The 72,089-nt window shown below is 45.3% G+C and overlaps 1 protein-coding gene, 1 long non-coding RNA gene and 1 pseudogene across 3 annotated transcripts; 1 reads left to right on the plus strand and 2 right to left on the minus strand.

Annotated features, from left to right (window-relative positions):
- Positions 1–9,546: 9,546 nt before the first annotated feature.
- On the minus strand, positions 9,547–45,181 carry SEPSECS (Sep (O-phosphoserine) tRNA:Sec (selenocysteine) tRNA synthase). 2 transcript variants are annotated; one of them, XM_051842347.2, is made up of 11 exons: positions 44,476–45,181; positions 44,074–44,228; positions 41,828–41,946; positions 40,431–40,589; positions 38,905–39,058; positions 34,955–35,057; positions 28,707–28,836; positions 28,479–28,570; positions 16,599–16,692; positions 15,251–15,341; positions 9,547–13,959 (listed from the first exon to the last, which is right to left on the minus strand). In XM_051842347.2, exons 2-11 carry the CDS (start codon positions 44,160–44,162, stop codon positions 13,683–13,685), a joined length of 1,308 nt encoding a protein of 435 aa, XP_051698307.2. In that variant the 5' UTR covers positions 44,163–44,228; positions 44,476–45,181; the 3' UTR covers positions 9,547–13,682. The 2 variants fall into 2 exon arrangements, with proteins under 2 accessions (XP_051698307.2, XP_008272907.3); XM_008274685.4 differs by having other exon boundaries at positions 44,912–45,172.
- A 17-nt stretch (positions 45,182–45,198) lies between these two features.
- LOC108178911 (uncharacterized) lies at positions 45,199–46,205 on the plus strand. The gene is made up of 2 exons (XR_011386203.1): positions 45,199–45,598; positions 45,982–46,205. It is a non-coding gene; the product is annotated as an uncharacterized lncRNA (long non-coding RNA).
- Positions 46,206–56,720: 10,515 nt separating this feature from the next.
- Positions 56,721–58,306, minus strand: LOC100345220 (tubulin alpha-1A chain-like; annotated as a pseudogene).
- Between the last annotated feature and the right edge of the window lie 13,783 nt (positions 58,307–72,089).

The raw sequence follows: 72,089 nt of genomic DNA on the forward strand, positions 1-72,089 counted from the left end.
CAGACGGGCAAGGCCAAGGCTGATCTTCATTCCCCAGGACTTCATTGGCTCAGTTGCTGGATGGGTGCAGCCCCCACTCTGTGGCTGTGGTCAACGAGGGTGTCAGTAGGTGCAGGCATTCCAGCTGAGGAACCAGGTACCTCGGGCCGGGGGCGGGTGGACAACACGCTTGGCCCCGTGGTGCCAGGAGCCCTGCTCTCCGCTGGACACCTGCACCCTCCCCAGCTCAAGGGTGCAGGATCTTCTGAGAGGGTTGAGTCAGCTTCGGGTCAGAAACAGGTGCTGAGTCACACACTCCTGCCTGGGCGAGAGGCGAGCCGGGAGCTCAGTCTGCGCCGACTCAGTGCTGAGTGGGCAGGCGCGGCGCCGGCACCTGCATTCAGCCCCACCACGCAGCTGCCCGTGCCCACGGCCGCCTCCCGCCACCTCCTCTGCTGACTGGCAGGGACCCACAGAGCCTGGCCCAGGCCTGGGACTGAGTCCCCTGGGCGCTGGGAGTGGAAGGTTTCCAAGGTGCATGGGATCTTTAGTTCCCAGGAACAGAAGGAGCAAGCTTGGCCAATAGGAGATTTCCCACCGCCATCATCAACACCAAGAATGCCACGGGGATCTGCAGAGCCTGAGGGGGGTGGGCTCGGGTGAGGTCCTCACCAGCCCTGCAGCAGTGCTTGGCGCCTCCCCCTGTGTGGCCGAGACCATGGCGGTCATGGCCGTCACGTCCACTTAGCACGCCCGGCGGGGAGGGACATAGAGGAGAAGGCAGGGCCCTGGCTGGCAGACGCGAATTCAGGTTCGGGATTGATCGCTTGCTTGCCGCCCCAGCGTCGTCCCAGGGTGTGGCAGCTGAACTCTCCAGAGGCCACAACACGGAAGCTCCTGGCCTCCACGTCGCGGCGGCGGGTCCCGCGTGCAGAACGTTTTCGTTTACGTGGAGCCTCTCTTGTCCTCTAAGTGGTTATTTTAAAAAAGCTCATCTCTGGTGTGTGTGTGTCCCGTGGGCATGCTTATGCTTGGACTTTTCCTGTAACTTTGCAAGAGCATCAGGAGTGAAAAAGGCCGAGGTTGTGACAAGAGAAAGAAGCCCCTCTCGGTGTATTTCGGGACAACAGCACCAGGGGGTCAGCACCATCTAACGTGGCCTCCCGTGTACCTCCATGGCAACTGCCGCGCTCAGCACCTGATGGTCCGCATTTCCCCCTCCAGCCCCCAAAGGAGGGATCGCCCTGGCTTTTCCCAGCCTGTCATTGAGGACCCCAAGGCATAGGCAGACAAACTGCCCAAGGTTGCACATTTTGTATTTATGTATGTATGTATGTATGTATGTATATTTGAAAGGCTGGGTGACTAAGAGAGGAAAGAAAAAGACAAAGAGAGGGAGAGAAAAGGGAGACACACACACACACATACACACACACATGCACGCGGATTTTTCCATCCACTGGTTCCATCCCCAAATGCCTGTAACAGCCAAAGCCAGACCCATCCAAGTCTCCCATGGGGGTGACAGCTGCCAAGCACTTGAGCCATCATCTGCTGCCTCCCGGAAGCATCAGCAGGGAGCTGCATTGGAAGCAGAGAGCTTGGACTCGCACCGGCACTTGGATCTGGGATGCTGGCAGCCCGCCCGCCGCCCACCACAATGCTGGCTCCCAGAGGACACCCTTGAGAAGGGGCAGATGCAGCTCTAAGGGCAAGCCGGGCACCACAGCACCTGGCCGGGATCTGCCCAGCTGTGCAGCCTTGCACACTCGGCGTGCTAAGGATAGGTTTCATGCTTTTCAATGAAACCAGAAAATAAAGATGACAACTGCATGCCTCGGGAAAATTCTCCGAAATGTCACCTTCGGTGTCCATCACTGCTCTTCTACCAGTGCCGGCATCCCACATGGGTGCTGGTTCGAGTCCCGGCTGCTCCACTTCCAATCCAGCTCTCTGCTATGGCCTGGGAAAGCAGTAGAGGATGGCCCAAGTGCTTGGGCCCCTGCACACACATGGGAGACCCGGAAGAAGCTCCTGGCTCCTGGCTTCAGATTGGCTCAGCTCTGGCTGTTGTGGCCAACTGGGGCGTGAACCAGCTGACGGAAGACCTCTCTCTCTCTGTTTCTCCTTCTCTCTGTGTGTAACTCTGACTTTCAAATAAATAAATAAGTAAATCTTAAAATAAAAAAGAGGGATGGATGCCTTCCTCCTGGGAGTGACCGTCGGCCCTGTTGGCACTGGATCAGTCCAGTGAGATCGGGTTGTTCTAAGGCCAGGCTGCCCCGCGTGCTCTGACTCTCCTCCGGCCGCCTGCACACGTGGCAGCAGCCCAGGGCCCTCACCAGATGCCAGAACCCGGCTCCCGGACATCCAGCCTCCAGAACCGACCACTGAACAACTCTCTTTTCTTTTCCTTATCAGTGATTACCACCACAGACAATGACTGAGACACAGCGCCTGTGCTTGGAATCACACCACATGATCCGTGGGGGTGCCCAAACTCCCCTGACAAATAAGGATCACCCCGCCCGGCTGGCTCCAAAGACCGTCAGAGATGGAAACGAGAGTCCGTGTGTGGAAGCATCCGCTGAGCCCGCTGCAGGCTGCCACGCCGACGAACAGCCTGGTGGGAGTGCGCTCTGTCCCTGGGGCTGGCGGGAGCTTGCACGGAAGTTCACGAGATTTCGTAAATGAACCAGACGGCACCTTCTGGAAAGGCTTTGGCTCACGCATGCTGCCATCTCTTGGCCCCAAGCAATGGCATTGCCTCTTAAACCTTCCCAGTTGAGGTCAGGATCTCTGCCCCAGGGCCTGCCTGGGCTTAGCCTGAGTTCACAGGGGCGGGGTCCGTCCCATGGCAACTTCAAGGTACAAGGTAACTTCCCTGTCCCCAACTGCACCCTGCTTTTTCTACTCACCAATGGGCAAAATCCCACAGATTCCTCTCCATCATCTCAAACCTGTTAAGACAGTATTTCCATACTAAATTTAACCGGAAGCCCTGTGGGTTCTTTCTATAGTCCAAGGTACTTGATCATTCAATCGAGAATTGCTGAGTCCCACAAAACAAGTGTAGCACAGCGGTGGAGCCCCAGAAAGGAGGGGAGGCCATTGGAGGGAGAGACAGAGGCAGCTGGGAGGGCTATCCGGTGAGTCCAGCTGGTGTGCTCCCCACTGTGCTGAGCTGACCCGTTTTGCAAGTGTTTAGGCAAGTCAGGGAGGAAGAGGAGGCAGAGCAAGGGTCCTGGGGCAGGGCGGGTTGGGTTGGGATGCTTGTGGATCAGAGAAGGCTGAGAGCGAGGCGTGTGTGCCAGCACATTTGGACTGCATGGAAGGATAGGAGGAGCTGAGGCCTGGTTACCCGGGGTGGGGTCTGCCATAGCAATGGGCCCCTCCCTCTCTCAGGAGATTTTGCCATCCTCTGTTCCCAGCACAAACGCCCTGCTCTCCTGCTCACAGCCTCTCCCGCCCCCGGCCCCCTGCTGGCACCGTGGCTGCCTGACACTCAGCTGATCTTTCAAAAGTCAGAGACAAACAGAATTGTGTGGAGAATGGGATGTTTATTTCCACCATCTGCGTGGCACCACAAGTTCAAGTTGTAAAGGCATCCGCTCTCCATCAGTATTAGGGAACCATTTAAGCACCCACGGCCATTTACTGATGATAAACACACACTAAAAAGGAGGCGGCAGGTGGCATGTGGCCCCGCACCTGCTGCCTCTGTGTGCGTCAGTGTGTTGTGTGCCTAGGAGGCTCTGAGCGCCGTGGGGAGGGCTTACAAGCAGTCTGCTTGGCTGTGGGTCGCACAATGCTTTTTTATTCCTGGGGAATGGCATAATCCAAGTTGGCCCCAAAATACACTTAGCACAAATAGATGGGAATAAGTGGAAAATAGACAACGATCATAAATGTAAACCAAAAAATGCTGCATTTCCTAATGGTAAATGGTCCATTTGTTTTCCATTAGACAAAAACTGATGAATATTTTCGTATGGCTTCCAGAAAAGTTAGCAGGGGTCTCTATTCAAAAGGCTCCTCCTGCAGGTGGCATTGTGGCATAGCAGGTTAAGGCACTACCTGCGATGCCAGCATCTCATATGGGTACCAGTTCATGTCCCGGCTGCTCCACTTCTTATCTAGCTCCCTGCTAACGGCCTGGGAAAAGCAACAGAAGATAGCCCAAGTGCTTGGGCCCCTTGGCACCCAGGCGGGAGACCTGGAAAAGTTCCAGGCTCCTGGCTGTGGCCTGGCCCAGCCCTGGCTGTCGTGGCACCTGGGGATTAAACCAACGGATGGAAGATTTCTCTCTCTCTCTCCCCAACTTTTCAAATACATAAATAAATCTTAGAAAAAAATAAAAACAAAAAAGGCTCCTCCTGCCCCACCCCACCTGCACCCCACCTGGCCCCCAGAAAGGTTTGTCACCAGGCAACGGGGCCATGGGGAATGCTGCCTCCATTGGAAGTGGCGAGGGCAGCCCCAGCAAACTGAGGGGCAAAGAAACAGGTGCAGTTTCTGGAGAAACACACAAGTCCACAGGAGCTGTGAAGGTGCTTTCTCGACCAACTTTTTGGCCCGCCAGGGTTCACTCCGCCTTCTTCTGACCTGGCCCTGCCTTTGTCATGGTCCCCATCAGTCGCTCCAGCTCAGGACCTGGAGTTCTGTCCCTAAGGAGACTTCGGGAGGAGTCTTACAACGCATTTTCTTACCTGGGAGAGCTTAACATGGGGAGCGCCTTTAGATCAACATACTTTTGTTGTTGTTCCTGAGTCTTCTGTCTCCTGCTGTCATGGTGGAAGGGACCCATTCCTCACCACTGACCGCGTGTTCTGGGGCAGGCGTGTGGAGTAACTCCTTGCTTTCCATCTGGGTGGACACTCCGAGTTCCTGCTAAGGGCTCGCTCTCCTCCATGCTGCCACCCATGAGGTCCATCGAGTGGCCCCTGTGCCAAGCATTGCGCTCGGCTCCTCCTGCCTTCCTGCCGCCCTTTTCTTCAGAAACCTGGACTCCAGCCGGCATTCGCCTTCCACTGTTCACGGAGCCCGACAGAGACTTGTCTCCAATGCATCCGAGAATGAAGCCGGAAGGACTCCCGCCTCCCTGTCCCCCTTACCATCTTAGCGGCCTCATCCTATTTGGAGGTGCTAAGTCAAAGCCTCCCTATGAGGAAAGTCGGCATTGAAATCAAATCCCATGCACAGGTGGGAGCCAGCCCATTTTCCGTAACCAGAGAAGTGAGGAAAAGGCCAGTCCTGTTCTTCACCATCCCCGGAGATCTTTGTGAGCCCATGTAGGACTAAGAACACCCCCCACAAATCCTGTATGAGTAGGCTAGGGGGAAATTAGTAGGGCAAACACGGCCTCAAGGGCTCTAAATCTCTCTCTGCGCTTGTCCAGTTCCCACTGGCTCCTAATGCTACTTGTTTCGCCTCTCCTAGCCTTTTCCCACTAACAGCTACCTTACGGCATCTTACCTGGAGCTTTGACTCAAACAAAGACCAAATAAAGGTATCTTCATCCATTTTGTGGAAAAGAAATGTATTTCTCATATTCTGGGCCTCCCATGGTGAGAGATACAGATAGAGAAAGGGGGTTGGAGGTGCACAGGGGAATGAGCCAAGCAAACTTCTCCTTCCCTCAGGAACCCTCCAAGTGAGAATTAGGCTCCCCCTCGGATAATGGTGTTGATCCATTCTGAGGGCAGAGCCTTCGCAACCCGATCACCTCCCACCTCCCAACACTGCTGGCCTGGAAACTACTGCTCCCGTACATGAACTTGGAGAGACACGGTCAAACCACAGCAAAAGATAAATAGAGAAAAGAGGGCTGAGGGCATATTTGATGGGATTATTGTTAAACTTTTTACGCATGACAATGATGTTGTGACTTCACAAACCCAAGTCTTTGCCTTTGGAGATACACATTGAAATGTGAACTTCACCCAGAGACATCTGAGCTGTACCTTACAGTAATGGGTGGGAGGAGTATGGCTAGACGTGCAGCAAATGGACTCGGTAAGTGCAGAGTGGAGTGTCTCTGTGTTGCTTTGGAGTGCCTTTTTTTTTTAAGACCACCCTTAAACGCATCTGAAGGAAGATGTCACTAGCTGGTAAGGACCAGTGGCTGCTATCTATTTCCTGAGGCACCTGCATCCGAACAGAGAAAAAAGCCTGAAGACAAAATAAACAAACAAACAAATCCAATGGAGACAAGACTTCAGACTGGAGCACAGGAGGGCAAGAGAGGCAGAACGGGAGAACAGAACTCCAGATTCCATTTTCTATCGGAGCTACAGCGTGATGTCATAGGCTATCACTTCTTTTATTGATGACTTTTCCTTTTTTTGGTCAAGCACTATCTAAAGATAGATACTAAAAGCCACTTGCTCTACGTCAGACTCCTTGCTACCTACCTTACATAGGACATGCACTGTATCACTTTATCTTCATTTCAGTCCTACGAGACCCTGCTGTTTCTATCCTCACCTAACGGAAGCCTCTCAAGTCCAGTTTTCTGCTTTAGTCACTACTGCGCCTTGAAGCATTCTCATCCCGAAGCCAAATGAACCACTTACGGGAGGTGTGCTCCACCCATTCAGTCCTCATTTTTACAGAGCAGTATTCACTAAATAGCTAAGTGCTGCCAGCCTAAAACAGTGTCACAGTCCATGATAACCAAGGAGGGAAAGATTCCTTCAGCTAATGGACTAGATTATGGACCAGTGTTACTTGACTGATACTCATGGCTACACTGAGAAAACAAGGGTACTCAGGGAACAAGAGAGCTAGGTAGGCAATGGGAGGTAGGCCACTTTAGGTTGGAGTCTCTGGGAAGCAGATACTGAGGTCACAGTTAAGAGAGCGGAAGTTCTACTGGGGAGTAACATCAGGGGAATAATCCAGGGCCCGGGGAGACACTGGACTGTGTTGTAGACTCAACAAAGTGTCCGCCAGCCCAGGAGGGTGTTCCCGAGCAGACTGCCTGTCCCAGGTCACCTGTGGTCCTTGCGGCACAGCATTGCTCAGAGATGAGCTGAAGAGCATGCACGCCTTTGGCGTAGAGACAGGACCTGAGCTAACCCGGAAGGAGCCCACAGCAGCAAGGTTTCCTTCTGGCTGGGTAGAGTCTCTCCTTACAGGGAGGTCTGAGCAGCACATCATATCTGCCACCCCAATAACACTTTTGGAGCTCTAGTCTAAAAGAGATGGAAAAACACAGGCTGGTTTCATCAGACTTGATGGCATTTCACACACAGTTACATAAATATTTAATAACTCCTGCTGAATCATTCATACAACAAATATTTGCGTGTCTGTCATGTGCCACATACTTTTCAGGTGCTTCGGATACGTGAGTGAACAAAACTAAGATTCTTGATTGGTGCAGCTCATCTTCTAGCTGGGGCGGGGCGGGGGGGGGGGGTGGGAGACAGACAACATGGCATACTAAGCCCTTAACCCACAGGCTGTGTTGGACTTTTGCTTCTCAGGTTGGTTCATGGGCCAGCAGGACCAGTACCACCAAGGGATTCGCTGGAAGTGCCACTCCCACCCCAGACCTACCCAGTTCAACTCCGCATTTTAACAAGAATTCCAGGTGATTCTGACAAACATGAAAACAGGTTCCACCATGCAATTTTAGACAATGTAAAGATGGGAGAGAGCGCTTTAGAACTAAAAAGGGCATTCAGGGTAGACCTAATTGAAAAAAAGAAACCCTGAAGGAAAACACAAATAAAGTGAGTTAGCCAGGCATCTGGGTTGAGACGCTTCCAGGCAGAGGGAGCAGTGAGCGCCGGGGCTGCAAGGCAAGTGTGCACGGACTGTGTGAGCGACAGCAAGGTGGTCAGTCTGGCTGGAGCACGGGGCCAAGGATGAAGGCCAGGAGTCAGAAAGATGGAAGGGGTGAGCGTGGGACAGCTAGATGCTTAGGGCTCTGGAGACAGGGCAGGGACTTGGGCGTGCACTGAATGACATGGGACAAGAAGCATAGTTTGGACCTGGTTGGTTACAGAGGAGGCAGGAAATGGTTTGATTCAGGACAGACTTCTAAGAGTCAACATGACTTCTTGATGGATTAGAAGGAGGATGTGAGAGGAACTCCAAGGTTTTTGGCCTAAGAAGTGTGATCAACTGAGGGGGCAGGGGCTGTAGGTAAACAGACTTTTGGGGCTGGGGAAGGTGAGGCCAAGGCATCCCCTTTGCTTGTGCAGGCTGAGATGTTAGACACTCAGGAAGTTGATTAGGCAGTTGCATTCGACTGTGGGGTTTGCAAACGAGGTGGACATTCAGGAGCCACGATGGGCCACTCCACTCTAACTGCCATGCCTGTAGGGCCGCTAACTGTGCCAGTAACTTCAGTCAGACAATACACTGACAGCGAAGTCATTGTGACAGGAGCTGCTTCTGTACATCTCTCCAAGGGTGGGATCCGAACTCTCAGATGCATAGAAGAGGCAATGCGCTCTAAATGTGGTTGTTAAAACAGTATTCTCAGAGATCAATGCAAAGGAAAAGGAAAACCATATAACAAAATAGAAAAACTATATAAATAAAAATAGAAGATGGTGATCTAAAACCAACTACATACTTGCAAAACTAATGTCTCCTGCAGAATGGACAAAATTCACTGATGACCCCTCTTCGAAGTTACACCGAGTACACCAGGCAACAAACACCACACTTCAAATCTGGCACAACTCAGTACACAGAGTATCACCACAGTTACTGCCAGTCAGTGCTGTGGCTGGCACTGAGTCAATCACTTACAGACTCTGTGTGTGTGTGTGTGTGTGTGTGTATGTGTGTGTGTGTGTATTTAAGGTCTTATTTATTTGAAAGGCAGAGTCACGGAGAGAGGAGAGACAGAGGGAAAACGTCCATCCACTGGTTACTCTTTATATGGCGGCAACCGCCAGGTCTGGGCCAGGTCAAACTGAGCAACCAGGAGCTCCACCAGGTCTCCCACCTGGATGGCAGGGGGCCCAACACTTGGGCCATCTTCTGCTGCTTTTCCCAGGTGCTAGACTTGAAACGGCACTCCCTTTTGGGATATTGGGGTTGCAAGAAAACGGTTTAATCTGCTGTGCCACGGTGTTTTCTTTTAACCCTGATCCTATATGCCTGTATCCACTTCACAAAGGATGAGGCAGACTCTGAGGGGTCAAACATGTGTGTCCACATACTTAACAAATGCCAGTGCCGTGACCTAAGTCCAGGTGACAGACAACTACCTGTGTAACTCAAGAAACACAAGTTAGAAGTGAAATCCGAAGGAAGAGATACTATTTTATCTTCAAATAATAGGAAAGATCAACTAGATTAAGTGTCCAACTTTCTACAGTCAATAGATCCTTTGAAGGAATGTCAGCTCCTTTCTCTCTCTCTTTTTTTTTTTTCAATAACTTAGTCCCCAGTCATGACTCACGATTTTCATCATAGGGATAACTTTTCTCGCTGATGTCTGGACAAGTTCATACTGAAGTTGATGACTGAATCAAAAAATGGGCAACAACTTAAGTCAGTCCTTTCAGACTGTATCTGTTGTAATGATCAGGTAAGACAAAATCATGTCTTGTCAATGATTTATTAAAAATTTATTTCACAATAAATTATATAATTCACTTTTTTCAATCTTAAAACAGTCTACACCAAAAATATTTTGGAAAAAATCTTTCTTTTTGGTAAGGCATGCAAGTTAGCAGACCAACATGACCCTCATGTTCTCACGGCTAAAACCCCCCACAGCTCCTCAGTGAAACTCAGCCTCTCTTCATATTCTTCTAGAAGCTCATGTTGACACGACTTGATAAAAACAAAACAGCATAAACATTTCCAGACTGTGCCTTGGGCCTTAGCTTGAACTGCAGAACATGAGGTGGGACACCACAGACACGTTCACGTCCGCTTCCGGCCATCATCTTTCACTAGATACCAGCAGGGCCACACGGAAGTGAGCAGGCACAGCGGCACGGCACGGTGGGCCAGGCTGAGCCCTGCAGCCTCCGACAGGCTGTAACACACAGAACCAACACAAAGTGACAAGCAAGGACCAAGCTGTTTGCAGGGACTTCTCCTCCCACTGGTAACACTGTATTCAACTGGTTCTTACCCATTGTTTAGAGGTTACAAAACCTCTGTGTATGCAAAGCTGAATTTTTTTATAGTTACAAATTAAGGTCAGTCTTGTGAATGTAAAACATAGCAAGGCCTCTGAAGGGCATGGCGGAATCAGCACCTCTTAAGAGTGGGAAAGAAGACACAACGTTTACAGGCAGCGAATGTTGATCTGTTCCCCCAAATTTCTCTGAGCATGACATTTAACAGATTTTGTTGCTGTTGTTTCCAACTGCAGGTCATTTACCTCCATGAAAGGTCACAGAACTTCAACTCTCAAGATGAGCCAGTCATTCGACAGTGAATTAACATCACCAATTAAAGCATTATCTTTCCGTACATTGTACTAAAATCTATGGGAGTCACAGACATGTCTACAAAGAAAAGCACACTCCATAGCGCAGGTCTCGGTGACACTTCTGATTACTAGGTGGTTAAAGAAACAGGTCCACAGTAGAATTGTGTGCTGAGTCAAACTATTAGAAAAAAGTTAATTTATATTTAAATTTAGCATTCTGTATATCAAGTGCCTATTGGCTGAACAGAACTGTATTCAACAACTCATGTTCATATTCTATAACTTCATTCCACTAACACAAAAAGCTAAATAGAAAGATTTACAGTTGAACACGGGTTCCTAAGGCTGGCGGCACATATCATTCCCTGACAGAGTGAGAATTCATCAGGAGAGGACCTACGAGCCAAACTGAGAGCTTGATTTACCACATCTTTCCCTACCTCGTATATAAGTAACACACTGTGTAGTGACCAAAAGAATACCTCATTCTGTTCAATTTTCTTTTTGAGGCAGACTACCACAGCCCAATGACTTTAGAAACCAAACTCCACAATTTTGCCTGACAGCCTTAATAAGGGAAGTTGGATCCCTAAGACAGGAGAGGTCATCGCAGGCAATGACTGGAAATGCAGCCTTCACTGCCCTCCCCAAGCCAAGGATAACAAGGGCCAACCACGAGGCTCACCAATCCATGCTATCTCTAACAAATATTTTCCCACACATACTTAACACTTCTATGTGGGAGTGGGAGAGTGAGGGAACACATCCCCCCTAACATGGGGGGATGGGGCGAAGGAGAGCCTGTACCGACAGAACCTCCCATATCCCTTCAGAAACCACCTGAATTCTACGACCTTGGGGTCAAGTTTGAAGCCAGCAAGAGCTGAAATTCTAAGACCACTGAAAAAGAAGGGGTTAATAATAAAAACCGCAGCTGATTTTATGCATCAGGAGTGAAATGCTGTATCTATCATTCACTTGTGGGTTCACGTAATTTATCTTCAATTAGAATTATTATCTATTCAGCAGCTGAAGCCCAAGAACTGCTGAGACACTGCAGATGAGAAAACATTTGCTGGGCTCTGGGATCTGGCCTTCCTCGTGCTAAATGATGATCACACAGTATGGATCCCTTGTCCCATCACCAATCTTGGCTGACGGACAGGAAGCTGCAGGGCCAGCATTTACATCTGCGGCAGCATCCATTCCCCTCCTCGGGTTCCAAAGGCTCCGCTCCAACTCCGGCTTTCCTAGTTCTACAGCTCTGCCCTCAACCCATTGGACATCGTACATTTAGCCCAGGATCTACCCCTCTGCAATGAATTGCTATATCTATTTTAATTTTACATGCTTGAACCCCAATGACAGAATATATTCTAACATACCCCTTGTGATATTTAAGAGTACTTTATCCCAGCACAGTCTTGACCTACAAGGTTGCCGAGCGAGCACTGACAATATTCTAACACCCGTTAGAAGTAGGGTTATCTGGCTGAGTGTATCTTCACAAGTGGTCTCAGATGATGGACCATGTCACCCACACACTAGAAAACCCCTTTCTCCTACATGGTCTACACTGCCCCATCGAAAAGAAACATACAACACAGAAATCCACACAGCATGCTCGCTGCAGTGTTTCTCAAAGTCCGTTCCATGAGATCTTAGCAAGTATTTCTTCTTCAAGAATGGATTCTTTGGATAGGGATGTATTCAAGTGAGATTCTTTACTGTAGGAATTCTCCCAGTGCCTTTAGTCTGCTACTAGCAGGCTTACAAAGGCATTTCCCAAAATTACTTGTCCTCAGACAATGGACTTCTCCCTCTGGGAGCCTCCCTTAGGAGCAATGCGCCCCAGAGCAGGCTCGGGCTCGTGTGGCTTTGGCCGAGCAGAGAACTCAGAAGCTTCACTCGCTCCTCAGGCTGGGACATCCAGCTATTCCTTAAAATCAACACCAGAAATGACTGTTAGGGCTGGTAACGGTGGGACTCCAGACTTAGAGAGTGAGCGCATGGGTAGGCAGCAGGCAACACCTGTTTAACCCCCTCCACCACTTTCCTCCAAGCAAAACTACCTTCAAAGCAGCCACGTCAGCCAGGCCTGAGGAAGGCTGTGCACAGCAGCCGAGCAAACCAGCCGGTGCACACAGGCTGCGGAATGCAGAGGTGTGCATGGAGTAAGCTGTTCAAACAGGAAGCGCCCCAGTGCTGCAGAAGACAATTTATGAAGACACGTTCAGGACTGGTGACCCTGCTGGTCACGTAGGCGTCTCTGTAGTATCGTTTGATAACAGGAAATAGCCTTGCTTTTTGGGCAGTACACTCCTCGTCACCTAACGACAGGGATACACTCAGACACACACTGTGAGCTGCTTTCATTATCAGGCAAACATCACAGCCAGCATCTGCACAAGCCAGGGTGGCTCCTGGGAGACAGAATCTCCTGGGCCGCTGTCTCACCCAGTTCCATCGCTGACAGATGTAGCTACGTGGCACAGGGCTGTACTACTGAACAACTGAAGTTACTAAGGAAAACTCATCCCTCGGGGAGTTCCCGTATCTCAGAGCAGTGTTTCTCCAACTCAGCACCACTGACATTTTGGGCCATATTATCCTTTGCTGTGGAAAGTTGTCTTGTGCATCTGTATGATGACAGGCAGCTTCCTGGCCTCTACTCCCCACACGTCAACAGCAACCAACCAGCTGAGACAAGAAAAATGTCCCAGATGTTGCTGAGATACATAGCAAATCAGCCCCGGTTGAGAACCATTGCTTCTGAGACAAAACTGAAGTCTTAACTTGACTCCTCCTCCGTGGGGCACGTCTGCTGTACACACTTACATGACTTACTCACCTCCCATATATTCACTCTGCAGCAGCTTTAGGCCCGTCTAAATCCTGTATAATCGGAAAACTAAGTAATCTGTGAATGAGGAGAACTGGCTGGAGATCTCAGCCCCCCGAATCAAAGAGAATTACAGGTAATTTAAAGCCATTCTGTTACTGAGATCTGGGCATGGTGCTTCACTGACAAAGATTCTAACAACTAGAAAGATAGTAGTTGGGTGTGTTAACCTGTTAGGTACTGCACGGGTTGAGGGAGTTCTAACAATCATCAGTGACTGGCTTAGGGCACAGTCTGATCCTTGACTAAATATTCTCCAAGAAATTCTCAATTCAAACATCTCAAGTCTTGTCTTCAAATCACTTGCTTGGACCACAGCCTCATTATTTCTTGCAAATTATCAAAAAGAAGGCTTTTGTATTTCATGAAGAAGCACCCTGGAATACGTCAAGCATTATCCAGTTTAAAAATCATTTCTTCAATAGCTGCATCTTCAATTTTGTCATAACTGTCAACTCCAGAAACATCAGCCTCTTCATTTTGTTCCTTTCTTAGTGTCTTTAAACATCTGTCAAGTCTCTTTATGAACAAGTCCACATCCTGTGTCGTCATTCCAATGGCTGACGCAGCATTGAGGTAAGCACAGGGGTAGTTATTTGTATGTGACATGAAGCCTCTGAACGTGTAGCCACTCACAGTTTGCACAGACCCGACAGGCACAACCCTGAAAGGGAAAAGATTAACCAAATCATCTGGTGATATGAACAGAATGCCCCTCATAAACAAAAGCTTTGTGCTACTATGTGTGAATCTGCTCATTAAGAAGTTTAAAAACAGCCAGAAATCATGGCCTCTGCCAAGAGTCGGTGTCAGCCTTAAAGTGAATTGACACAGAACACTGCTATTTCACACGGAGTAGTCTAGCTTGGTGATTAACGTTTACTTATCTTCTATGAAACAGCTATAAGCTCTAGGAATCCTAAACACTTTCACATCTTCTTCAAAGAGGTGAATACAAAATAAATTTGTTTCTGAGCAAATCTTGATTCTAACTTCATATATTTACACTTTAATGGAATACTAAAATGTGTAAGTCGAACCACTTTGCTTCATTGCTGTCAATCATCTCAAATGATGAACAAACTGAAATCCCAACTCCTGACCAATGCTATGAAATGGAAGGTTTTAATACGCGAAGGTTCAGAAGAAGTTATATAACTGCTCACAGCGGGGTGACGACCAGCCACCAACGACATGTGCGCTTTCCAAGCTTGATTTCACTACCTTACTTAGGTACAAGAAGGCTTCCAATCGTTTCAACCTAACAAGGTAAACAGTGGCAACAGTACTACAAGGTCAAGAAAACCACTTTAGAAATGTCAAAATTGGACTGTGCAGATAGTGTTCATCAAGGTAGAAGCTGAATTAATCTAATCTTTTCCCATTTTAACAGCTGTCCATGAATGTGAAATCTCTGCCCTCTGGAAGTCAGAATGAAGTTCTTTAACAGACACGTGTAGAGAGAATTATTACAGCAAGATATTTCTTTGCAAGTCATTTTCCTCTGACCTCCTCCAAGATAAAATGAAAAATAAGGTTCATTTTCATGTCATGCATATAGAAGAAGAAAAAGCACATTTTCCAAGGCAGTACTTGGGCAAGAATCACACAACATTTTAGTTTAGGAAACACTCTTTTCCTTATCATTTTCCCTTGCATTTAGTAATGAAGATGACTTATTTCTAATATCAGAATGTGACACCACCACTAAAGAGATTATCTAAGAAAGGAAATAAAGATAAAGCTGTACAGAGAAGTAATGAAACTTCGTCTCTGTACACAGATGCCTATCTTTCTGTGACTATTCCAAGCAGAAGCACAGCTAAGCACGTAATAATAGTTTACAGATTCTCTATCTCATCACTCTTCCCCCACGATGAATCCTTGGGGGACTCCAAGTATTAAAGTAACTGTGAAAAGCCAAATACTCCCAAGTCTTGCTTAAACATACTTACCTGGCTCCAGATACTTGTCTGGTAAAAAGCATCGAGCCAAGCTGAGTGACAGCTTTGTCACAGTGTTCATCTAGCGTCTTCAGGGTCACAGCTAAAAAAAAAAAGCATCCCAATAAACTCTGGGCTTACCAGTACAAAAATCAGTAAAAAAAAAAAAAAAAAAAAAAAACAAGACAACGCTAAATATTACTTTTTATGCATTGCTGAGTGGCAAAATATCACCTAATACACTCAACAAATTACAGCAGGGATCTGTCTGCAAATCACACATATTTTTATAGAAATTAATATGCTCAGAATCCAAAACAGAATTTCCCTTCCAGAGAGTGAGGTTTTCCAATCATGTGATCAGTATGGCTGCTTCCTAAAATTCAACCAACTATTAAGAACTTGTAAAATGAGAACATGAGATGTATTCCAGTGCACACAGAAGAGTGGCTAAGATCAACTTCTGCATGTGCAAATGGAATCACTGTTCAGAGCACACCACCACTCCAGGCACCATTTACTGAGCACAGACTCAGCACGCTGGACGCTTCACAAACATAATCTCATCCAGTCTCTCAAGAATCCTGCATGTGTGGGTTCACCATCTCTATTTCAGGAAAAGAAGGCTAGAGGCCAGCACGTGGCACAACGGATATTCAAACTACCCACTATCTCCTATACACCAGCAAAAGATTGGAGTCATTTTTATTGTATGTCAGTGTCCAAATGGTTTTCCACAGAAGCTCATTACTGAAAAGTGCTTCAGTTACAAATGATTCACCTTCCTTACTTTCTCCCCAGAAGCAAAAGGTGAAACATATTATACTATAGGTACTCACAAATTAAAAGAGGTAACTATGAAGCTTAAAAGTTAAATTCATAAAAAGTTAAAATTCCCATTGTCAACAGTTCCTATATTATGACAGAAATATATAGTCCTTCTACAAACAAATGAAATTATCACAATTACAGATTTCTCTAATATCAGAGGCTAAGGAAAATAAGTAATACTAACATTTAAAACACTGTAAGCAGAGTTTTTTTAACTGCAGAAAAGTTTCAATTACTTATATAGAGTTTTTACTAGTGTCTGAGATATTCTGGTTAGAAGCAAGACTTAAATTATTCTTTTCCAAGTATTCATTATAATATTTAATACTTATTTTGATTCTTCCAGCATATAGATTTTAGCTTAGAAATAAAGCATTTTTAAAGGCTAAATAAACTTTTTCAATTTCCAAATGAATACTGTAAATGAATTCAGAAATACCACTGTAATCAGAAAGAGTTCTCTCTTTTTGCAAGAACACCAGCTTCTTCCTAGGGATGGATCAGAAGTATGGATTTTTTTTTTAATTACCTAAAGAGATGGGATTATGAGGTGTATGCAATAATCTTTCATTGTAGGCTTCTGACAATTTCTTTAGTTGGCTGGACAAATAGGAAAACATTTCCTGCAACAACAAAATGTCACATTTAAAACAAATCAAATAGATGCTCACTGTAACCTGGTAGATTCAAGACAAAATCTAGGGCTGGCGCTGCGGCACAACAGACTAAGCCGCTACCTGCGGCAACAGCATCCCACCAGGGTTCTGGTTCATGTTCCAACTGCTTCTCTCCTGATCCAGCTCTCTGCTTGTGACCTGGGAAAGCAGTGGAGGATGGCCCAAGTACTTGTGCCCCCACACCCATGTAGGAGTCTGGGAAGAAGCTCCTGGCTCCAGATTGGCTCAGCTCTGGCTGTTGTGGCCATTTGGGGAGTGAACCAGAGGATGGAAGACCTTTCTGTCTGTCTCTCTCTCTCTCTCTCTAACTCTATCTCTCAAATAAATAAATAAAATCCTTAAAAATTAAAAAAAAAAAAAAAAAAAAAAAAAAAAGGACAGCCAAGCACTGCAGCTCACTAGGCTAATCCTCCACCTGCGGCGCCGGCACACCGGGTTCCAGCCCCGGTTGGGGCGCCGGTTCTGTCCCGGTTGCTCCTCTTCCAGGCCAGCTCTCTCCAGAGCTACCTCTCTTTCCCAGACACAGCGACAGATCCCACACAATTTCTGTCTACTCTCCTAACCCTCCATGTCTGTTCCCTCAAAAGGAGTGACGAGATCAGCTTTCCCCAAGGGTTCTGGCCTGGAACTACTGGACACCAAACTCTCCATCCCTCAGACCCATGTGATGGGGGCAGCCACCACTGCTACCCCAGCGCCAATCACCGCTGCACTCAGTACACAGAAGCCCCTCAGCCCCCTTCCCTCTCACCCTCTGGCCTGCTCTCCCTGCGCTTCCTAGATTTCTCCCCGAGCCACCCTTCTGTCATACTCCACGAACTCCATGTTGCCTTCCTATTAAAGCAGCTCTCTGGTTCTGCCTACTCCCAACTCCCAATCCCCCTCCAACACCACTCCCTATTCTGGTTCCTGCATTTTACTTACCACAATCTGAGTTGATTTCATTTATTCACTTAAATACCTTCTACTACCTACCAAGAGGGAAAAATTCCTCACAGGCAGGAGTTCTATCTTCTTCACCACTGTTTCCCCAACAAGAAAAATGTGCCAGACATCAGTGCGCACGCTACTTAGGAAGCCATACAACAGCTGCTTCTGTTTGCTCCAAAAGATAAGGAAACGATGGATCCTCTGACTCCATATGGGGTTCCTGAGTAGCTTCTTCGTGTCTACATCATACTTGGCCAATTCTTGTTTTGTTTTGTTTAATTTAAAAGGCAGAAAAACATGGACAGAGAGTAAAAGAGACAGATCTCCCATCTGCTGGTTTAGTCCCCACATGGCTTCAACAGCTTCTGGGTCCAGTCAGAGCCAGGCACCTGGAAGTCACTCCAAGTCTCCCAGTACTTGAGCTATCACCCGCTGCCTCCCAGGATCTGCGTTAGCGGAAAGCTGGAACTGGAGGTAGACTCAGGATTCAAACTCAGGTGCTCCTTCTATGAGATTCAGGGGCTCCAAGCAGACTGTTTAGTTGCGATGCAAAGGGGCCAGTGCTGTGGTGTGGTAGGTTAGGCATCCGCCTACAGCGCCTGTATCCCATATGGGTGCTGGTTCCTGTCCCAGCTGCTCCACTTCCAAACCAGCTCCCTGCTGATGGTTTGGGAAAGCAGAAGAGGATGGCCCAAGTGCTTAGGCCCCTGCACCCACCAGGAAGAAGCTCCTGGCTCCTGGCTTCAGATTAGCCCTGGTGAGGGCATTGTGGCCATTTGGGGAGTGAACTAGTGGATGGAAGACCTCACTCTCTGTTTGCAGCTCTACCTCTCAAATAAATAAATTAATTAAAAAAGTCATTATGCAAAATGCCTGCCCCAAATTCCACCTTTGGTTGGATAAACATTAAGAAGAAAATTCCTTCTAGGTTTCTACATTACCAATGAGCCTATAAACATTTTTATTCTTGTCAAGGCAATGTATGTTTTGTATTCTGATCAAAAAAGTTTTAAACCAATAATTATTCTTAAAATACAGGATATTTTATAAGATTAACTCTCAGCTTGTTGGAACAATGAAATCTTAGATCACTAAACTGGTTCTTTTCACATTCTAAAAATTAACATCCACCATTGTCATACCTAATGAAGCTATCAGTAAACATTACTGTTACAAGTGATAAGCCTTTCTCTTTTGTCATTATAAAAAGTGTAAAGAAGCACTCAAGAAAGCAAATATTGTAATTTGCAGAAATGAGTGGGGGGGACTGTCCCAGTCACCTTGTCTTAGACTTATAAAGATTCGTTGGTGGGGCCAGTGCTGTCGCGCAGCGGGCTGAAAGCTCCAGTCTGCAGCACCAGCATCCCCTATGCTTTCAGTCCTGGCTGCTCCTCTTCTGAACCAGCTCCCTGCCAGGGCCTGGGAAAGCAGTAGAAGGTGGCCCAAGTGCTAGGGCCCCTGCACCCGCGTGGGAGACCCGGAAGAAGCTGCAGGCTCCTGGCTTCGGATCAGCTCAGCTCTGGATGATGCGGTCATTTGGGGAGTGAACCAGCAGATGGAAGACCTCTTCCTCTCTGGCTTTATCTCTCTCTGTAACTCTTTCAAATAATTAAAAAAAAATTTTTTTTTAAATTCTCTGGTTTCTTAAATCATCATTCTGATACTACTTAAGAAGAGAAACAAAAAGATAATCAAATGGAATCAATAAACTAACAGTTTTTCCAATAATTGGAACAATTCATAATCTTTTAGTACCATACCAATATTAATACAGGGTAAAATTACTGAGTAACTAGGTAAGAAATTTAAATAAGCAATCAAATATTTTCATTGTATGTTAAATGCTGATTTTTATCCATATCACTCATCAGAGTCCGACCTTGCCCCTGCCTATCTAAGTCGCCCTTCTCGAACTCATGTCTTTTACACACCCCTTCATTTACTCCTGAACCACCACCACCGTAAAACTCACCCCCGGCCTCCATTTGTCCTTAGCATCTATCAGTGAGGCAAACCTTTCTTCAGTTCACATATTTCAGTGGTGAAGAACCGTTTAAAGTATGATTCTGTCTAGTTTAGCAGCCATATTAAACACCAATGAGGTCACATTTGTAGAGTAAGAGGATTCTGACGACTATTTAATTTGTACTTAAGTTAGCTATTTCTGAAAAAGAGGAAATGTTTCCTTAGTAGCTTCCCTAGAGGGTGCTTTGAATTACTGATGCATACATGGCTATTAAAAAAGCAAAGTTGCCCAATGTTCAATTTCTAATACCTTAATAAATCAGTTTTAACCAGTTATATCAATCAATGGTTAAAGCCACTAGAATTCAGTTTTAACTACAGTTAATATTAGAAATCTTTAGACCATAAATATGATAATAAGATAACTAAATCTCATATATCACTAGGATGGGAGTAATTAAAGAAAACTATTTTAGAATCAAATTCACATTCAACAGCAAATATTTATAATATCTCTACCCTGGGTAAAGGGTCATGATAGGTAAACCAATAAGCAAAGAGGCCTTAAGTATCATAAAACACAATACTCTAAATTCTCAAATATTCCATGCAATAAAGTCTTAAATGCTCTCCTATTAACATCAATATATTTTAAAACTATCTTTTGGAAGACTGCACCAGTACCCTACACTAATACTTGGCTAAGCAGTTTTTCACCTGATGTATTACAGGCACTACAGCACCTGCACTATTTTTTGCTACAGTTAAATCTGTAACTGACATTTATTACAAAATACTTCTGTAAAGAAAGAAATTTATAAGCAACCCAAGCAAATGTATATAGAAAGATCTTACTTAAAAGAAATGAAATATTATTGATTTTCTATGTCCTCTGTGCTGTATTTAACTTAATTTTAAAAGACTTTTCACTAGAGATAAACTGAACTGTATACCTGAATGCTAATGTCAGCTATATTTCTAAAATAAAAATACAAAACTTTACACCATAGTTCAAGATGTTAATGGGAAGGAAGTTGAATTATATTAAGCATTATCTTTTGTATGGCCTTGTGCAAGTTGATTTGCAGTCATGAAACCCAACATCTAGCCTATTCCTCTCCAGAATCCAAAGATGTGCACACTTCACTAAATTTTAAAGAAAAAGGTCTTAGGTAATTGTGTTTTTTGGAGCATACTGTTTCATGCTGTAGGATAAGATGAAAATGGTACTTCACATATTACTATGACGTCTCATAAGGCAGAGACTAAATCAACAGGGAAACCTGACAAGTGGCCCAGCATTTCCATTATAACACGGGTAGATGAGTGACACCACGGGGTGGGTACACAGTGCACAGACAGACGTGCCAGTGTGAGGAAAACAGTACGGCTGCACTACAGCGCAGTCCACCCCTGGCCAGCGGAACGGGTCCACACATACTCGGGGCGAAACCCTGCACTCAACTGCAGGGGCCCGTGGCCGGCCTGAACGCTGATGCTTTCATGGAGCATCAACCTCGCCACTTTCAGGCCGCAAATCACTGCTGTGTCGCAGCTCATCTCTGCCACGCAACTGCCTGAAGTCGTGTCTGATATTCTTCTAGAACTCAGTTCATCCTCCCTGCTTCAGCTCACAAACTCCAGCCACTGGAGCAGCCATTTCACTCTTCTACACTTGACCAGTTCTGCAGGTATTTGCAACAACAAATGATGACTGGCCTGCCCCGATCAGCAAAGCACTCCGCCAACGAGCAAAGCACAGGAACGGTCTTCTCTGGGAGCAAAACAGAAGTGAAGAGAAATTTCTAGGGCTGATCTTTCTCTTTGCATAGAATCTCAGAGAAACGGCCTCTTATGTTTTAACCCCTCTTCCTAAAGGCCTCTTCTGGTAAATTCATGGTCTTTTCTCTCCTCAATGAACCAAAGGTGTTGATCAGGCAGAGGCTAAGGGCCAAGAGGCCCAATTCACACACAAAGTTCCACTCTCTGAGCCTTTCACCCTTCAAAAAGGAAGGTTTGGGGAAGGAAAGGCTTCAAGCTGAGTCTTGTCTGCCTCCACTGTGAAAAAGATAAAGCCTTTTCTGAAGAGATAGAGCTAGATGAAATAACCTCTAAAAATATCATTGTGGTGAATAAGGGCACAGAATTTTTTTCTTAAATCCCAAGTTTTCTTTTAACACTCCTTTTTTTAGTGCACAGTAACACCAATAATATAAAAAGGAGCTCTCGGTGATGGTATATAAATAGCTCTGGCTGGAGCAAAATAGCTTTGCCTCAGCTTCTCCAGAGCTGAACCAATAAACTATCACAATTACATTTTCACAGTTCAAAAGCAAGTCCATTTAAACAAAAGAGGCCCTTACTTCTGCAACAAATCCAATAAAGAACAATATTTATGCTACATATACGCAATTATGGTTTACAGAGGACATCCGCATTTTTCAACGGAAAGACTTGCCTATTCAATGGAGTTGTTAAACAGCACACTTTTATTCACTTACAATGCCCGAGTTCTCAAATGAGCATTTTAAAATTTTGAAAATTACTCCTATATATATATGTATATGTTCTCTGCTCTAAAATTCTATACATAAAACCAATTAATGCATTAGAAAGCCTGTGGAGTTTTAAATACCAACACTGGATAGAAAGGAGGGTCACGAGGCTGCTGGGAGCAGGCGCTCACTCCCTCAAGCCTGGATGAGGACTGGCAGTAGTGGGACGACAGTGGAAGGCAGGAAGGCTCACACAGTCCTAGGTTTCAAAAGCTGTCTGTACCTACTTGTGGTTGCTGGACAAATACTTAACCTCTCTGGGCCTCGATTTCAACTGTACAATGGGAATAATTCCTAGTTCATAAACTTCCTCTGAACATTAGCAAAATAATGAACCTAGCAGGAAGGCTCCAAAAAACCAAACATTAGCTAGCAGGACTCCTACGGAGAAAGCACACTGTCTATAATCCTGCTACTATACTGTTCTTGCTTCGGTCTCTGGGTGTTCCACACTATCTAACTAAATGAAAGGAAAATGTCGGGGCCGGCGCTGTAGCATAAGCAGGTAAAGCCACCGGCCTGCAGTGTCGGCATCCCATATGGGTGGCGTTTCGAGTCCACTTCCGATCCAGTTCTCTGCTATGGCCTGGAAAAGCAGTAGAAGATGGCCCAGTCCTTAGGCCCCTGCACCCGTGTGGGAGACCCGGAAGAAGCTCCTGGGTCCTGGCTTTAGAGTGGCGCAGCACCAGCCGCTGTGGCCAACTGGGGAGTGAACCAGCGGATGGAATCTCCCACCCCCCTGCTCCTGTGTAACTATGACTTTCAAATAAATAAATAAAAGAAAGGAAAATGTCACAAATACCATTACTTCTTGACACATGAGGAGTCAGCCAATTCATGAACAGCACTGGAATACGACACTTCTCCCTGAAGTGCTTACCCAGGGATAATAAAGACCACCGTACCTATGAAAAGAAGAGCTGAGCTGCTCCCATTCACTAGCTGAGCTACGTATTCCTGCAGCTCATTCCCAAAGCAGATGGGTTTACATCCATGCTAAGCAAAACGTACACACGTATGGACCTCTGAAGCAGCTACAAATTTTAAAGTCAAACACTAAATGTCAATCGACAGAAAACTGAAAACACACAGAAATTCTTAAACTCCTCAAAACATGGCATCCCCAAAATCAACAATTCCAAAATCCACAGGTAAGACAAGTTCTTCTACTAGACAGCACCACTCCCAAAACTACAACACCTGTTATATACAAGTATTTTAACACGTATCCTTTCCAAAAATTTTCAACTACATCTATATAGGGAAATCCTTCTCTAAGAACATATAACTCATAAAGAAATTGAAAACGAGCCCCTAAATAGAGCTTTAAAGAAAAAAGATCAATTGATTTATTTGAAAGGCAGAGTTACAGAGAGGCATAGACAGAGAGAAGTCTTCCATCCGCTCGTTCACTCCCCAAATGGCTGCAATGCCCAGAGCTGTGCTGATCCGAAGCCAGGAGCCAGGAGCTTCCTCTGGGTCTCCCAAACAGGTAGAGGGTCCCAAGGACTTGGGCCATCCTCTACTGCTTTCCCAGGCCATAGCAGAGAGCTGGATCGGAAGTGGAGCAGTCAGGACTCGAACCAGCACGCATAAGGGATGCTGGCACTGCAGACAGCGGTTTTACCCATCAAGCCACAGCGCCGGCCCCACAAATAGTGCTTTGAGTGCAGATGTTACCATCAGGCCCCATTCTCATAGTTACCCACCCTTTGCCTAACTCAACAAACTGAGGGAGTGGTACGGTCAGCCCTATAAGATTCTAATCACTGGATTCATAAAGTCATTTGTTTTTCCAATAGACAACACTTTGGTGGCCAACACTGTTTTGAGGGGTTTCATTTAGGGGAATTCCAGATCCAGGGCACAAAGTACCACGTGCCTGAAGTCCCCAGGCTGCCTAAAGGCCACCAACCAGACGATGCTGAACAGGCAGCTTACGCAAAGCATCACGTTGAGGCTCCACGGATGGGTTGCTGCCTTCCCTCGGGCCCACATCCGAAGTTGCACACTGCCTTGTTCTTTACCTCAAGTTCTTTTTCAGACACTCAGAGCATGAAACAGAGGAGGGACGTCCCAGCTTTGGTGCCTGGCCCTTGACCAGACGCTGTGGCTGCAGCTCCCCCTGCCTCCTGCCTCTTCAGCAATCCCCAAACCCCCCCACCAGGAAGGGAGCAGTTCCCAGGCCTGAGTCTGCCACCGTGCCCCCGTCAACAGATTACTCTCCTTCCTTCACCCTCAGACCTTGTCCTTGTCCTCTGAGTGGGTACGGGAAACGGGGACCAAGCTTTCAGTGACAAAATCAGTATCAATGGTATCTGTTTTCTGATTTTCTAGGACCACACTTACTCTGTGTAAAAAAATGGACAGCTATACAACTTTTCACCTGGATGTTCCCAAATACCCAGCTAGCTCATTTAACAAACCTCTCACAAGTATCTACTACCTTCAAGCAATGGACGCTAAGCACAGGAGGTGAGTGGTGAGGTCCTGGGTCTGGTCTGGCAGGTAACCTATCACTGCAGACATCTAATGGTAATACTTTACAAGCACGACTCAAACTTTCAGTTTAACCTGCTAATTAAATAATTCAATATTACCCAAGACTTACATTAGTTTTTATAGCAAATATTTCACAACATTAACTCTTATTATTTATAGTTTCAGTTCAAGAACAAAAGTAGGAAATACTAAACAGCGTATCTAATGGCATTATAATAATAGCATACAAAAATCTTAAAAGTTTGTAAGTACATAATAAACTTTTTAAATGACTAAATTAAAAATGCTATGTCATTGCCAGAGTTATAATATATTCTATTTTATTTAGATTAAAGATTAATTTCAGTAAAATCTGCAGAGTGATCAATATAAAAAGCAGCCAAGAAAAAAGATTACAGGGGACAGTGCTGTGGCATAGCAGGTAAAGCCACTGCCTGCAGTAACAGCATCCCATATGGGCACCAGTTTGAGTCCCGGCTGCTCCACTTCCGATCCAGCTCTCTGCTATGGCCTGGGAAAGCCCTGGAAGATGGCCCAAGTCCTTGGGCCCCTGCACGTGTGTTGAAGACCCAAAGGAAGCTTCTGGCCCCTGGTTTCGGATTGGCACAGCTTTAGCCATTGTGGCCATCTGAGAAGTGAACCAGTGGATGGAAGACCTCTCTCTCTCTGCCTCTCTGTAACTCTGCTTTTCAAATAAATCAATCAATCTTAAAAAGAAAAAAAGAAAAAAAAAAAAAAAGACCAGAGATAAATACAGACAACTAACAAGTTATACTACCAAGCTTTTGTATTTGGGATACCTATACAGTCCACCTCAAATGCCATAATATACTACCTACTTATGTTTAATTATTAAAATGCTATAACACTGCATGCAGATACTTCCAAAAGTTTATGGAAAAATGGCCCAGCTCCAGCTATTGAGGACATCTGGGGAGTAAACCAGCGGATGGAAGATCTCTATCTCTTGTTCTTGCTCTCTCTCTTTGTGGCTCTTTCAAGTGGATGAATATAAACATTTTAAAAGTTATCAGTATTAGAAATCTAGTTTAAAACAGAGAAAATTTATTGGTTCATCTAGTTGCCCATTCTGCAAACCAGCATGCTGGATCCAAAGTCTCAAATGACTCAGTTCTTTTCCCTCCTGAATTCCCTAGTTTCCAGAAGCTTCTTTGTGTCTAGCAAGAAATACGGCCATAAGATTATACCATAGGGGCCTGTGTTGTGGCACAGTGGGTTAAGCCACCTTCTGCAGTGCCAGTATCCTACAAATGGATGCCAGTTTGAGTCCTAGCTGCTCCACTTCTGACCCAGCTCCCTGCTAATACACCTGGGAAAGCAGTAGAGGATGGCCCAAATGCTTGGGCCTCTGCACCCACATGGAGACTCAGATAAAGATCCTAGCTCCTGGCTTCAGACTGACTCAGCCCCAATCATTGGGACCTTCTGGGGAGTGAGCCAGGGCATGGAAGACCTCTGTCTCTCCTTTTCTAACTCCGCCTTTCCAATAAATAAAATATATCTTTAAAAAAATTATACCATAAATCCCAAGATTTCATCCTTATAACTTGTTATCTGCAAAGTTAGAGACCTAATGGAAAGCCAAGACACTGTGGCAAAAAATGACCTAAACGAAAGATTCCTGTGAGCGAGATCCCAGTGGAAAGAAGGGGCCATCAAAGAAGGAGGTACCTTTCTCTGAAGGGAGAGAACTTCCACTGTGATTATGGCCCTGTCTATATAATGTCAGAGTTTGTGGACTCAAGAGGCTTCCATAGCCTTGGCAGCTCATGACAAGAGCCTCGGGTGATCGCTGACATCATAAATAAGAGTGTCAATCGTTAAATCAACAACGGGAGTCACTGTACACTTGCTCCCCATGTAGGACCTCTGTCCTTAATGTGTTGTACTATGAGATGGGAGAGGGAGTAGGAGGTGAGATGGTTGGGGGGTGGGAGGGTGGGTATGGGGGGAAGAACTGCTATAATCCAAAAGCTGTACTTATGAAATTTATTAAATAAAAGCTTTCTATGAAAAAAAAAAAAAAAAAAAGAAAGAGGCCTAAATGACTCGTCAAATCTCCTGGAAGGACTCCAGCTCCGCACGCCCACCTGAGAAGCAGGCTGGCCAGGATTATATACCCAGCCCCGGGAAAGCGGAGGCAAGGATGTGATTCAGACTCGCTGGGACCACCTGGAGACAGAGGGGCACCTCCTCAGTGCCAGTGATTCTGCACAAGCAAGCAGCACACATCCTCTCTGGAATACAACCTGCAGCTTTCCGAGTCTGGCTTCTTTCACTTGGCACGATGCTGTTCAGAGTCAGTGTTTTGTCGCATCCATCAGGAGTCAGCCCCCTTTACTGCTGAGTCTGGATGTACTGCAGTTTGTTCAGATGATGGGTATCTGGGTTACTTTCAGGTTTTGGCAGCTACAAGCAGAAGCACTATAAACATGCATGTGCAGGCTTTAACAGAGGTAAACTGTCACGTCTCTTGAGTTCACAGCCAGGACCAGGATGGCTGGTTTATACACAAGTACGTGCTCTACTTTGTAAGAAACTGCCTGAGTGTCTTTCCGAAGTTGCTGCACCACTGAGCATTCCTGCCAGCAAGGTCTCAGAGTCCTCTCGCTTGAAATCTTAGGCAGCATTTTGTACTCCAGTAGTTTTCTAAGTGGTATCTCACTGTGGTTTTAATTTGTGACTAAGGACACCAAGCATCTTTTCCTGTATCGTGTAAATCGTCACAATAAAAAGTAAACAACCGCTTGCCCCACAGAGTTAGTTGGGGGAGGTGTAGAACACGACACAAAATTTTTAAACTCCTGTCACGTATTTGTCAAAGGCTGTTAACGGATCTGTGAGAGCATATGTAAGAAAATATTCTAAAACATGTAAAGTATCACTATAAATCTAATGACTACAATTACCATTAAGAACTAGAAAGTTACGGATACAAAAATCTACCTGGGGCCCTTAGCTCTCCCAAATAGGATACGAATGACACCCTGTAACTCAGATCTGCCCTGCCAGCACTCTCTCTGTCATAATTTTGGAACTGTCCTGAATTAAGCCAGTTTTTAGAATTGAAGACAAAGTCTGATTTTTAGGCATAAATGTCACATTTCTTTTCAAAACCAATGTAACCAATAAGAAGGTAGCCAACTTCTGATCTGGTTCCTCCTCCTGTGACTGATACTCACATACAAAGAAGTCTTCAGGCTTTTTAAATTTTAATTATTTATTATTTGAAAGGCAGAGTTAGAGAGACAGAGAGAGATACAGAACAGAGACAGACCTTCCATCTACTGGTTCACTCCCCAAATGGCCACAATGGCTGGAGCTGGGCCAATCTGAAGCCAGGAGCCAGGTGCAGGGTCCAACAACTTGGGCCATCTTCCCCTGCTTTCCCAGGCTCATTAGCAGGGAGCTGGATTGGACGTGGAGCAGCTAGGATTTGAATTGGTGCCCATACGGGATGCCGGCAGTATAGGCGGTGGCCTTACCCACCACACCACAGCACCAGCCCCTCTTTAGGCTTCTAAATACTAAAAAAGACGACTAGCCTATTTGTTTTTCAAAAGCCTGTATCTTTAAGTGATAAATGAATTTTTTAAGAAGCCCTGATGCAGGAGTTTCAAAGAAAATAAAAAACAATAATAGCAAGAACACCTGTCTAATATTCATCAGAATATCTAGATAAACAAGAAGGTTCTGGATCTCATATTAGGTATCCACAGTCCAAATGTGATAACCAGAGGCAAAATCACCAGTGCTCACCTTCCTTTCCTTTAACAACTTCTTATAGCCACTCGATCCAAGCGATAGTAAAGTAATGAGGACATCTAAAGATGGCGACGCTGAGGCTCTTCCTGGAACAAAGATGGACAAATTACTTTTGGGGGGTAGCGGTAAGCTTTGGAAATTAAGATTTATTATAGTAGCCTGTGTACAAATGGATTTCTGTTTGTTATGCTACTTTTTCTGAAGAACAACTCATTTATTTACCTGGATACATCTTGCTGATTTCCTGAATGAAGGTATCGTTAAAGCCAGCAATTACAGCGCCACCTACTGGAACCATAAAATTTTTGTCCAAGCTCTGTACAAAAGCGTCTATCCTACCAACCCGAGCACCCTAGAATCAAACAACGTGTAATATTACAAATGTTGCTAAAAGAACAATTGCTATTAACAAATACACACAACAAAAAAGGACAAGCATGTCGGGTGATAGTTATGTTAATCAGCATGATTTAAACATTTCACAACATACAAATGTATCAAAACATCACATTACACCCTCCAAATTTACAGAATTCTTTTATTTGCTAACACTTCTTAAATTTTAAAGTTGAAACAATGCATAGAAATTTTACCAAAAAAAAGACTAAAATATTTTTATTTTCTTTATGATAGTGTCAAAAAATGTTAAGTATTAAACCAAGTGTTTAAGTCATCCTCATGACGTCTGGAGCAGCACTGTGCAGTCTACGGCCTGCTTTCCCACATAAATCATTTCTCCTCACAACAGTCCTGTGAGGCAGACAGCATTCCAGTATCTGTCCGGGGGGATTTTATCAAAATGGAGCTTGCCACCCTAAAACTGTGTAAGAGAGAATGGATTCCTCCCATGCCTCTCATCCGTCATCAATGCCCACAGTGATGCCACAATTACTAAGCAGTTTCAAACAGCCTCTGTGAGTTCAAGAGTGGCCACCATAATCTGATGCCACCCACACTGCCAACTGGACAGTTGAGAGCCTGTCTCTGACAGCTACACAATCCACTTTTGGAGACAGTATCACTCGGAAAACGAAGGAGAAGAGCAGTATTTTATTTTTAACATCAACTGATAGAAACTTTACTTGTATACTTGTGGCAGTTCCAAAAGCAATGTTTCTAGTAATTCAAGTCCCTTAATATTATAATCTTAGATGATCGCATCACACTGCAAATGAACTTCAAAGGAAAACTTAGTACCCTGGGAAAAACTGGATCCTCACTACGAGAAACGTAGACTAAGTTCCAGTCCCCATCCAACACAGTCTATGACCTTCTGTCCAATGCGCTTCGATTTTGCCCTCCTAAAAAGAGATACTATCTAAATGTCAACTAAGGTGGCTTTTTTCTTTATCTGCAGCCACAGATTCTTCAATCTGTATTCACAATCTACATTCCTATTAATATTATAACCACATTTGCCCTTCACTCTCACCGTCTCACCAGACCCAGATCTCAGGGGAATAGGAGCAGTGAGCTGGCCTAATCTGAGAGAGCAGATGCAGGCAGCCACAAGGCAGCACAGGCAGGTGAGGGCCGCAGACTACTCTAGGGGCTATCACACGACTGTGCAAGTCTACACCTTGCCCTGCCACCTTTCTACTTCCTGAGAAGTCAGGACGAGAGAGGACCCCACCCTACCACAGGCAAATGGAAAGAAGTATTTAAGACCAACAGAAAACATAACTGAAAAGCACGCGTAGTAGCAGCATGTAAAAATAAACAGGAACACTCAGAGGCGGTTTTTGTTGACACTTATGTGGCACCCCCAGCTCCTGGGAGAAAGCTGAACCTAAGCGAGAGCAGTCATAAGAAGACAAGCACCAGCACCCAGCCTTGGCAGAACGCTCATCACAACGCTGAAGGCAGAAGGCAGTGTGCTCCGGCAAGAAAGCAAGCACGCCGGATCCAGTCTCAGGAACGGCACAGGGACCTCTCTCCCCGCTCCGGTCAGCAGCCACTCAACAAGGAGGGGCGGACAGAGGGACGGAACAGCTGAAGGAGAGCAGACACTTCACGTTCTACTGAACGAAGGGCTCACTCACCAGTCCGTTCCTTCACTCACTTATTCACAGAGCAACTATCTGAGCACCCGTTAGCTGCCAAACACTGCTCTAGGCCAACGAGGGCAGCAGTGAGCAAAACAAACACTTTGTCATATGGTAATTACTGTCAGAATTCACCTCCCTGCTTACCATGGGTCAGGCACTGCTTCAAGCTCACTGGGGTCACAACCCACTCAGCCCTCATGGTACCTACACGAGGCAGATGCTGCTATACTACCTACTTTACAGCTCAGAAAATCAAGGCGTCGTGGCATGGAAGTGCCCTGCCAGAGATCAACCAGGGTTCAAATCAACACAGATACGGTGCGCCACTGAAGAGTGCCCAATCAATGACACAGCAAGGACAAGAACCTAAGTAACCTAGATGAAAATGCCATGCTTGGGCCAGAGCTGTAGTGTAGTGGGTAAAGCCACAGTCTGCAGTGCCGGCATCCATATGGGCGCTGGTTCAAGTCCCGGCTGCTCCACTTCTGATCCAGCTCTCTGCTATGGTCTAAGAAAGCACTAGAAGATGGCACTGATGGCCCAAGTGCTTGGACCCCTACACCTGTATGGGAGACCCAGAAGAAGCTCCTGGCTCCTGGCTTCAGATCAGCACAGCTCTGGCCATTGTGGCCATGTGGGGAGTGAACCAGTGGATGGAAGACCCCTCCCTCCCTCCCTCCCTCCCTCTCTCTCTCTCTCTCTCTCTCCTTTCTCTGTGTAATTCTTTCAAATAAATAATTTTTTTTTTTTGACAGGCAGAGTGGACAGTGAGAGAGAGAGAGAAAGGTCTTCCTTTGCTGTTGGTTCACCCTCCAATGGCCGCCGCGGCCGGCGCGCTGCGGCCAGCGCACCACGCTGATCTGAAGCCAGGAGCCAGGTACTTCTCCTGGTCTCCCATGGGGTGCAGGGCCCAAGCACTTGGGCCATCCTCCACTGCACTCCCTGGCCACAGCAGAGAGCTGGCCTGGAAGAGGGGCAACCGGGACAGAATCCGGCGCCCCGACCGGGACTAGAACCCGGTGTGCAGGCGCCGCGAGGCGGAGGATTAGCCTAGTGAGTCGTGGCGCCGGCAAATAAATAAATAAATCTTAAAAAGAAAAGAAAATGCCATGCTTAAAAGACAAAAATATTACTCCTGTGGTACTTGCATTCTTCCAGCTAAGAGTCCTGAATATCACTTCCTTACACCCTGCAGCTACCTCACCAACATGCTCAAAATGATCTGAACCCATTCATTTCTTACCAGCTTCACAGCTACACGTGGCTCAAGCCACCAGTATACTTTACATGGGCTGCTGTAACAGCTTGCATTTTAAAAAAAGAAAGATTCATTTATTCATTTGAAAGTCAGAGTTACAGAGAGGGAGGGGGAGAGGAGGGGGAAGGAGAGGGAGAGGCAAGGGGTGGGAGAGAGGGAGAGGGAGAGGGAGAAAGAGAGAGAATGTCTTCCACCCACTGGTTCACTCCCCAAATGCCACAACAGCCAGGGCTGAGCCAGCTGAAGCCAGGAGCCAGGAGCTTCATCTGGTCTCCCACATCGGGGGAGGGGCCCAAGGACTTGGACCATCTTCCACTGCTTTCCCAGGAGCATTAGCAGGGAGCTGGATTGGAAGTGGGGCAGCCGGTATGAGAACCAGCACCAATAGAGGATGCTGGTGCCGTGGGCGGTGGCTTTACCTGCTATACAAAGCGCCAGCTCCAACAGCTTGTCATCCCACATTCTAGTCCCCACATGACACCTGTCACCCCATTACTCCAAACCCTTCAATGGCTGACAACCACACCAAGAATTAAAAGCCAAATCCTTACGACAGTTCAAGACCCCAAGACCACTGTTCCATTCACTGTGGCCCACCCACACGGCTTCCTTTCTGTTTCTCACACAGTGCAAACACGGTGCTTTCTCATACTCTTGGCACTTGCTGTCACCTTCTCTCTGGACTCTTTCTCTCTAGAGACCTGCACAGCTCAGTCTTCACTTCATTCAGGGCCCTGATCAAAGGTGACTTCTTGGTTCACTCCATTTAACGTGACACCCCATACCGCGCCTGTCCTACTTGTTTCCTGTCTGCTTCCCCACAGCAACAGGATGCACCACGCCAGGAGCACTGCACTGCATTTACTACTGCGCGTCCAGCACTGACCCTGGTACACGGCACACCAGTGGAAACCCAGGAAATGTTTGTCAAATGAACTGACAATCAAGCCTGAGTAAGTAATGCCTGCTTCGCTCAAATTCCTAGTAAGCAAAGTTGCTGCTTCCAACTACTTCTGAAGCTTCACAATCCATTCTGACTCTAAAATACTTAGTTCTATAGTCATGTTTTGTGACTCAGCTATGTCCCTACCATTCTGTCCTAACATCCAGAGTCAATTAGTCTCCTTTTCAGTAAGTATCAATGTAAGTATACTTCTCAGGCATATGTGAATATAGAATATTCAGTATGCCCAGCATTAAGCCATTCTTTTTATTGAAATGCAGGGCAAGAGGGAGAGAGAAAATCTTCCATCTACTGGCTCACTCCCCAAATAGCCCTATCAGCCAAGTCTGGGCCAAGCTGAAACCAGGAGCCAAGAACTCGATTCTAGTCTCCAACACAGGTGGCCAAGGACTTTGCCCATCCTCTGCCACCTTTCCAGGCACATTAGCAGGGGGCTGGACCGGAAGTGGAGAAGTCAGGTCTCAAATCAGCACTCCGATATGGCACTGCAAGAGGCAGCGCTAGCATCTGGGGTGGGCAATTCCACACCCAAAAATTTTAACACATTTTTCTTATATTTCCTTCATTGATTGACTCATTACTACTATACTGCTTTCTCAAGAAAGTCTTGCAGTTTTGCCTTTTAAAGGAAAATATGGGGCTCTGCAGTCCAACTGAGCTAGATGAAATATTTGGCAACTATAGGATCTTGGGCAAGTCACATCCCACTGAGTTTTTTTCTTCACGTGCAGAATGGGAGCAGTCCTAAGTACACCTTTAATTATTAGGATTAATTAATCAGCTTCCGAAGCCCAGGAGGGTGCCTGACAGCGGCAGGTACTCAGAAAATGGTATGTATTCTCAATAAGGACTACTGAGATGAATCAAAGCTAACTTGAATTTCCTAGAACGCCATGAAACAGCAACCAGGACTACAGAGATACCGTTTATCAGAGGGCCTGGGTTTGAGTTCCAGCTCCACTCCCATTCCAGCTTCCTGCTAATGTGTACCATGGAAGGCAGCTCAAGCAGTTGGGTCACTGCCACCCATGTGGGAGAACCAAATCGAGTTCCAGGCTCCCGGCATCAGCCTGGCCCACTCCCAGCTGTCGCAGGCATTTGGGGGAGTGACTCAGTGAATAGAAGATATCTCTGTGTCTCTGTCCCTCTGCCTTTCAAATAACTACAGCTTTTAAAGAATACAACTGATAAATATGTTAAAATGGGAAAAGGGGAACACAAAGCAGTAACAAGGAGAGGAGAGGTGTTATTTTAGATGAGGTATCTGAGAAAGTCTCACTGAGCTCAAAAAAGCAAGACGACACAAAATCCTCAGAAGAGCATTCCAGCAGAGGGACCAGGGGAGCAAAAGCCTGGAAACGTACACACGTGCGGCACAAGGGGGAGATGGGGGAGAAATGAAATCAGAGAAGCAGCAGAGGCCCAAACCCGTCAAACCTTGTGGGGCACAACTCTGACTCTTCTCTCGAGTGGGATGGGAAACACCGTCATACTTCCCATACCAGAACTTAGATGATAACAGATGATCACAATCTAGCTGATGCCAATAAAAACAAAAAAATCTGCCAATGTATATTAAGAATGCTTATCAATGAATTCCCAGTTTATGATGACAAAGTAAAGTAATTCCTTAAATAATAAACATTGTTTTAAAAATATTATAACCCTGGGGCTAGTGCTGTGGTGCAGTGTGTTAAGGCCCTGGCCTGAAGTGCTGGCATCCCATATGGGTGCCGGTTCTTTTCCCGGCTGCTCGTCTTCTGATCCAGCTCTCTGCTATGGCCTGGGATAACAGTAGAAGATGGCCCAAGTCCTTGGGCCACTGCACCCACATGGGAGACCTGGAGGAAGCTCCTGGCTCCTGGCTTCAGATTGGCACAGCTCTGGACGTTGCGGCCATCTGGGGAGTGAACCAGTAGGTGAAAGACCTCTCTCTCTCTCTCTGCCTCTGCCTTTCAAATAAATAAATAAATAAATAAACAAACAAACGAGGTTGGCGAAATAGTTCTACATCAGTTCTGGACTACCAAAGAAATCAGTCCAATTAATATCATACTAATGACTTTTACTGAGAGACTATCAGATACCCTGAAGCAGGGAGCATTGCTTTTTGTTTTACTTCATCTGGCTGTAGGGAAAGGCAGCAGCCCTGTGCCGCGTCAGAACCTGCTTCCTCCTGACTGTCTTCTGAGCGTCTTACCTGCTGAATGAGATGCATGCACTTGGAAGACTGCAGTCCATAGGCATTGTTGACGATATGCGGGATGCCGTAATTAGCACAAATCACAGCCAGCTCTTCTACTCTACAAACATAAATATTCAACAGAAAGACACACTCGTCCTGTGCTTTATAAATTACAAAGTACACACTCTGCTCTAATTTAATAGCCATCCTTAAAGTATACCAGGAAAAAAAATGACAAACACTGAAATTTCTGCTGTACTTTAGCATATAATTCAGCAGCTTGGAAACACATAGCAAGCACTCTAGAATAAACCTAAGAAAGCTTTTAAATTAATATTACCAATAAATGTGAAAAAAATGCATCTATGAAAATTTATGTAGATGCTAACTATTGCATCATTTTTAAATTTCCTATATAAAAAGCAAGATTATTAATGACCCCTCACAAGGTGGTATGATCTGTTTAAAATGTGCTGAAGCTAGTTATCTGTAGAATAATTTGCATATCTAAAAACCTTAAGAAATCTAACATTAAATGTTTCATGAAATACGCATTTTCAAATAGACTTTAATGTATTAAAAAATACAGAACATTAAAATGTTTCAATACCAAAATAACATTTTCCAGCAACTTGAATGCTTAAGAATCTTTTAAATAGTGGTTGGTTTTAAATCCACTCTTATTTTTTCACTCTACACCTCTCATATTAAGACAATTTGAAAATCTATGCAAAGTAAAGAAATCAATTTCAGTTAGAGTATAATAAATAGTCATGCCTTTACAACCCCAAATGCTACTTGTGACTGAGGTCATCCATAATGGGAAGGTCTTAACATAATGAAACGAAAACTAAATCCCACAGTTTAATAAAATTCATTTTTTAAAGCTTTCTTTGACAATTTAAAAATCTGGAAGCGGGGGCCTGCATTGTGGTGCAGCGGGTGAAGTCACCACCTGGGATGCAGGCACCCCATATGAGCGCCAGTTGCAGTTCCAGGCGCTCCACTTCTGATCCAGCTCTGCCTGCCAACTCACCTGGGAAAGCAACAGAAGATGGCCTGAGTACTTACGCCCCTGCCACCCATGTGGGAGACTTGGATGGAGTTTCTGGCTCCTGGCTTCAGCCTGGCCCAACCGTGACCATTGTGGCCATTTGGAGTGAACCAGTGGATAGAAAACGTGCGCTCTCTATCGTTCTCTCATCCTCTCTCTCTCCCCTACATCCCACCTGCTGCCTCTCTAACTCTGCCTTTCAAATAAATAAGTAAATCTCTAAAAACAAAATTTAGAATCAAGGGGCAGGCATTTAGTCCTAAGACAGTGACATCCACAGCCCACAACCGAGTGCCTGGGTTTGAGGTTTGTTTCCTGGCTACGACTCCCAGTGCTATCTTCCCACCAGTGCAAACCTGGGGGGGCAGCAGTGGAAGCTTAAGCAACCAGAACCCTGACTCAGCCACGGATGACCAATCGTATTCCTGGCTCCCAGCTTTGGCCCTGGACGTCGTGAGCATGTGCAGAATGGCTAGTGAGTGGGAGCTCTGTCTTACCTGTGTGTGTCTCTTTTTCTGTCTCTCTGCTGTTCAAGTAATTTTTTTAAAAAAAATTAGATGCAAAGCACTTTTATGCATTAAAAGTTCTTTTCCACAAGGATGTATTTCAAATATACACTGTATAGTTTTATTATTTAATTATGCAGGATAGATTTTCTAGTAGATATAAATTAATGTTTTAAAACTATAATTAGAAATGAGATTATTGTGTTAATCTGTCAGAAGTTTTTAATTTGCTTAAAGTTGTATGAATTAAAAACTCATCTCATTTTATCATTCACTTTTTTTTTTTTTTTTTTGACAGAGTGGACAGTGAGAGAGAGAGAGAGAAAGGTCTTCCTTCCATTGGTTCATCCCCCAAATGGCCACTATAGCCGGCACACTGCGCCGATCTGAAGCCAGAAGCCAGGTGCTTCCTCCTGGTTTCCCATGCAGGTGCAGGGCCCAAGCACTTGGGCCATCCTCCACTGCCTTTCCAGGCCACAGCAGAGAGCTGGCCTGGAAGAGGAGCAACCGGGACAGAATCCAGCACCACAACCGGGACTAGAACCCGGGGTGCCGGCGCCACAGGTGGAGGATTAGCCTAGTGAGCCGCGGCAATGGCCATCATTCACTTTCATAAACCTCACAAATCAATACAGAAATCCCGTTACTTAAAAATAATCAAATGATTTTTATAACAAAACAGACCTTCTGAAACATACCCATCTTTTCTTAATAAAAGGCACTTTCACACATGTGCTCTAAAAAAAGCACTCCTAAACAAAGAATTCCACAAAAATAAAGGCTCCCTGATAACATCAAAGTTCTATTTTGAAAAGAAAAACAATCCCTTGTGAGTAGTTTCAAATATTCTGATTTCATCAAACATGTTAATAGCTAGGAATTATTAAATGAAAAGCAAACAGGGAAGAAAAAAACATTTTCCATGTGAACAAACTGTATTCAATGATTTAAGGGGTTCTTCAGTTAGAAGAAATAATAACCTTATCTTTTTTTAAATATTTCTCTTAAATTAATTTCCCCCACAATTTCTATCCGATTAGTTAACTACTAAAGACAAAATATATGCCATATCCATTAAGATTCTGAAAGAATTAAGCTTGATGTAAGAAAATTAGAATGTAGTTTTTAAATTTTGTAAAATCAGAAATGCAACCATGTTACTATTTTTTTAAACTTTAACTTAATCAAGTTCATTACATATACTATCTAAAAAGTGATGAATGAAAATTGTGTTGATAGAAAAGTTTATGGCTTTTTCTAATGCAGATTATACCTGTAAAATTCTTAATATTACATCAGACATATCATAAACACCCAGAAAAATCAGTAAAAAAGAAACAAAAATGAAACTATTCTCAAGGATAAATAATACAATGAATAAATAATACAGCTAATAAACATCCATGCCATTTTAGATAATTTATTAACACATTTCAATTTTTCTAGATATCAAGAATATCAATGAAGAAATAATATAGATGTTTATTTAACATTTCAATACAAATATGAAATGATCAGTAAGCACACGCAATGTAATCTTACAACAGAATTCACAAGCTCATGAAAATAGCAAGGTAAATTTTCAAGAGCATGGTTTTAAGATCATCTCTTAAGATCTGCCTGTAAGATTATAAAAGTTAACATGCATTCATTACTGCCAAATAATGTGATTCCATAAAAACCGAAGTATAACTTGATGCTACATCTAGTCAATATACTTCTGACAAATTACTAGCACTTTTGCTCAAAATGTTAAAATGAAACAAGCAAAATTGCCTTCAAAAATAGAAACCTACATTACCAGACCTGAGCCTAATTTTCAGAATAAAAATTTATGGCTATCCTTTAGAAAACATTTACATTTGTCCATTTTGCTTTTATCTGTTAAATATCTGTATTATTTCCAAAATGTAGGCAACCACTGTACATACCTAAGTGGAGACCTGAGTTAATCTTACTAAAAAATTTCAAAGGAAAGTAATATAATCCTAAATATAATATAATCCTAAAATTTTCCACTTAAAATCTGTTAATCCTGATAATTCCTATAAATAAAAACTAACTCTAAGATCAAAGTAGAGATTGTGATGAAAACAAATAAATCCAGCATTTAGCTCAGGAAAGAAAGTTCTGTTTTAAATGAGGGGAAAAAATCCAAGAGATCAGAAACAGGATAAAGAACAAAACAGACACTGCATCCACTCACGTGACAAAGTGGTCTCCGCGCCTACGAGTTCTTTCTGTGTTTTCTGGATCAAGCTGTTACTTTCCCAAGCCACTATACTAACTCTCCACAAGGTCGGCCTATTCCCTCAGGACAGTCCAACTGTCTGCTTGTCACCAAATGTCACTTAAGCATTCTTGTACACACACCTAAAGGAGGTTAATGTTTGGGAATCATTTACCTGTCGGGAACCCTTGGCGCAAAACAGGATGTAGTAGAATGAACACACAGAACGCAATCAGGCCCAAGTTCCTGGATTTTAGCCTCCACTGCTTTCAGGTCTGTGCGCAGCTCGTCACCTTCCAAAACATTCTCTATCACCACGGGCTCAAAACCTACCCAAGTCAACGAGAAATCAAAATGTTAGTGGACACTAAAATAAGGGAAAATCTTGAAACTTGAAGAAGCAGTGCTATTCTGCAAACAAACTCAATAATAATTTTGGTTGATGAGCCTTCCCCTTGTAACAAAAACCTGGCTCTATTCTTAAATTAATCAAAGGCAGGTCAAAATTATGCAAAAAACAACTAGCCAACTAAAACCACAAATCTAGTTAACATTTTGATATGACAAGAACAATTCTGGGGTCCAGGATTGTGGCATAGTAGTTTAAGTTAACATAAGCTCCCATACAGGTGCCAGTTCAGGTCCCAGCTGCTCTACTTGATACAGTTCCCTGCTAATGAGCATGGGAGAGCAGTGGATGATGGCCCAAGTGCTCGGGCCCTGAATTCATATAGGAGACCTGGATAAATCTCCCAGCTTCAGCCTGGCCCAGCGCTGGCCATTGCAAACATTTGGGGAGTGAACCAGCGGATGGAAGGTGTCGCTCTCTTTAACTCTGCCTTTCAAATAAATAAATAAATCTTAAAAAAAAAAAAAAAAATTCTAGGAGTGGGCATATGGCCTAGCAGTTAAGATGCCACTTCGGACACCCACATTCCGGTGCCTGCACATCTGCCACCCACGTGGGAGACCTGGACTAAGCTCCTGGCTCTTAGATTTGGCCTGGCCCAGCTGTAGCCGCTGCAGGCACCTGGGGAGTGAACTAGTGGCTGGGAGATCTGTCACTTTGCCTCTCAAATACATTAACTAAATTTTTTTAAAAATTTCTTTTAACTCTGGAGAGGCCAACAAATGTTAAAAAAAAAAAAAGATATCTACAGAAATAATAACACAGACATTGATGACAGAAAGAATCACTTAGTCCAGTTCAACTTCAGGCTACAAAAAGTAAATCTGCTCATTCTCTGGCAATAACTCAATTTTAAAGGTCATTTTACTTTGTAGATAAGACATAAATAATAATATAATTCAAATATTGAAACACATCTCCATAACTTAATGTTTTACCTCTAAAGTACAACGTAATGCATTTCACCAGCCAGGAGTTCACTGACTCAGCTCAGAGCACAAGAGTCTTCTATAATTTAAACGTAAAATTGTTTTCAAATTTTCAACTTAACCTGCATGTAATCAAACCTTCCGTACAAATTACTACATAGCATTTAATAAATAATTAAGTATCCACAAATTAAATGTTATATAAAGCAATGTATACACTAAATGTTGCTATATACGTTTTGCCACAGGTTTTCAAAAAATAAGGGACATAGTCAATTTTCACTTATCTCCTCGTATATAAAAGGTCTAAGATCTTGTAACTGCGATCTTAAAACACTACATATGTCACTTCTCTTCGTTTACCTGCAGTGATCATGGATTTAAAGCACGACTTCTGGTCTATCCGTGGCCATATGATATACTTTGCCTTTGGTCTTTTATGTCGTAAGGTTAAGAAGCACAGGGTTAGACTCATACCCGTTGCCATAGGAACTACAAAGCAGTTGGCCACCGAATGGACACCTACAAACAGGAAGCAAAACATAAATAAATTCCCCCATTCAAAACCAGCATCCTCCCAGGAGAAATGACTTATTTCTTCTATCAAGTATTAAAAATTATAGCCGCTAGCGCTTCCTTTCCTGTTCTTGATCTCAGGAAGCTCACTGATTTTCTTATTCTAAAGGACTTCTTATTCCTGTGTCTTTTCAAAAGCTACTCAGGAGGGACAGTCACTGAGGCAGAGCAGGTTCGGTGGTTACTTGAGATGCCCACATGTGCTATCAGAGTGCTTGAAACTGAGTCCCTCCTCCACTTCCAATCCAGCTTCCGACAACGTGCCTGGGAGGCAGGATACAGTGGCCCAAGTACTTGGGTTCCTGCTACTCACACGAGAGACCCAGGCGGAGTTTCTGGCTCTTGGCTCCAGCCCGGCCTGCCCTGGACAGAAGCTATCTCTCTTTGTCTCGTCTTTTTTTTTTTTTTTTTTTTTTTTTTGAATAACAAGATTTATTTATTTGAAAGAGTTACAGAGACACCACAGAGTGAGAGAGAGAGCTTCCACCCGCTGGTTCACCTATCAAGTGGCCACAACACCTAGAGCTAAGCCAGGCCAAAGCCAGGAGCCAGAAGCTTCATCCAGGTCTCCCACATGGATGGAGGGGCCCAAGCACTTGGGGCATCCTCCCCTGCATTTCCCAGGCCATTAGAAAGAAGCTAGATAGGAAATGGAGCAGTTGGGACACAAACCGGTGCCCACCAGTTCTGCCTGCTACGCCACAACGCCAATCCTGCTGTCTCTTCTTCTGTCATTCTGCCTTTCAAGTAAATTTTTTTAATCTTTAAAAAAAAAGGGGGGTGGTGGTGCAGGGCAGCACAGCAGGTTAAGCCGCACTTGCAGCGGAGTGCCAGTTCAAGCCCTGGCTGCTTTTCTCCCCATCCAGCTCCCTACTAACGCACCTGGGAAGGCAGCAGAGGATGGCCCAAGTGCTTGGATCCCTGCCACCCAAGGAGGAGACCAGGATGGAGTTCATGGCTCCTAGCTTTGCCCCGGCCCACACTGGTTCTAACGGTCATTTCAGGAGTGAACCAGCAGGTGAAAAATCTACCTCTCCTCTGTCACCCTGCCTTTGAAATAAATAAATACATAATTTTTTTTCAAAAGCCACTCATTCTTTTTGTAAAGAGACATCGGTAAAAGAAATTAGGTAAAGGTGTGTAGTCTGGTCAGTGAGAAGTTTCATGATTAACACAGTACCTACCAGCCAGCTTCATGATATCCAGGACCAAAGAATTGGTAATTTTGTTCAAAAGGCTAGAGCCTGCAGCTTTTGGTTGCACAGCAGCAATATCTCCAGATCGTCCAATTCCATGAATGAACCTAAAGCAAAGAACGGGCCAAAGCCAGAGAAACACATTCGGTGTTCTAAGCGATCCAACGTACACATATGGAAATATAGCAACAACAACAAAACACCAAAAGCAGTAACTGACTATTAGATTTCATAAACTATTTTTATTTATTTATTTATTTATTTGACAGGCAGAGTGGACAGTGAGAGAGAGAGAGACAAAGAGAAAGGTCTTCCTTTGCCGTTGGTTCACCCTCCAATGGCCGCCATGGCCAGCGCATGGCGCTGATCCGAAGCCAGGAGCCAAGTGCTTCTCCTGGTCTCCCATGCAGGTGCAGGGCCCAAGCACTTGGGCCATCCTCCACTGCCCTCCCGGGCCACAGCAGAGAGCTGGCCTGGAAGAGGGGCAACCAGGACAGAATCCAGTGCCCCGACCGGGACTAGAACACGGTGTGCCGGTGCCGCAAGGCGGAGGATTAGCCTATTGAGCCACGGCGCCGGTCATATTTCATAAACTACGGCACTGTGCCATAGTGGGCTAAGCCTCCACCTGTGGCGCTGGCATCCCATATGGGTGCCGGATCAAGTCCCGGCTGCTCCTCTTCCGATCCAGCTCTCTGCTATGGTCTGGGAAAGCAGCTGAAGATGGCCCAAGTACTTGGGCCCCTGCACCCACATGGGAGACCAGGCTTTGGATCAGCTCAGCTCCAGCAGCTGCGGCCATCTAGGGAGCGAACCAGTGGATGGAAAACCTTTCTCTCATCTCTCCCTCTCTCTGTAACTCTCTCTCAAATAAATAAATAAAATCTTTAAAAAAAATTACTGTGCAAATCTACTCTCTTCATGCTGGATGACATTATACACTATATAGATACCTCTGACTACTCCTTTAAAAAGGCCCTTTTGTAACTTGATTAGCCAAACAGCATTAATACTAAGTATGATTATTCTCGAACACTAGTGTCATGCTTCCTTACCACCAAAACCTTACACAAGGCGTTATTTTTACAAATATTAGCCATCTTTTCCGCACATTAATCATGAAAATTTCACTCAAGTTCTACATTCATTATTATTAGTTCTACACACATTATCATTAGTTTTTGTTTTTTTTTTTTTTATGTCTTTTATTTGAAAGGCAGAGTGACAGAGAGGAAGAAGGAGAGATCTTTCACTCACTAGTTCATTCCCCAAATGACCACAACAGCCAGGGCCAGACCAGGCCAAAGCCAGGAGAGGGAACTCCATCCAGGACTCTCACATGGGTGGCGGAAACCCAAGTATTTGGGCCACACTCCGCTGCCTCCCAGGTGTATTAACTGACCTGCAAGTGTAGAGCTGGGACTTGAATGGCATTGCCACATGGGGTGTCCCCAGCAGCAGCCTAACCCACTGCACCACAACAGCCACCCCTATTATTAGTTTTGATTGCAATGGTTTTCACGGAGATAAAATTCCACTGTGCCCAGAAGAATGTCGTCATGATTTAAAACCACAGAACTTAGGACTTCTTAAGAAATATCTATCTCTCTACCTCTCTCTCTAGAAAGACAGAGATTCTATCTCTAGAGAGACAGACAGAGATTTATCTACCTATTTGTATATTTATCTATCTATCTATATATTTCACAGAAAGGTTGCAGTCAAAGAAATACTCCTAAATGATCACATTTGGAACCACAATCCATTGAGTGGTTATCAGAATTGATGAAAAGCTTTCTCCCATAATGCAAAAGCAAAAAATGACTGTAACACACCTTTTCCTACACCCACTGCGACAGAGAGGTACTTATAAAATTGGGTTCAATTCAGACGCAACAATGTTTTAGCGTTCTAAGTAAAACCATTCTCCGACAGAACCTGAGAAAACATACAACCTTAACGTGTTTTAAACTCTTACATCCCAATGGGTTGGTCAGGTGTCACACCCTCAACAGAGCGTACAGCCTGAGCTGGTCACAGCCAGAACCCGACACGGGGACCACCGAATACCAGAATTTCTGCTCTCCTGGTTTTGAAAAGCACCTGCTCAGATAAAGTGTTTTGCACCCCCCTTTGCACAGGAAAGAAGCGGTTACAGCTTGTAACTTAACGGGATGAATACCGCCACCAGTTTATAAAAAGGAATTCGCGCGAGCCCGCTTCAAGCAATATACCTGTAGTGGCGGCGAGCAACTAAGGCAGAGGCCACTCTCCCCTCCCTTTCTCCCACACCGCAATTGCCCAAGAAATTGTTGCTGTCCATGATTGCGAGTTCATGTAGAAAGAGTTCGACTGTACTTTCATCCCAACCATCCTCTGGACACTTGCCCTTGGGGAGAGGAAAGAAAAAAAAAAAGCTTATAATTATATAACAGAATCAACGATCCCTAAAATCCCACTTCAAAGAATTTCCAACTATTCTGCCATGCCCCTTGCTCTCCAGATGTTAAGACACGAATTCCGCGCTATGAAGAAAACTTCCAAGAGGTTATCCACAGGCGGCCAGAAGTGACGCGTGCATGCAAGGTTTACTAAGATTTTAAAATTGCAGCCGGTTACAGTAACTGAGAACACACCCGATCCTCAATGAAGCGTCTTCAAGCCAAAGACGGGGGGTCGTCAGACTCGAGTGAAATTAAGTCAAGGACCGCGGGCCGGGGCGAGCCCCGCGGGGGTCGGGTGCAGGCGCCCTGGCTGGAGCCGGCACACCGTGGCTGGCAAACACCAGGTGTGCCACGAGTCCCCGGGGTGGCGAAAGGAGGCAGGGCGACCTTTGCCCTCCCCGCAAACAAAGTGAGCTACCCGGACTCTCACTTCTGCAAGCCCAGGGCAGAAAAAGCGTGGCTCCAAACCCCGACCCCACACACACCCTCTAGGAACACGCTCTGCGTTCCGCTGGCTTTGGCCACGCCGCGACGGACGCCAGGGCCAAGTGAGGCAGCCGGCAGCGGAGCCGGACCCAGCACCCCCGCAGGAGGCGCGGCGCTGGGGAGCGGACCGACCCCTCGGTACCTTCTCCAGAAGCAGCCGTATGCGGTGCTCGTGCGAGCGCCGGGCCTCACAGCCCTGCCGCACGTAAGCCGGCGACACCAGCCGCTCGCTCGCCGCGAAGCTCTCGCGGTTCATGGCCTCGGGGCAACTGCGGCGGGGACTCGGAAGAACCAGTCCCACAAGCCAGACCCGAGACGGAACCAGAATGCAGCTCGCCCCCTGGACGGTACGGCAGGGCCCTAGGACCAAAAAAAAAAACCAACAACAAAAAGCACGCCTCGCTGTGCACATGCGCGAACCCCCGGGCCGCAGAGGGAGTGTTTGAGCATGCGCGGGAGAGTCCGCGCGGTCGGGCGGCGGGCGAGCGGCGGGCGAAAGCGCTGAGCTGAAGTTCGCCCCGCCTGGCTGCCTCTGCTTGGCCTGGCAAACCCCAGGGCTCGAGGCTGAGGAAGATGACGGCTGCTAGGAAGGACTTTGCCCCCTGCACCCCGGAGCTGAGGTTAGAGCGCAATTGCGCGGGCCGCTCTGAAGAAAGACTTTGCTATAGCGCTCCGTGTTTCAGTCCCGTTGGATGGTTGAGAGCTGCGCCCCGATTCCAGAACCTTCCATGTGCACCTTCCCTTCTGTTAACGACGCCCTGGGAAATGGCAGTGACTACAGAGGTTCTCCCGGTGACACCACCCACCACCCGAACATGACAAACGCAAGGTAAACTCTACAGGACGGGCCTTGGTTTTGCTGCCGTGTCCGCCAAGAGGCTAACACGGTGCCCAGAAAACAGCCGGTGCGGGGGAAGATAGTAAAACTGAGTAAATGTAGGACTGAGCATTGCACAACCTAGCAGTAAGTGCTGGAGGAACAGAATTAAAAGGGCAGGGTCCCTGCCTGCAGTTTCCTTGCGGCCTTCTCCTGAGGTGAGCCTAAAGCCGTTCTTGACATCGCGGTCACCCAAGGGCGTGTTCGAACCTACAAGCATTGTCTGCACTCAGTTACAAGAGCTGGTTGTTAGGGGCCGGGCTGTGGCGTAGCGGGTAAAGCCACTGCCTATTTGGGCGCTGGTTCAAGGCCAGGCTGCTCCACTTCCGATCCAGCTCTCTGCTGTGGCCTGGGAAAGCAGTAGAAGATGGCCCAAGTCCTTGGGCCCCTGCACCCGCGTGGGAGACCTGGAAGAAGCTCCTGGCTTCAGATCAGCTCAGCTCTGGCTGTTGTAGCCAACTGGAGAGTGAACCAGTGGATGGAAGACCTCTCTCTCTCTCTCTCCTCTCTCTGTGTAACTCTGACTTTCAAATAAATAAATAAACCTTAAAAAAAAAAAGAGTCTCATGTTGGTAGGTTGGATTTACCTATAGTAAATAGAAAAGTATAGTATAGAATAGAAATAATAGTATAGAAAGCAGCAAATGCTACAAGTCACAACTGGATGCCAGGATTATTTCCTAAAGTTCCTGGAGACTGTGTCCATAGTCCGTTGTGTCTGTCCTAGATAGCCTTTGCCTTCTCTATTATATTTAATCTGTGACCCAGATAAAGGTCTCCACACTATACCTGACGCTATATACCTGACATGGCCTTAAAAGTTTACTGATACAGAAAAGTAATTGGGATGGAGCCTGGAAAGTAGACATAGCCTACCAAACTGTTAGCCAAGCACCCACTCTGAACACAGAGCAAAGGAAGGGAGCAGAGCAGTAGTTGAAAGCTTCACGGGCAAAGGTTTTCTTCCATCCTGCACCAGGTCTCATGCTACTCCAGGCTCACCAATAAGGAATCCAAATGGGTGAGGATATTTTTCAGGGTCTTAGAACAATCTGGATTTTTCCCTTGATTCCCTGTAGGATGCAGGCCAAATAGTGTCTAGGCATCAATTCCTCCGAAAGCCATTTTGTTTCACAGCCATGTGTCTTTGCTCTGCCTTTTGCCATGTGCCCTTGACCACCTGTACAATAGTACCATTGAGTCCTCACGTGGGGCAGATAGCAGAACAGCAGTCATGCCCCAGGAGTTTGCTGAAACCCTACCTGTTTTTCCCAGTTGCTCAAACAGCTTGTGAAAGATCTGGTTTTCCCTTGTGAATCAGTTCTAACAGAATACACAGAGGATCTCACCTTATTCATATTCTAAGAAGGCTTGTGAGGTGAGCATTTGGCCTTGCGATCAAGATGCCAGTTGGAATGTCCACATTCCATACTAGAGTGCCTGGATTGGATTCCTGGCTCTGTCTCCCAGTTCCTGCTTCCTGCTAGTGCAGGTCCTGGGAGGCAGCAGGTGATGGCCCAGGTAGTTGGGTTCCTCTCCTCCTACCCACACGGGAGACCTGGGTTTGCTTCCCAGTTCCCAGCTTCAGCCCAGCCAAGTCCTAGCCATTGTGGGCATGTGGGGAGTGAACGAGCAAGTGAAGATCTCGTGCTCGCTCTCCTGCTCTCTCTCGGCCCTTCCCTTTTCTCCCTCTTTCCCTCCCTCCTTCCTTCTGTCTCCGTCTCTTGAATTAAAAAAATTGATAAATTTAAAACTTTATAAAGCAGGTTTGCACAAAGAACTCCATTTACTTACTCCCAGCCTTAGCAGAAAGATATGTAAACTTTCAGCAGACTAATTACAGCTTTTCCAAGGCACGTTTTGTCACTTAGGATGTGCCCCATCTAAGGAGGAAAACACTGTCCGGATAGACCAAGACTATCCAAAGTCACCGTAGACCTCTCACGAGATGACAGTTGGCAGGCTTCTAGATTTGGATATTGCAGGAAGTTTGTCTGGGATTGCAACATCTCGTTGTGAGTAGACTAACAGACCTTCTCTTCTGGGGACCCAGACACAGAACAGGCCACCGTTAACCTGCAGCTTGCTCTTCAGCAGCTTCCTTCGTTGGGCATCTCCAACCACAGAAATCCTCTTGTTTATTTGTGCATGAGTAATCTGGAAAGCCCTTGAGGTTTTAACTTCATAGGAACAATAAAGAAAAAGGAAGGAAGGAAGGAAGGAAGGGAGGGAGAGAGCAAGAGAGAGAGAGAGGGAAAGCAAGCCCATGGCTGGGGCAGGCATTTGGCCTTTCAGTGGACACCTGCACCCTGTACTGGAGTGGCTTGGTGGTAGTCCCAGCTCTGCCTCCCAGTTCCAGCTCCCTGCCAATGCAGACCTTGGGAGGCTGCAGGGATGGTTCAACCTCTTGCATCTCTGCCACCAGCATGGGAGACCTGGATTGAGTTCCCAGCTCCCGCCTTTGACCTAACCCATCCCAACCCAGACTTTGCAAGCATCTGAGGAGTGAATCAGTAGATATGAGATATATTCTCTCTCTTCTTCCTCCTCTCAAAAACAAAATATCCAAGGCTTACAATATATAACCTCACCCTAGACCTGGTTGCAAAAATGTAGCCCACTTCTCTTGCGACAACAGCTGCTGTAAAACAAACAAGCAAAGACTTGTCAATGCCTCTGCTACACTAATTCTGAGTTATTTAGTTGATCTCAAAGTCTCACACGGTGAAAACACAACTCTTCTCAGATAGTGAATTAACCTCTAGTGATATTACTCTCTGCCGCTCAAATTACTATTTGCTACTGCAGCGTCCTGAATCCTGACACTCCTCTCCTGCTATTAGAAATGAGGTTTTATGATTATCTTTTCTCAGCTAGAAATTGTACTTCATTCGGCTCTACTAGAGAATCCCACTGAGAACCTTGACCTAATATTATTTGTTGATGACTTGTATCCCCAAATTGAAACTGGAGATGATAAAGTCGGATACGCTCTCATAGTCCTTTAGAATGTAGTCCTTTACCAGAGACAGTCAGCCCGACTGCGGGATGTATTGCACTGCCTACAGCCTGTCAGGTAGCCAAGAGCAGATGGAAAACATAGATTCAGACAGCGAGTATGCTTTTAGATTAGCACAGACTTACAGATACGTTGTGGGGAAAGCAGGTTTTTCATCTCTGCTGAAGCCTCTATCAAAACTGGACAACAAATTAAAGAACTTTTGAGATGAACTCCCATTTCTTAGATTGGTGATCATTATAAAGGAAAAGACCTATGCCAAAGGGGGTGACGCGGAGGCTAGAAGAAATATTCTAACAAGCGCGTCCTGCCAAACCAGCAGCCTTAACCAACGATGAGCCTTGGCCATCTGTGCTCCTTGTGAAACCCTCACTTCATGGGCCTCTGCAACTGCTGAAAGAGATGATTATGGGGGCCGGGCCGGCACTCTGACGTAGCAGGTAAAGCTGCCTCCTGTACTGCCAGCATCCCGTATGGATGCTGGTTCAAGTCCCAGCTGCTCCTCTTCCGATCCAGCTCTCTGCTCTGGCCTGGGAAAGCAATAGTAGCAAGTTTTTGGGCCCCTGTACCCACGTGGGGGACCTGGAAGAAGCTCCTGGCTCCTGGCTTCGGATTAGCGCAGCTCCGGCCGTTTCAGCCAGTTGAGGAGTGAACAAGTAGATGGAAGACCTTGCTCTCTCTCTCTGCCTCTCCTCTCTCTGTGTAGCTCTTTCAAATAAATAAATAAATAAATAAATCTTTAAAAAAAGAGATGATTATGAAGTATCACTGTTTAGCTTACGACTTTGGAGAGGAAGAATGGGAAAATTCTGGTTGTTCCCTTCATTCAGTGAATCTTTGAAACTCCCAAGACAGTCCTTGGGTGGCATCAGACGACTTCCAGTACAAATTACACTTCTCCTTGAAACTACTCATCGCGGCCCAGACAAATTAGTTGCTTAAATCAACATAAGTTGGTAAACTACAAAACTACAGCAGGGGTTATTTGGGGTCGTCTGTTACCTGTCAACAGCACAATCCTGGAAAGTCCATAGAAGTGGGACATGGCCCAGAACCAAACCTTCCACAGCTGTTCTTAATATCTTCAACTGATTTTTCAAAATACATTTTAGTCTCTTTACATCTGTTTACAGAGTGCTCTGCAGTGTTTCCTTGCCAAAAAGCTACAGCCCTCACAGTCTCTAAAAGCTGCTTGATTTTATGTTTCCAGCCTGGGTCAGAACAACTTTTATATCGTGACCAAGGCACATACTTTATGGAAAATCTTATTTTTTAAAAAGATTTATGTATTTGAAAGGTAGACTTACAAAGACAGAGGAAGAAACAGAGAGAGAAATCTTCCATTTGCTGGTTCACTCCTCAAATGGCCAAAATAGCCAATGCTGGCCAGGTTAAAGCCAGCAGCCAGGAGCTTCTTCCAGGTCTCCCACATGGTTGCAGGGACCAAGTACTTGGGCCATCCTTCCCTGCTTTCCCAGGTGCACTAGCAGGGAGCTGGATTGGAAGTGGAGCAGCTGGGACTCAAATGGACCCATAAGGGATGCTGGCATTGCAGGCAGTGGCTTGACCTGCTACGCCACAACACCCGCCTTTTATGGAAAGTCTTTAAGGTATTATCCTTTACTCACAACTACATTGTTCTCACTACCCACAATCTTTTGGAGAGGTTGAAAGAACCAATGATATCTTTAAATTAAAATTAGCAAAGCTTTCAAAAATTCCCCCCCCCACACACACACTTTTTAAAGATTGATTTATTTATTTAGGCAGAGAGAGGTCTTCCATCCACTGGCTCACTCCCCAAATGGCTGCAATGGCTGGAACTCAGCTGGTCAAAGCCAGGAGCCTTGAGCTTCTACTCAGTCTCCCATGTGGGTAGCAAGGGCCCAAGCACTTGCATCATCTTCCACTGCTTTCACAGGCCAAAGGTAGGGAGCTAGAGTGGAAGTGAAGCAGCCGGGACTCCCAGTGCCCATATGGGATGCCGGTGCTGCAGGTAGACACACTGCAATGCTGGCCCCTTCCGAAATTCTAGAGCTTCTTAGCCAAAGTTGCTACTCTGATTAGCCTTTATGACCACCTGGTTCGTTCTCATGGCAACACACATGTTAGCCCCCTACAAATTGGTCACTGGAAGGCCCATGTATTTAGAGATTTCACCTCTGATAATAGACTCTATCCTACTGCACGTAGACACAACAAAATGTTACAAGTGATGCCTGTACTGTGAGTGGTCCTGTCCCCAAGGTCATTATGCTGTTACTCCACAACCTCTTCCTAAACAGCTTCTGCATGATCTTCAACAAGAACATTTCATCTGCTGGAAATGTCTTAAAGAAAATGTCCTTGAACCTCATTTGAAGGAATCTTATCTAGCACAATTGATAGCAAATATAACAGTGAACCTTCAGGGATTCCATCTTTGGGTTCACATTTAACAACTGGAGAAGCAATTATGAAATCTATACAGTTGAAAGGATGATCCAGTCAGTACTCCGAAGTGAGGCTTCTCAAAGCTCCTCCAATCTGCAGAAGCTGAAGCTGACCCAAAACCTTCAGAACAAGCTGACTACCTGAAATAGTGGACAGCTCCCTCCCGACACATGAGACCTGGATCTCTGTGTGGTTTGTGCTTTTTTTTTTTTTTTTTTAAGCCTTCTTGCTTATCATCCTTCTTGTTGTCATTTTATTAGACCTCTGGCTTTTATCCTCCCATAAGGACCTTTTCTCTTTTATTCTACCCTTGTATAATTGCTAGGCTACAACATCTTCATTCTAATGTCATTCTTAGGTGATCCCAAACAATAGCCTTTTCCATCTTACTGACTGCTGGTTATGCCGTCCATTACCAAGCCCCATAACAAAAATCTCTGAACAGCTCCAATCCCATTAAATAAGACCATAGGGAATTACAGCTGATGATGTTTCCACTTGCAATTACATGGGCAAGTGATCCTAAATGAATCAACCTGTGATTTTGCTAGTGCTCCTCTCTGCGTGAAAAGGAACCCATTATTATTATAATATATTGACCAGACTCCGGATTTTTAAATTTGCATTAAAAAACCTTAGTAGGGTGATGGGCCAAATACTTGCTACATGGAAGAACTAACTTGAGATCCAAATATGTATCCCAGTTAATATAAAGCCTTGGTTCCAACTTACTGTTATGAATAACTCCTTTTTTCCTGTTCTCCCATATGCCCCTACCAGATAAAACTTTCTTTGTGGCCAGGACATTTAGTCCTATTTGCCTCAAACTAACACTTTATGCAGTTTAAGAATAGTATTCCAAGTCAACGCACAGAGATTTTAATGCTATAAATCATCAAGAGTAAAAATCCTGACTCACGTGTAAGTTCCAAAACTGAAGCACCCATAATTATTCAGGTACTCTCCTGTTGCTGATTCCTTGTTTGTCTGTGTTCCCTGTGGTGAGAAGAATCCCATAGAAAAGACTGTACAAAACTTACCATTAACGCAAGCAAGAGTTATTGATGATGCTACTCCTGCACTAAATGGAACACATACCAGTGGCAGTTCTTTAGCATGATCAGAGATGGACAGTCTCATTGCTCTGGGTTTCTTGTTAGTGACAATGTCATCTGTGCCAGTGCTAAAATGTCTTGTTATACTCAGAGCAATTAAACAAGGGAGGTAGAGGGGCCGGCACTGTGGCCTAGTAGGCTACACCTCTGCCTGCAGCACCAGCATCCCATATGAGCGCCGGTTCATGTCCCAACTGCTCTTCTGATCCAGCTCTCTGCTATGGCCTGGGAAAGCAGTGGGGGATGGCCCAAGTCCTTGGGCCCCTGCACCCGCATAGGAGACCCAGAAGAATCTCCTGGCTCCTGGCTTCAGATTGGCCCAGCTCCAGCCATTGCAGCCACTTGGGGAGTGTACCAGCAGATGGAAGACTTTTCTGTCTGTCTCTCCCTCTGTCTGTAACTCTACCTCTCAAAAAAAATAAATAAAATCTTAAAAAAAAAAAAAAAAAGAGGGAAGGAGGTAAAAACAGGCTACTGACAACCTTAAGGAAAAAGCTGCTTGAACAATGACCTAGTTGATCTTCACGGCCCATGAGATTTGTTCCCTTGACCTGGATTGGACAACTAGGTTCCTAGTTCGGAAGCATCTTAAAGGATCTACTCCACTACTTTTTCTTCTTTTTGTCATAATTGTCACAATGCTGGTCCTTTGCGTTCTATGTGGCGTCTCATATTCTGTGCAATCATTCTCTCATCAGATTATTATCATGATGACCAATCTCAACAAGATCAGAAGATCTCTGCAATTGAGTGTCCGCCAAACATAAGTGATGGTGAGTGACTATTCTCATAGCAAGTTCTGAATAATATCCTCTGTTCTCATTGGGGTGGTCCTCATTTATTTCTGGACCTTCATAAGGTTAAAAGTACCCAAAGGCAAAAATGCACTGTGTGTACAACTAGAGGGATCACTTTTTAGTATATTGAGAGAAGCTACAAGAGAAACCAATCAATGTAAATCCATTAACATGGTATGCATAAATCCCTGTTTATAGTACTAAGGCTAAGGTGTCAGGTACTAAAAAGTACAAGACATATCTTTCCTTCAAGACCATATTATTTACTTGTAAAACAAAGCATAAACATTAAAAGATAGCTAATAGTACAAGCTAACTTAAGATCCACAAAGAAATCCATGTGACATCTGACCTCAAATTATAAAAATGGCTTCATGGAATAAGGACATCTAAGTCAAAACTTTGGGGATTAGCTCAGTAGAGATAAGAGAAAATCAGCACTTCAAAGGAGGAAATGATATGAGTTTGGTGATATGAGTTTAGCTCGGAATAAGGAAAAAGATACATTTCACAAATATTTGAATCTGGCTGGTTTGTCTTAAATCATAGAGGGATAAGCTAAAAAGTAGAGTCGGAGCTCCACATCAGAAGGTTCCTTGGCAGTTTAAGGAATCTGGCTGGTTTTCAGTGGGGATTGTGTTTCCCGGGAGGTTGCCCTACCATTCCCCCATGGCTGTCCTCCAGTCAGGCAGGCTACTGGAATCGCCAAGTACTGCATTGCACCCTCACATCTGAATTAACAGAGAGCTATTGAAGGATGGAGAAAACTGTCCAGTTAAAGAAACTACCCAATAAAACATGGAAGTTTTTTGTTACAAAAAAAAAAGTTGGAACTGTAGAAGCAAGTATTACAGAGTAAGAATGTGGGATACAGTGGAAGCCAGAGAGAATGAAATAAGAACAGAAATAAACAACTACCAATTTAGAATTCTGTATGTAGGGACACATCTTTCACAAATGAAGAAAACATGTTTCCAAGGATTAGACTATGAAAAGGTATGTGCTGTAGTCTGACAGCACATAGTTGGTGTACCCCTAGAATTTAGACTTTGAAACCTAGCTCCCAACGCAACAGTAGCAAGATGTGGGGCCTATAGAAAGGAATTAACTAGTAGGCATCTTTTCCTCAGAAATGGGATTAGTAACATTATAAGAGGTTGCTATGTGAGGACACAGCAGGAAGTCACGTCTATAAAGAGCAAGTGCTCAGTAGCCAACAGATGCACTGGCTCTTTGATCTTGGATTGAGGAGCCTCCAGAACTGTGAGAATGAGTCTATATTGTTTATAAACCACCCAGGCTAAGGCAGTTTGTTAGAGCAGCCTGGATGGACTAAGAGAGTAGGTAGGAGGCCTAAAATTAAGGCTCAGTGTTAACTAGTACCTTGATATCTGGAGGAATCAGGACCTCAAATGGCCTAAACACAAGTTCTTCATCTCACTCTGCTCCAGCAAATAAAGTCAAAATAGTTGTACTAGGAAACAATGATTAGCCTAGATTTTTAAAGTCAGAAATAATTGTAGACAGTTTACCAAGGATTATGTAAACAAAATACTACAGAAATGTAAAAAGTTAAAAGTAAAAAATGGAAAAAAAGAAATCTTGTATAGATTATTAATTTTAGACAAAATAGACTTTAAAACAAATGACAATACTTATAATACATGAAGAATACTTAATAGTGATAAAAGCTTCAATTCACCAGGAAGATACAATTCTGAATTTGTATACATGTAATAACACAGCTTCAAAATACATAAAGCTAAAACTGAAAGAAAAAAACTGATGAATCCCCAGTCATAATGGGATAGTATAAGACACATTTTGTAAACTGATAGAGAAAATTGATGGAAAACAATCAATAAGGCTATAGGAACACCACATTTAGGAAGCTTGACCTAACGTACACCCACAGAACAACCGCAGAGCACGCGTTGTCTGCAAGCTCACACAGACCATTTACCAGAAAGGACTACATGCTGGGTCATAAAAGAAGCCCCAACAATTGTAGCCCTGTGCACCTCTGACACAACACAACTAAGCTGGGCGTCAACACAAAAACCAGCCTGATGTAGAAACTGAGCAGTGTTCTAAGTAACACATAGATCAAAGGAAATATAGTAGAAATTATAAAGTCTTTTGAACAGAATTTTAATAAAAATCCCACACATCAAGACTTATGAGAAACATCGAAAATCATGCTCAGGGGCACACAAATATGTTTAAAAGTACAAAACAGAAAAAGGAAAAATGACATAATCTCTTTTGAGCTAAGATTTAATCTCAACAGTTAGTAAGAGAACAGAGACTCAACCCGCCAAAAATAGAAGAAATTAAATAATTAGGACCAGAAATTAGGGAAATAGAAAATGCTTTAGTCCATCCCAGGGCTGCTATAACAAGATACCACAAACTGACAGGTTTAGAAACAGCAGTAAGCTGTTGAGCCCGGTCCTGGGTCTGAGAAACCCAAGGTCAAGGCCCAGGCAGATTCAGTGTCTGATGAGGACATTGAATGATGGTGGACCGTAGACAGATGGCCTTCTTCTCTCCGTACCCTCACTTGGAAGAAGGGGCAAGAGGCCTCTCTAAATACTAACCCCATTCATTAGAGCTCTACCCTGGTGACCTAGTCATAGAGTGAAATGAGAGCAGTCCCAGAGTACCTGGGTTCCCTCTAATCATCCGAATAGGAGCTGCTGCCCTGGCTGTGTGCCAGGCACTGTTTTCTTTCTTTTTTTTTTTTTTAACTTTTATTTAATGAATATAAATTTCCAAAGTACGGCTTATGGATTACAATGGCTTCCCCCCCATAACGCCCCTCCCACCCGCAACCCACCCCTTTCCCACTCCCTCTCCCCTTCCATTCACATCAAGATTCATTTTCGATTCTCTTTATATACAGAAGATCAGTTTAGCATACATTAAGTAAAGATTTCAACAGTTTGCTCCCACACAGAAACATAAAGTGAAAAATAATAGATGATTTTTTAAATGATGATGAAATCAGATCAGACCTATTGTCATGTTTAATCCCAGTGAGAGTCAAGTTGGGAATTGATAATTTCTTTTTTTTTTTCACAGAAGATCAGTTTAGTGTACATTAAGTAAAGATTTCAACAGTTTGCACCCCCCTAGAAACACAAAGTGAAATATACTGTTTGAGTACTTGTTATAGCATTAAGCCTCAATGTACAGCACATTAAGGACAGAGATCCTACATGAGGAGTAAGTGCACAGTGACTCCTGTTGTTGACTTAACAAATTGACACTCCTGTTACCCCATAATTTCTTTATCCAGTCTACCGTTGATGGGCATTTAGGTTGGTTCCAGGTTTTGGCTATTGTGAATTGTGCTGCAATAAACATTAGGGTGCAGACCGCTTTTTTGTTTGCCAATTTAAATTCCTTTGGGTAAATTCCAAGGAGTGGGATGGCTGGGTCTAATGGTAGGTTATATTCAGGTTTGTGAGGAATCTCCAGACTGAATTCCATAGTGGCTTGACCAGTTTGCATTCCCACCAACAGTGGGTTAGTGTCCCCTTTTCCCCACATCCTCGCCAGCATCTGTTGTTGGTAGATTTCTGTATGTGAGCCAATCTAACCGGGGTGAGGTGAAACCTCATTGTGGTTTTGATTTGCATTTCCCTGATGCCAGGCACTGTTTTCAATGGCCCCACTTCCTAATCCCGACACATTGAGAGTTAGAATTTCTTTTTCTTTCTTTTTTTTTTTTTTTTTTATTTAAGACAGGGAATACTTTATTCAAAACCCATCAGAGAAATGAACCGCTTGGGTCCCCAACAAAGCATTCATGTTTCAAAGCATAACTCAGTAATTGTATATGAGAGCATATGCTGCTACATACAAATTAACTGATCAGACCCCAATTTACACTGTTTAAAACAGAAAAAGCTTCCCTGTAAAAGCAGCACCTTTGCTTTTAGTATTTCTCTCCTTCCTCCTCACCCTCACCTTCAACAGAATCCACACCAACCTCCTCGTAATCCTTCTCCAGGGCAGCCATGCCCTCATGAGCTTCAGAAAACTCTCCCTCCTCCATGCCCTCCCCCACGTACCAGTGAACAAAGACACGCTTGGCATACATCAGGTCAAACTTGTGGTCCAGGTGAGCTCAGGCCTCGGCCACGGCTGTGGTGTTGCTCAGCATGCACACAGCTCGCTGCACCTTGGCCAGGTCTCCACCAGGCACCACCATGGGAGGCTGGTAGTTAATGCCAACCATGAAGCCAGTGGGGCACCAATCCACAAACTGGATGGTACGTTTGGTCTTGATGGTAGCAGTGGCAGCATTGACATCTTTGGGAACCACATCACCACGGTACAGCAGGCAGCAAGCCATGTATTTACCGTGGCGAGGGTCACATTTCACCATCTGGTTGGCCGGCTCAAAGCAGGCATTGGTGATTTCTGCTACAGAAAGCTGCTCGTGGTAGGCTTTCTCAGCAGAGCGTATGTGGCCAGAGGGAAGTGGATGCGGGGGTAGGGCACCAGGTTGGTCTGGAATTCTGTCAGATCAACATTCAGGGCTCCATCAAACCGCAGGGAAGCTGTGATAGAGGATACAATTTGACCTATCAACCTATTCAGGTTAGTGTAGGTGGGGCGCTCGATATCGAGGTTTCTACGACAGATGTCATAATGGCCTCGTTGTCTACCATGAAGGCACAATCAGAGTGCTCCAGGGTGGTGTGGGTGGTGAGGATGGAGTTGTAGGGCTCCATCCACCACAGCTGTGGAAACCTGGGGGGCTGGGTAGATGGAGAACTCCAGTTTGGACTTCTTGCTGTAATCGACAAAGAGGCGTTCCATCAGCAGGGAGGTGAACCCAGAACCAGTTCCCCCACCAAAGCTGTGGAAAACCAAGAAGCCCTGCAGGCCCGTGCACTGGTCAGCCAGCTTGCGAATTCGGTCCAGGATGAGGTCAATGATCTCCTTGCCAATGGTTTAGTGCCTGCGGACATAGTTATTGCCAGCATCTCTCTTGCCCGTGATGAGCTACTCCGGGTGGAAGAGCTGGCAGTAGGTGCCAGTGCGAACTTCATCAATGACCGTGGGCTCCAGGTCTACAAACACGGCCCTGGGCACGTGCTTGCCAGCGCCCGTCTCACTGAAGAAGGTGTTGAAGGAGTCGTCTCCTCCCCCAATGGTCTTGTCACTTGGCATCTGGCCATCGGGCTGGATGCCGTGTTCCAGGCAATAGAGCTCCCAGCAGGCATTGCGATCTGGACACGAGCCTGGCAATGGAGATGTGGCTGGAGATGCACTCACGCATGGTTGCTGCTGCTCACGGAGGCCGAGAGGGAAGCTGCTGCTTCTTACAGCACGACTCTTAGGCGGTAGATGTAAGAGAACCTCGAGAGTTAGAATTTCAACATGTGAACTGCAGGAGGCGGGGGGTGGGGTGGGGTGCAAATGCTCCCTCTATAGTATAGAACAGAGAGGGGTTGAGCATAACCAATAGTGCACTCTAGAAAATGCTGAGAGTGAGGTGAGAAGGAGCGTCCAATCCCAGAAGCCATGGAAACCCACTAAGTGGGAAGTGGGGCAGGGGCATAGAAATGGCAGTGAGTAGACAGAGAAAGGGGGCCAGATTTTCAGTGGAGGTTTTGAAGCGAAATGCTCTGCACTCTGGAATAAAGTCCATCGTCCATCTCCCTGTGAAGTACTTAGTAGTCTTTCCTTGCTAATCCACCATGTGCTTGGCACTGTTTGGAACGCCTCAAAATCCCAAACCCTATTGCAATTGGGCATAGAGTGAAATAAAAGAAGTTCCAAAGTACCCGGCCCCTTCTAATTGACCCTAACATACTCTGGCACTGAGCCCGTGTGCCAGGCACTGCCCCAACGACTCCAGCTGCAGTAGCTCACTAAGCCCTCCTGACAACCCAGTCAAGAGGCTGGTGGTGTCTTCCCCTCAATTTACAGCTGAAGAAGTCACGCCTCTGAGAAGCAGGTGAGATGGCTCCATTGGCCAAGGACAATGGTCAAGCTTTGGGCCAGTCTGTCAGGCCCTGGAAGCTGGGCTCCTCACCACCCCCCAAGATACTGTCAGGGCCAAGTGGCATTTTGTGGGGTCGCAGTCTTAGGTAAATAAGCAGCCACGGGTTCTGTCTGCTGGGATGGGACTGCAATAGCAAGGATGCAGCCAGAAGGGAGAAAAGCTAGGTTGGCCAGAGGCGTATCAGTAGGTCATCAAGCCTGCTCACCCAATGGGCAGAATATGTCACCCCCATATTGGTGCCAGGATTCCTTGATGCTACACCCAATACATCCAGAACCAGAAAGCATTGCAGCCTGGGCCGCCTCCCTGCGGCTTGCATTTCTTCTGTCAGCAAAACTTACTCAGCTTCCCCCCCACCCCGCTCCCTTCTCTCCACTCCTCCCCACCCCGGAGTCCAGGCTTCTGCCCACTGCCCTTGGACGGTGGCACTGAGCTCTGTGCCTCCGCATTGCTCATCATCCCCTGAATGCCCACTCAGGTACATATCCTACCCCTGCCCCGCGTGGACCTTTCAACAGTGTCCCATCCCAGACTCCTTCACCTTGACCGCCAAGACCCTGCCAGCATCAGTACCCTTCTTCCAGTGACAGGGATCTCCCACTGTACTGGGCTCCCTGCGAAGCCTAAGACACGCCAAGTTCTTTCTCCACACTGCACGCTGCCCTTGCTGCCCTACGTGTTCTCCCCCTCCTCACTTGGCACAGCTACCTCCTCTCTTTCCCTTCAATGTAAATGTTGCCTCTTCTGAGAAGCCCTCCCTGACCACCTTACCTAAGTCAGAACCTAGTTTTAAGGAAATGCCAGATATTTTCACTTCCAGTTCTTGTATGGGTTGGTGATGTGGGTAATGTCTATACTGGACACTTCCAGAAGATGAGAACTCTATGGATTCGCTAATTCCGCCAGGCACTAAGCCCAGAGCCTTGCACATAGCAAGCACTCACAAACATTTGTGAATGAATAAATGAGAAGAATGGGTCCCGAGGGCTGTTGATCATTTAGTGGTTGCTGAATGAGCCCCAGAGGAGAGAAGTGAGCAGAGACCAGGGGTGCCTAGATGCCATTTCACGTTCAGAGGGTATTTTAAATAGGGGAGGAGATGTTTTCCAAGCAGATGCAAACAGACAAGCAGCGACCATGGCGTTCACATGCGTTTGACCAGCTCTGGGGCAGAGGAGGTGACAAGCCTTTCAAGGGGCCTGGCTGGATCTGCCTGTTGTCAACCTCATTAATGAGGCCTCTTGAAGCAAAATGAGTTCCACACCAAAGCCAAGCTTCAAAGAGCAGTTGGAGATGGGAGTGAGGGAGCCGGAGCATTAGCATCTAGGCTGCTGAGAAGTCCCCTGTGATTAGAAAAGGAAAAAAATGCAGCAATTACATTTTGCTGAGACTAAGCGAATTCCAAATGTGAAGCCTTCATGTTCTCTATTCCTCACGGAGAGAGATGAAATAAGTCTACACGGAAGTAGCAGAAGGTCATTTAAGACCATGCCTGGGAGGAGGAAAGCACTTCTCTCTCCAGAGGGAGACAGGTAGGTAGAAAAAGCTTCCTCCAAGCACTAAAGCTGCAGAGAAATGTTGCAAAACCCTGTAATGGCAGAAGCAAGAGAGAAGCTGCCTGAGACCTGTGGGAGCCTGGGAGCAGGCCCCACCCCTGGGGCTGGCTGCCAGTTGCGCTAGACTTTCAGAGGCCATGGACTTACAAGGAAGGCAGATGGTCAAGCACCAGTGGGGAGTGCATTTCTGGAACCCGTCAGATGCAGTTCAGAGCCCAGCTCCTCCCCCACCTTGTCCTCCTCTAGCACAAGTGTGTGCAGACTACTCGCCCCCTCCAGGCTTCAGCTGGCTCCTCCATGAAAGGGGTATGAATAGTAAGGGCAAGGCCATGGCCAAGTGGCGGGGGAGGGGGGACATGATCACAGCGGTGCAGAACCCCACAGCTCAGCTCTGCTTGCCCGGTGCCCAGTTAACCAACCAACTGGGGTGGTGGAGGAAATTAGGTATTTATTTTGCAAAGTGTAAGCATGGAGTACAGGCAGCTGTGGCTTAATTCCAATTCTTTGAAGGGTTAAGAGTAAAGGAATTTTAGATTGAAGCTGATGTTGAGAGGTGCGTGATCAGCTCCCGGGCAGGACTCTGCTTAGTACACAGAACTCCTGGCCCTCCTTTAATTGGGCGGCTAGCTCTAAGAGGTTCCTTGCATGTTTTTGGAAATTTTGATGATGGTAAAGTGGGTTCTAGCCAGTCTGGAGGCTACACACAGGTGCCTGTTACTTTGTTTGCTCCAGGCCTAGGGTTCCTCAAAAGAGGACTCTGGTCTACCATCAAGATATTGCCCACAGAGGAGACAGATGACCTCAGAAGGCATGATCTGGGATCCTGTGGGTTTGGCTACACCGAATGCACCACTCCCTCAATTCAGTGAGTTCATCTTTAGTAAGAGGTTGATTTGCAGTCATCACAACAGGGCAATGAAAAGTGAAGTGAAAGGAGGGAGACTGAGAACACGTGCATCCAAGACACTGCGCAGCGGCTCTGTTCCACCAGCCGGAGCCAGAGCAGTGAGTCAATCTCTTGGTCTGAGTTACGTGGGGTTGTGAACTGGCTCCCTCCACCTTCTGCCCAAGACTCTTACCAGGAGCTAGTGAATGGCAGACTACACTCTCCAGCCCCACCCCCACTAGCCTTCTGAAAGCAAAGGCAGGCGGGCCAATGAGAGTGCACAGCCAGCCCTCCACATCCATATGTTCCACATCTGTGCAGTCAACCAATCAAGGATGCAAAATATTTTTAAAAATATTGCATCTGTACTGATCATGTACAGACTATTTTTCCTTTCATTTTCCCTAAACAATCCAGCGTAACAACTATTACACAGCATTTACATTGTATTAGGCATCATAAGTCATCTAGAGATGGTTTATGGTGGATGCACGTGAGTTGTATACCAGTGTTACATCATTTTATTAAGGGACTTGAGCATCTGTACGTGTTGGCGTCTGAAGTGGGGCCTGGACCCAGGGCTGACTATACTCACTTGGGATTTGGAAGGTGGATGCAGTAGATGCCATTTCGCTGCTCCACTTGACTCTTTGCTGTCGTTGGCAAGCAAAGTAGTACAAGCACAAGACTTTTCAGTCTTTCTGTATCCATTCTCCAGCTTTCTGGGTATCTGGAGGAAGTGTGAGGTGGCAATGTGGCTTCCCAATATCAGAAACACCCAGAAATGGGTCCCAGAAATGCAAACTGGTCAAGCCACTATGGAAATCAGTCTGGAGATTCCTCACAAACCTGAATATAACCCTACCGTTCGACCCAGCCATCCCACTCCTTGGAATTTACCCAAAGGAGTTTAAATTGACAAACAAAAAAGCGGTCTGCACCCTAATGTTTATTGCAGCACAATTCACAATAGCTAAGACCTGGAACCAACCTAAATGCCCATCAATGGTAGACTGGATAAAGAAATTATGGGATATGTACTCTTTAGAATACTATACCGCAGTAAGAAACAACAAAATCCAGTCATTTGCAACAAAATGGAGGAATCTGGAACACATCATGCTGAGTGAAATAAGCCAGTCCCAAAGGGACAAATACCATATGTTCTCCCTGATCGGTGACAACTGACTGAACACCAAAAAGGAAACCTCCTGAAGTGAAATGGACACTATGAGAAATGGTGACTTGATCAGCATAGCCCTGACTGTTAATGGACAACTTAATACATTATCCCTCCTAGTATTTTTTTTTGTCTGTTCTACTTAATATGACTGGTTTAATTCTGCAATTATCACACAGTTATTCTTAAGTGTTGAAAATTAACTGAAATGTGATCCCTGTTAAACATAAGAGTGGGAATAAGAGAGGGAAGAGATGTATAACTTGGGGCATGCTCGGGCTGACTTGCCCCAAATGGTAGAGTTAGAAACATACCAGGGGATTCCAGTTCAATCCCATCAAGGTGGCATGTGCCAATGCCATCTCACTATTCCAAGTGATCAATTTCAGTTCACAATTGATCATAATGAAAGGACTAAGAGTCAAAGGAAGCACATAAACAAGTCTAGTACCTGCTAACACTAACCGATAGAATAAATAAAGGGGAGAGTGATCCAACATGGGAAGTGAGATACTCAGCAGACTCATAGAATGGCGGATGTCCTAAATAGCACTCTGGCCTCAGAATCAGCCCTAAAGGCACTCGGATCTGGCTGAAAAGCCCATGAGAGTATTTCAGGCATGGAAAGTCAAGGCACTCTGGCAAAAAGATCTCTGTGAGTGAGATCCCAGTGGAAAGAACAGGTCTTCAAAGAGGGAGGTGCCTTTCTCTGAAGGGAGGACAGAACCTCCACTTTGACTATGACCGTGTCTAAACAAGATAAGAGTCGGAGAACTCAGAGGGCTTCCATAGCCTTGGAAACTCATGACTGGTGCATAGGGAGATTACTGATGCCATAAACAGGAGTGTCAATTTGTAAAGTCAACAACAGGAGTCACTGTGCACTTACTCCTCATGTAGGATCTCTGTCCTTAATGTGCTGTACATTGAGGCTTAATGCTATAACGAGTACTCAAACAGTATATTTCACTTTGTGTTTCTATGGGGGTGCAAAAGGTTGAAATCTTTACTTAATGTACACTAAACTGATCTTCTGTAAAAAAAAAAAAGAAATTATCAATTCTCAACTTGACTCTCTCTCACTGGGATTAAACATGACAATAGGTCTGATCTGATTTCATCATCATTTAAAAAAAATCATCTATTATTTTTCACTTTATGTCTCTGTGTGGGAGCAAACTGTTGAAATCCTTACTTAAGGTATACTAAGCTGATCTTCTGTATATTAAGATAATCGAAAATGAATCTTGATGTGAATGGAAGGGGAGAGGGAGTGGGAAAGGGGAGGGGTGTGGGTGGGAGGGACGGTATGGGGGGGGGAAGCCATTGTAATCCATGAGTCATACTTTGGAAATTTATATTCATTAAATAAAAGATAAAAAAAAAAAAAAAAAGAAATGGGTCCCAGAGTTCGGTAGCCCTAATGGAGGCCTCGGAGGCAGTGTCTCCCCAGTGGGTTCGTTCTGTGGTTTTCTGGGCATATTGACAGGATTTCAGTGATTATGTAAAGTCTTCACCCCCTGCGTTAAGCCTTTTCAAATTTAAGATTTCTAGAGCCATTTCTGTTTCCTGCATTGAATCTTGACTCCTACACTGGGTGTTTGCATCTCTTACCTTCCCAAATCTCAACTGGGTACTACTGTATTTTTATAAATGAAAAACATTTTCTTTTAGAAAAAGCATGACTCACTGCACCTAATAGTGTTATTATTTTTCCTGAATTATTGGCAACAAAAGAAAAGACTGACCAATCCCTTCCCCTCCCCTGTCCATCTCTATATAACTAAGCCTAAGGCAGTGCCATCCCCTGGTAACAGCTGTCCAGACTGCAGCTGTAAAGATAGGAAGGGAGTGATCAGAATCAATGGAGCGGACTTCACAATCCAAACCAATAAAGTGAATCCTGGCTCGGACGTTTTTATGGAATATTGCAAATGGAGACTTGAGAGAGAAGAATGTCTCCAATGTTGTTCAGGAGAGATGGCGCACTGATGACTCAATATTGAGCCTCCCGGTCAGCTCCTCAGCTTCAGCCTTTTAATCAGCAGTGACTCACCGTGCGTCGCTGGTGACGGCGTTCCTTAAAAATAGCAGCTCCCTTTGCAATGGGCTCAGAGCTTTAGGAAGCAGGCAGTAAGCTCACCCTGCATCCTCCTGCTCTTAGCTCAGTTTCCCTAGTGCTACGTCATTCTAACCATCTGATATCTGTGCTTGTGTGGGTGTCACCTCTCTAACTCCCTGGACACTAACAAATTAGCATTCTAGTCTTCTTTTCAGCCTCTGGTGTCACTGCTTATCATATCTCAGTTCAACAGAGCCTGACCATCTCCAGGAGAACTGAGAGAAATTTGTGATAGCTCTAAGTCCAAAACCCAAGAGAGAGCTGGGAAATCCATTAACCACGAGGTCTTCAATGCCCAAAGCTTTCCGTGCAGTCTCAGCAAGGACAGGCACGTATTCCCCGGTCCATTCTTAATTCTCTGCATGTGACTTATTCATAATCACTTATTTTCACTTCATTAGAAGAGCAGTTGAAAAGGCCAGGCTCTTAAGTTCAAATCCCAGCTCTTTAGCTTCCTAGCTCTGTAATCACAGACAAGTTACTTTACCTCTCTGTGCTCCAGTTTTCCGATCTGTGAAAAGGATTCAGTAAGAATACATAATAGGTATGGAATTTAGATATACAAAGTGGGGAGGTTGTTTGGCTCAGAGGTTAAGCCACTGCTTGTTAAACCTACTTGACAGTGGAAGTGCTTGTTTTAAGTCCCAAACTCTACCAGCTTCCTGCTAATTCACATCCTTGGAGGCAGTCGGTGATGGTTTAAGTACTCAGGTCCCTCCCTGCCCGTGAAGTGGGAGACCCAGATTGAATTCTGGGCTCCTAACTTTAACCTGGCTTGGGCCTGGCTTGTTGTAGGCATTTGGGGGAATGAACCAGTGGATAGAAGGTATTCTTCCCTTCCTCTCCCTCTCTCTCTCTCTCTCTCTGTCTCTCTCTCTCTCTCTCTCCATCAGTTTCTGTCTTCCAAATAACATGAAAATTAATAAGTAAAAATTTGAGTATATATTAACTGTCATCCATTAGTAGCTATGGATATTTGCTGAGTGTCACAGGAATGCAAAAACGAAGAAAGCCCATTGAACTTAAAATAAGCATCTTTCCTTTATGAATTGTCCGGTCCAGGTACTGTGTTATAGCAACAGAAAATGGGCTAAGACAATAACAAAGCATGTGTTTGAAAGGTTCCAAACAAGAATAGCACCAAAAACTGCTTGCCAGACAGAACATCTTCCTTGGACTCTTCTGTGAGTAAAAAATAAGCTTCTATTCTGTTTCAGCCATTATACAAATATTTCTGCTGTGACACAGAATAGATATTGCTGAAAACCACACACTCAGCAAAATTGTACGTGAAAAAGAATGCTTTTAGGAATATTAGGATTATAGAAAGACCACTAAAAATTCATGCAACTTTATAACTAGAACACTAACAAAAACAGTAATTGGTACCCTGAGAGATAACTTGGACAGTCCAGGCAGGAAGTTCAGCATGGTTGGAGGTTGCCTCAAGGCTATTAAAATACTACTAAAAATAATTATGTGAAATTATAGAGATGGAGAACAGATTAGTCATTGCTGGGGTTAGGGATGAGGGTGGAGGGGGCTGGGCATGGCTACAAAGAGAGCCCCCTGGTAATGGAACTGTTCCTTAGCTTTGTTGTGAAGATTCCACTAATCCGTGTAAAACTGCATGTGTGATAAAAGTGCACAGACACACACACACACACACACACACACACTGTGCATGTTAAACTGGTAGAATCTGAGTATGTTCTGCGGATTGTACCAATGGCCAACATCAGTTTCCTGACTTTGATATTGTACCAGATGTTACCATTGGAAAAACTAGATGCAGGGTACGTGGGACCAATCTGTACAATATTTTTCTGTCATTTCTTGTACATCTATAATCAAAATTATAAAAATGAACAAAAATGCTGTCTGTGGTTGTGGAAATGATGTAGAGGGGATGGAGCTCTGGGCCGTGGAGCAGAATAACTTGTAGGTGGTCAGGGAAGGGAGTACAGCCAATCTGAGCAGGGCTGGAAGTCTGCTTGCCTAAGAAAGGTGTCCAAGGTGTTACACTTATTTTTATTTTCTTAGCATATACCTGAAAGTATTGCCTATGTATCAGCCAAACAAAGGGATTTCTGCCTTTTTGTTGAAGGTTAAACAGTCATAAGCTGCATCGTAACATTTTGGTCAGTGGTAGACTGTGTGTATGCCAGTTGGTCCCATATCGTGTTATTTAGGGACGTCATAGGTGTCCTAGTTTTCGTACACATGAAGGTGCTTTCTAAACAGTTCATGGGCAAATGAATTTAAAGTGAAGTATTTTTGTGCAAAAAACTTTTGAAATCTATGCATTTTTTTCATAATGTATATTTTCATGTACTTTCTAAAGAGCCCTTATATGCAGAGATTTCAAGAATTTTTGTACCAAAATGGGCTTATCTTTTAATTTTCCACAAACATTTTGAAGTACACTCATTTACGATGATGTTCACACAGTAGCAATCTTGCCTAATGATGCATTTCTCAGAATGTACCTCTGTTATTTAGAATACTACTCCCCGTCTTCAAGTTCCTCTTCTTTCAAAGTACATTAAAATTTTGAATTTGATTTGTTTTCTTTGTTCAGGCTCTGCCTAGACATTCAGCGTGATATACTTGATTGCAAGTGGGACATTTGCTGACCCGAAGCAATAATGTATTTAAGCAACAGAGAGTTTTCTAGGGGGTGTTCAGGTGTATTTCTGAGAACAGGTCTCCAGAAGTTGCTAATGTTCCCAGACATAAATGAATGCATGAGGCTCAAGCAAAGCATAGTTGATGACTGCAAAAGCCCTCAACTCCCAAGGTTTTTTTCTTTAAGATTTATTTATTATTTGAAAGTCAGAGTTACAGAGAGAGGGAGAGATACAGAGCGAGATCTTCCATCTGCCGGTTCACTTCCAAAGTGGCTGCAATAGCCAGGTCTGAGCCGGGCTGAAGCCAGGAGCCAGGAGCCAGGGCTTCATCTGGGCCTCCCATGTGGGTGACAGGGCACTTGGGCCATCCATCTTCCGTTAGCAGGGGTCTGAATTGCAAGTGGAGTTGCCGGGACATGAACCAGTGCTCATATGGGACCCCAGCGTCTCAGGCAGCAGCTTTACCCACTATGCCACAATGCCTGTCCTTCTACTTGGAAGTTGTAACCATCAGGTGCACAGGAATCACCAGAGGCATTTGTTTAAAATGCAGATTACCTGATCTCTTCCTAGGGTCTCTGAATCCATCAGTCTGTGGTGAGGTCCAAGAACCTGTGTTGCCTCATGCACCCGGGGGGATGTTGATGCTGCCTCTGGGAGGACCCCTCTTTGACAAACACAGGTCTAAATCCTCAACAAGGAGGAGGCTGGCCCACTGGCTTTTAAGTAGTGAGCTGATTTCCTGCTGAAATGGTGCGATTTGGCTGAACAGTGAGCTGTGGAAGAGATGCATGGTGACGCTGCTTCAAAGACATAACTGAGCAAACTGAAAAGCGAGTTACAGCGCCGCGACATTGCTTCCAAAAGCTGGGGACTGACAGCAGCTGACAGTCGTGCTGGTACTGGTGTCACCTTTGAATACAAAGAACATTGGGTATTTTTACTTATTTCAGCAGGGATAAAATGTTAGGGAGGGAAATGTTCCCCTAACTAGCTCTCCCCTCTGAAGTGTCGGTGTAGAATAATAATGCCTCCTAGTCGCAGCAGCTTTCCAATCACCAGCTCATTTGAAGCCATCACCAGAGAGATCTTTTAAGTCATCTGCCCTTAGGCGAACAGTACATTTCTTGAAATTCCTTGAATGTTGAAAAATGTACTTTTGAGAAATACATTCCAAGTTCTTTATGGCTTAGGGACATTGCCTTCTCAGGGCATGAGGAGATGTCCAGTGGAAGGAAGAGGGAACACAGGTGGAGGCAAAAGTATGGCTGAGACATCAAAGGGATGTGCCAAGTGCATCTCAGCTTACAAAATCGCAAGACCTCTGTTTTGCCAGTGTCCTAAACATCCATTGGAGGACACCCTTCTCACTCTCTTGGAACTCTCTATGCTCCCACTACAGCTGCTCCCTCCCACAGTGTGTCCTGGCTCCTAATTCCACCAGCCCTGCTTTCAAGAGTCCACAAGGTCTCCACCTCCTCCTCCTCTCCCACCTGCAGAAGGGGCACCTCTCACTTGTGCTTCTGCCACACTCGGCACTTTCTCCCTCATCACCTGCACTAACATCCCAGGTTCTTTCCATGGGGCTCCTGGAATAGCCTTCACTTTCAAGTATATAAAGCTGTTACGAGAGATGATTTACGGCTCTCAGCAGGGCCTCCTGTTTTTGTTCGTCTGCCCATTGAGCGGCTTCTTGCTGGATTAATGGCCTGGCACATGAATCAGGGTGAGCAGCCGTGCGGAGCTCAGTGCTGGCGGGGGCTTTCAGCTCTCTCCTCACCAGTGCTGCCTTGAGTCCAGGCAAAGGTCAGCCATGTTTGAAGTCCCCCTTAAGCCACCTGCCCCTGTCCATGTGTCTCCCACAGGCCTCAGTAGCATGCATATTTATACTCACTCTGTAGAAAGACTGCTGTTCATGAATCTCTAGCTATAAACCCTAAAGAAATTCCTACAGCTCTATTGATTGAAGCCTTTTTTAAATCATTTCTGGACTGAGTGACTGAGCCAATGAGGCAGTGTGCTCATGAAGCACTGGATACAACTGAATGGCAGACTCACGTGCCGAAGCCAGAGCTCCTCCAATGTGCTTGAAGGACAGGCTTGTACACCAAGACACCAGGAATGGATGTGAAGTCCTTTAACGGCTCCCTATTGATTTAAGGATGAAATGCAGACCCCATTCCCCTTCACCAAGGCTCTTGGCCAGTTTGCCTCTTCAGCCTTTCTGCAATGGAATTCTCCCATCCAGACGTCCTGACCCTCTCCCAACTCTCTATGCTCCCACTACAGCTGCTCCCTCCCACAATGTGTCCTGGCTCCTAATTCCACCAGCCCTGCTTTCAAGAGTCCACAAGGTCTCCACCTCCTCCTCCTCTCCCACCTGCAGAAGGGGCACCTCTTGTACACCAGTGGACATGGGCTTATACAGGAGCAACAGAGGCTGTCACAACATTGTCATTCAAGAGAGCGATGACTCGGGGCCTGGTAGAGAACACCTTGCAGAAGGGATGTCTTGAATTCAGTCTCCCCTCTGGTTGAATATTTGTCTTCCCCAAACCCACAGGATTTTAGACCCCAAAGCCTTGGGATAACAGTGCTAAGAGGGTGGAGACTTAATCCAATGATTATGTTCAGAGGTGGGGCCTTTGGGCAGTGATTGGGCTAAGTTGTCAGAGTGGAGACCACATGATGGATTCCTTCCAGGAATTTTATAAGGAGATGGAGACACAGACACATACACATGCACCCCTGTCACTGGCCATGTCCTGTGCCATACCAGGACTCTGCCAGCAGGAGGGACACCACCAGATGAAGCCTCTAGACCTTGCACCAAAATAAACTTTCCTTTATAAAGGTAGCCTGCCTCAAGCATTTTGTTATAGTATCAAAGAGCTGACTAATGGAATCTCTAAAGACAGGAGTTAGTCAAAGTTTTAAGGAGAGTATTGTTGGCATTTAGGGGTGGGCGATTCATTCTGTGGGTCTGCTCCATGCCTGGCATGATTTTTAACATTCCTAAACCCTGCCCACCAGGTGCCAGGAGGTTCAATGTGCCCTTCTTCTCCTACAACACTTCCAAATACTCCCTGAAGGAGTATATTTCCCTGGGTATGAACCAGTGAGGGATAGCAGGGGAATAGCAGAGGTGACCCAGATGGAAGAGAGCAAGCTGGGAGGGGGGGCGGGGAATGGGTAGAGCACTGGAGGTCCATTTGCAGACCACTGATACACCACCCTTATCATGGTAGAAGATGGACTAGGAAAAGGGCATTTCCAACAGGCTGAAAATGAGACATCTCTAAGTGCTATTCCCAACACCGTCCAATAACTCCAAAAGATGGTGTGAAACACTAATGTCTGACCCAATTAGGAAGTCAAATGCAGGGCTGGCGCTGTGGCGCAGTGGATTGACACCCTGGCCTGAAGCGCTGGCATCCTGTATGAGCACCGGTTCGAGACCCAGCTGCTCCACTTCATATCCAGCTCTCTGCTGTGGCCTGGGAAAGCAGTAGAAGACGGCCCATGTCCTTGCGCCACTGCATCCACATGGGAGACCCAGAAGAAGCTCCTGGCTCCTGGCTTCGGACCGGTGCAGCTCCAGCCGTTGTGGCCAATTGGGGAGCGAATCAACAGATGGAAGACCTCTCTCTTTCTGCCTCTCCTCTCTCTATGTAACTCTTTCATATAAATAAATAAATATTTTTAAAAAAAAAGAAGTTAAAGGCATGTAGTAGATAGAGGGTGAGCTTTGAACTTGGACCTAATTTGAAATACTGGTCTCATCAACTACTGTCCATTTCCTTATGTTAGTGCTCTTGTTCTCTCAACTTGCTTTATCATCTTCAAAATGAAGATCATACTTCCTTAAAGGGTTGGCAGAGAATATGTCCAAGTGCCAGACTCAGAGTGGTTCTTAAAAAGTATGATTATTTCTATTAGTGTTAACTGAGAGTCTTACACATCAGGGAACATGAGAAGATGGACAAGATGACAATTCATAGAACATCCAAGGAATCCACAAAAATCTAAAAGGTGATCTTGATTGAATCATGTTGTTCAACATCCATTATGTGCTAAATGCTAATAGCTTATTTATCTCAATATCCACTCTGTGAGGTATGCTTTAGTCATTTGCGGATAGGGAAGTGAGGCTCAGAGAAGTTAAATGAGTGACCTAATATAGATAAAATTAATTGCCCCAATCACTACCTCATATTACTCACAAGTAGCAATTTGAGATGGATAATATATGTCAACATAAAAGCTATAATTTTAACACTTCTAGAAAATAACATGGGAAATGTCTTCCAACCTTGGGATGGGCAAATATTTCTTAGAAGGAATAGAAAGAAGGGCCGGTGCTGTGGCATAATGGGTAAAGCCACCGTCTGTAGTGCCGGCATCCTTTATGGGTGCTGGTTGCAGTCCTGCCTGCTCGACTTCCAATCCACCTCTCTGCTATGGCCTGGGAAAGCAGTAGAAGATGGCCCAAGTGCTTGGGCCACTGCACCCACATGGGAGACCCGGAAGAAGCTCCTGGCTCCTGGTTCCTGGTTTCGGATTGGTGCAGCTCCAGCCTTTGTGGCCATCTGGGGAGTGAACCAGCAGATGGAAGACCTCTCTCTCTCCCCCTCTCTCTCTTTCTCTCTCTCTACCTCTGCCTCTCTGTAACTCTGCCTT

Source organism: Oryctolagus cuniculus, chromosome 2 (assembly GCF_964237555.1).
Source record: "Oryctolagus cuniculus chromosome 2, mOryCun1.1, whole genome shotgun sequence".
Lineage (NCBI taxonomy): Eukaryota > Metazoa > Chordata > Mammalia > Lagomorpha > Leporidae > Oryctolagus > Oryctolagus cuniculus.

Coding starts and splice junctions, on each gene's coding strand:
- SEPSECS (XM_008274685.4), bottom strand. CDS start 45,025: ATGAACCGCGAGAGCTTCGCGGCGAGCGAGCGGCTGGTGTCGCCGGCT. Junction 44,229..44,911: donor TACGGCTGCTTCTGGAGAAG/GTACCGAGGGGT, acceptor CCTCTCCCCAAG/GGCAAGTGTCCAGAGGATGG. Junction 40,590..41,827: donor GGATATCATGAAGCTGGCTG/GTAGGTACTGTG, acceptor TCCTGTTTGTAG/GTGTCCATTCGGTGGCCAAC.